This window comes from Homo sapiens, chromosome 5, assembly GCF_000001405.40.
Source record: "Homo sapiens chromosome 5, GRCh38.p14 Primary Assembly".
Taxonomy (NCBI): Eukaryota; Metazoa; Chordata; class Mammalia; order Primates; family Hominidae; genus Homo; species Homo sapiens.
This window is the reverse complement of record NC_000005.10, coordinates 86,766,891-86,838,979: the sequence shown is the minus strand read 5'-3', so window position 1 is coordinate 86,838,979 and position 72,089 is coordinate 86,766,891. Positions and strand designations below refer to the sequence as shown.

General features: G+C 35.3%; 1 annotated feature.

The window, feature by feature from the left end:
- Nucleotides 51,661–51,861: a silencer, noted in NCBI's record as "peak5330 fragment used in MPRA reporter construct". NCBI's record gives its function as "represses an SCP1 promoter by STARR-seq MPRAs in K562 erythroleukemia cells {active_cell/tissue: K562}" and the evidence as "EXISTENCE:reporter gene assay evidence [ECO:0000049][PMID:32103011]".

The following is a 72,089-nucleotide window of genomic DNA, read 5'->3' as shown; positions in this document are numbered from 1 at the left end:
TATCTAAAACACAAGTTGTAAAAAAGTATAACCATATAAAAAAACTATAACTTCATGTGAATTTTTGCTTCATATTAAAAAATGACTTCATAGTTATGTGTTGAATTTTGTCCGCCCAAAAGATACGCTGAAATTCTAACCCCCAGTTGCTCAGGGTGTGACTTTACTGAACACAAGGGGTTATCAAATTAAAGTGAGGTCATTTGGGTGGGCCCTAATCCAGTATAACTGATAGCCTTACAAAAAGGGGCAATGTCAGGCCCAGTGGCTCATGCCTGTAATTCCAACACTTTGGGAAACCAAAGCAGGAGAACTGTTTGAGCCCAGGGGTTTCAGACTAGCCTGGGCAACACAGTGAGACCCCCATCTCTAAAAAAATAAAAAAAATTAGCCAGGTGTGGTGGCACATGCCTATGGTCCCAGCTATTTGGGAGGCTGAGGTGGGAGGATCACTTGAGCCCAAGAGGTTGAGGGTACAGTGAGCCATGATTCCACCACTGCACTCCAGCTTGGGTGACAGAATGAGACCTTGTCTAAAAAAGGGGTTGGGGGAGGGAAATGGTATATATGGACACATAGAAAGACATGCACAGAAGGGGATTATATAAAAACACACATGACTGTGAAGCCAGAGGTTTGGAGTGATGCGCCTATAAACCAAAGAATGCTTTAATGATTGCTGGCAAGCCACCAGAAGCTCAAGAGAGCTGAGGAAGGATTCTTTTACAGGTTTCAGAGAGAGCATGGCTCTGGTGACACCTTGATTTCAGACTTCAGAACTGATACCATAAATTTCTGTTGTTCTAAGTCACTCAGATTTTGGTACTTTGTTACGGTAGCCCTGGCAAACTAGTAACATTACTTTAAATTATTTTAAATTTCTCTACCTTTTTGAATGTCTTATACACCTTTTTGAACACAATGCGGTTTCTATTATAAGTATACACACACACACATTTTCTTTATTTGTATATAAATCTCGAAGTCTCATTTTTTTTTAACTTCCTAAAAGGTTGATTTTAATAATCATTATAAAAAGGAAATATTTAATGCGTATGGGAACAGAATTATCCTGATGAGTAACCATTACAAAAGTCAACATATACCCATGATATTTTATTACTCATTGGTTAGAGTAATACACTAAAACAAATTTGTCATGAAACTCTGCACATTTAAAATGAGGTCTATGGTCACTGTCTGAATGGAATGATGTCATTGAAAAGACTTGCTTAGAAAAACAGACTGCAGAATCAATTTCTAGTATTCCACACAGTTCTATAAGAGTAGCATTGTGATAAAATTGGTGTTCTGCCTTATATAGTGTCATATTCTCTTCACTATTCTAAAGGTCAGAAGGGGTTGCAAAGAATGGCTTTTTACCTGGGGCGCTCCTTAAACAAAAGCACTAAAACCTTAAAAAAAAAAAAAAAAAAAAAAAAAGGCCTAAAAAGGATTTTTCAATGCAAGCTTTTAATAAAACAACAATATGCCCTTACTTATATGATTTGGATCTATCTCTAAAAAATAAACTTTATAGGCTGCTAAAATATGGACATAATTACTGAGTTAAAACACACAGAATAAATTTCTGATGCCTGATTATCTTATCTACAGGTAGAAAAAGCCTGTACTTCTTGTAGTAGGAGGTGAGTGTCCTTGAATTTAGTGAGACAAAAGTCTGCTATATAAAATTTCATTTCTTTAATATGGTACTTTTTTACAGTTAGAAAAAATGTTTTTTTTTCTTTCTTTTGCTTGGGACATAATGCTTTCCATTTGAGCTTATTTTGATAATGTTTGAACATAAGAAATACTTAGTACATGAAATATCACATAATAGCATTTATATTCACATTTTTTACTCAATTTTCAGTGAAAATAAAAATAAAATTCTTTCCAACTCTAGTATTCCACAGACTATGTGCTCCGTCCTTGTTGAGAACTCATAAAGAAATCAAGAAAAAGTCACAAAATGGGAAAAAACATGATAATTTCAATCTTCAGTAGCTTAAGAAATATTTTAAAAATCTTACAAGAGTGATAACTTCAAACTCTTTACTACCTTAAAAATTATGAAGGACTCCTGTCCTCATAAAGGATTAACTTGTAGGAGAATTGCCCTTGTGCTCTAAGCAAATATAAACACAGAAAAAATATATAAAATAATGGTTTTGAAACATTCTTAGACAACATAGGTGGGTGATTCCTAAAAGAAGGGAAAGTCGAGCCCTATGACTTCCCAAGTCACTGAGTGATGGCAGCTTTTGGGGCATAAGGCAGGAAGAGGGAACCCCAACAGAGCCTGGAGGACTTGCTGAGTTGAACAGTCAGAATTTTAAAGAAGAAGGAGGTATAGGGGTCTAGAATGTATGTAGCTGAATATGGAGAGGAGAGAGCTGTGAAGAGAGGAAGCTCTGGAGCTCTGTAGAGAAGGTTCTTTCCAGTCTTGGGTGGAGATTGACACTACACATAGGCAGGGTGGAACTCCTCGCGGCAGAGGAAAGAACCACCAGAAAGCAAGAGATCAAACATCCCCCAAAATCACACAAGGCAGAGGATAGTCTGTGTTTCCAACTGCTGGAGGGGAAAGAATCTCAAAATACAAGGGACATTTAGTAGAGTTTTCAGAAGACTATTACTTGTCTTAGTGGTGCAAAAATATCCCTAGAGTAAAGGCTGCTCTGAATCTTGATTCTCAAAGCTAAAAAGAAAGCTTTCAAAGGATCAAAATGACTCCAAATAACTCAATGTGTGCTGGATCAAAATCCAACACTCCCTAAAGGAATACAATAGAATTCCACACTCAAAAATGTAAAATTCACATCTAGCATCCAGTTAAAAATTCCCAGGGTTACAAAGAAGTGGAAAAATAGTACTCAACCAGGAGGGAAAAAAAATCAGTATCGACCAACAAATAAATGACAGAGATTATAAAATTATAAGACAAATTGCTTTAAACAGTGATTATACATATCATAATACTAATATCATTCATAATGAGGACTACCCAAGTCACTCTATTTCAAATACTCCTTTCTCTACCCCATTCCCCTGCCCAATACTCCTGTTCTGCTTTCGGGTCCATTTTGCTCACAGCTTATCACTTTCCATCAGTATATGTAAAGGTATTTTTAAATTTTTGTAAGTTATTTAAAATTAATGAAATCTATTTATTTAATTTACTATCTATTATCTCCCCCCTCCTGCCCACTAGAATATAAGCTCTGTGGGAGCTGAAATCCTCATCTGTCTTGTTCACTGGTCTAATCCCACAGCCAAGAAAAAAGCTTGGCATAAAGTAGGAGCACAATAAATTGGTTAAATGAAAGAAAAAGCTATTGATCATTTTTTATATTTATAAAATTGTGCTAGATTTCTAGAAGCTACAAAAGAGTTAGAAAGTATCATGATTGACCTCAGATTCCTTGATATCAACATAAAAATGCTTAGTTACAAAAGCACACAGTTACATAATTCAAACTTTTCTTTCTTTGGAAATGAAAGTTGAAAATCAGTTTATGCAGATATTTCCTTCTTTTTCCCTGTCAGCTTAACATCACTTGAATTGCCTCCGTAGTTAAGATTTGGAGAAACAATGTTGATTTCACTACAAAAATATTATAGAAATACTAATGCAATGTAAGTTGATCTCAATGAGAACTGATTTTTAAAATATTTCCTCTGTTTATACTCTATTTCTTAAAAGAATTTAGGCAAACTTGCAATAAAAACATATATACAATACTATAAAGACTAGTAAAGGAGCTACATGATATCAGTTAGAAGAAAGGAAGTGGTAACTATGGCAAAGCAGTGGATGAGGATATTTTGAGTATAAAATTTGGTTCTGAGCTTTTAAGCTATGGCACAAAGGAAGCATAAATATATTATGTAGTTATTCTTATTAAAAACATGAAACAATCTGGGAGTCTTATTAAAAACATGAAACAATCTGGCATACGCCTTTAGTTCCAGCTACTTGAGAGGGCGAGGCAGGAGGATTTCTTGAGCCCAGGAATTTGAGGCTGTAATGTGCTATGGTTGTACCTGTCAATAGCCATTGTAGTCTACCCTGAGCAACATAGCAAGACACTTCTCTTGAGAAAAAAAGAAAAACAAAACAACAATAGTAACAACAAAACATGTATAATACTGCCCGTAGAGGCAAACATTAAATTCCTTAAATTAGCTTTGAAGTTCAAGTAAAATTTGCCACTCAAATCTTTGTGGAGTGCTGTCATTTAAGGGATATTATCTACAAGCCTAATTTTATAGAAGGTGTATTTGTCTTTTACTTTTTGAAACAGGATCTGGCTTTATCACTCAGGCTGGAGTGCAGTGTTGTAATCACGGCTCACCACACCCCAACATCTTTGACTCAAGAGGTTGAGGTAGGATCCTCCTGCCTCAGCCTCCCAAGTACATGGGACTATAGGTGTATACCATCATGCCTGGCTAATTTTATTATTATTATTTTTTTTATAGACCCAGGTTCTTACTATGTTGTCCAGGCTTGTTGAACTCCTAGGTTCAAGCAATCCTCTTGCCTTGGCTTCCCAAAGTGTTTGGATTACAGGTGTAAGCCATTTCACCTGGCCAAATAGTATTTATATATCTATTTTTTCAAACAAAGTATAGTGGAAATTGAGGCTTAACATTAAATAGTAACTCAATGAAAGCATTCCTATATGTAGCTATAGTAAGTTGTTGATGAAATAAATTGATGCAAGGATATGGTTACCTAAAGTATCAAAGTATTTTTCTCAAAAAGTATTAGTATTGATGATATTTTGACAGTATCCAGGTAACAGTGAATTCAAAATTGAGCTCTGTAAAGAATGAAGAGTTTCTTCAGCAATAATCACAATGACACTGATAAGTTTCATGCATGAAAGTAAATTAGCAAAGTCATCAATTTGTTCTAAAAGTTTAAAAGACTGATTTGCATTTTAACTTTGAAGATAGGCCAATCATCTTCTACATGTGAAATACAGGTGGGCAAGAAAGTAAGGCCAACTTTTTCTAAATAGAACTTTTAATTTGTTTAAATGGTTAGGCACAATAGACGCTTAGGGAGTATGCTCCATAAGACTTCAATAGATAGTTTTGCTTAGGCAAATTTTATGGCCGGTATTATCATTCAATTTTCTGTATCATAAGATAATCTTGGTAAGATTTCTACAGAAAGTTAGATTTTGAGTAACACTGCATCCTGATGAAACAGCCAGAAAGAAAACCTTGCTAATGCTTACACTCAAGTCACTCAATTCAATGACTTTCAATAGAACTATATTTTTGATGTAAGCTGAACAACTGTACGTCACAAGAATCCTTTTGAAGCCCAGAATTTGAATATTTATTCAATGAATGAAGATGTATCTTGACAAAAAGTAAATCACTTTGAGTTAAGCCAGTATAAGATACCTTAAATCTTCTTAGAAAAGTGATCATATTAAAGAAAATATTTTAATAAAATAATTATTAGTAATCTATACAATTAAAAAGTAATCTGACAGAAATAATCAGAGCTATATACTTAATCAGTGAAAAACTAAAAGGCTTGTAATAAAGGGCATATTCTAAATAATATCTCATCTACTTATGCTGCATCCCCTAATATGGCCCTCTCAGATGGCTTAGTAGATAGGAAGAGGTGATGCATATTGAAAATCATATATATTTTTGTTAATGAGTCTTCTTAATTTAACGGACTAGGGAAAGATAGAAACACTTTCAGCAAATTTCTTGAGTCCCCATGAAGCTTGTTATTTTTCTCAATGGGAAAGAACTTTCAGTCTGCCTATCCACTGTTTTGAGAAGCAATGATTTAAGGTCATTAAACTTCCATAGCTGAACAAAAATTCCATCATATAATTTTCAGTTAATCATGGGAAATTTAAAATGTACATTTACTGAACCCCCTTTCTAAAACCTCATAAAAAGTGACAGTAAATTTTTTTAATAATAAAAGAAAAACAGTAGCAGATGAAAGAAGTCAACAAATTTAAAAATGAAGAGCAAGTGAAGGAAGAGTAACTGACTTTGCCAAGCAAATGAAGTGCCTGCAATGGTTGGAGGCACAAGTTACCATGGGAGAAAGAGATGAGTTGGTCTGATATAAACACAAGCATTTGTTTGAAAGCATATAGAGGCACAGTTTGTTTTATTGCATTTCACAGATATCGTGTTTGTTTTTTTTTTTAAATAAATTGAAGTTTGCAACCCTGCATCAAGCAAGATGATTGGCATCATTTTTGCAACAGCATGTGCTAAGTTTGGGTCTCTGTGTCACATTTTCATAATCCTCTTAATATTTTTAACTTTTTCATTATTTTCATATTTGTTATGGTGATCTGTGAGCAGTGATCTTTCATGTTACTATTGTAATTGTTTTGGGGTACCACAAACTGTGCCCATATAAAATGGCAATCTTAATGGATAAATGTATGTGTTTTGACTGCTTCATCAACCAGCTCTTCTCTTCTCTCTCACTTACTTTTCAGGCCTATTTTCTGAGACAAAACAATATTAAAATTAGGCCATTAAAATTAACCATACAATGGCCTCTAGATGTTCAAGTAAAAGAATAGTTGTATAACTCTTACTTTAAATCAAAAGGTAGAAATGAGAAAGCTTAGTGAGGAAGGCATATCAAAAGTCAAGATAGCTAAAACCTAGGCCTACTGTACCAAACAGCCAAGTTGTGAAAGCAAAGGAAAAGTTCTTGAAGGAAATTAAAAGTGCTGTTCAGTGAACACATGAATGATAGGAAAGCAAAACAGCCTTATTGCTGATATTGAGCAGACTGGATAGAAGATAAAATCAGTCTCAATGTTTCTTTAAGCCAAAGCCTAATCCAGAGCAAGGCCCTAACTCTCCAATTCTATGAAGGCTAGCAGAGGTTGGTTCATGAGACTTAAGGAAATAAGTTGTCTTCATAACATAGAAGTATAAGGTGAAGCAGAAAATGCTGATATAGAAACTATGCCAAGTTTTCCAGAAGATCTTGCTGAGATCATTGATGATGGTGGCTGCATCAAACAGCAGATTTTCAATGTAGATAAAACAGGCTTATATTGAAATAAGATACTATCTAGGACTTTCATAGCTAGAGAGAAGTCAATGCCTGGCTCCAAAGCTTCAAAGGACAGGCTGATTCTCTTGTCAGGGGGTTAGTGCAGCTGGTGACTAGGCCAGTGCTCATTTACCATTCTGAAAATCCTAAGGCCCTCAAGAATTACGCTAAATCTACTCTTCCTGCACTCTGCAAATGGAACAACAAAGCCTGGATGACAGACTTTCTGTGTACAGCATAGTTTACTGAATATTTTAACCCTTCTGTTGAGACCTACTGCTCAGAAAAAAAGATTCCTTTTAAAATGTTACTGCTCATTGACAATGCATCTGGTCACTCAAGGGCTCTGATGCAGATTATAAAGAGATTAGCATTTTCATGCCTGCTAACAAACACAGCATCCATTTTACAATCCATGGATCAAGGAGAAATTTCAACTTTCAAGTCTTATTATTTACAAAATACATTTTATAAGGCTGTAGCTGTCAGAGTCAGTGATTCCTCTGATGGATCTGGACAACATCAATTGAAAGTCTTCTGGGAAGAATTCAGATTTCTAGATGCCATTAACAACATTCATGATTCATAGGAGAAGATCAACATATTAACATTAACAGGACTTTGGAGGAAGTTGATTCCAACCCTCAAGGGTGTGACTTTGAGGGGTTCAAGAGTTCAGTGGAGGCAGTCACTGAGATATGGCAGAAAGAGCAGGAGAACTAGAATTAGTTCTTTCTAAAGAACTTTATAAAGATGTGACTTTATAAAGATGTGACTGAATTGCTGCTATCTTAGGATAAAACTTGAATGGATGAGGAGTTGTTTCTTATGGATGAGCAAAGAAAGTGGTTTCTTGAGAGGGGATCTACCTGTGGTAAAGATGCTGTGAACATTGTTGAAATGACAACAAATGACATGTAATAGAACATCAACTTAGTTGATAAAGCAGTGGCAGGGTTGGAGAGGTTTTAGTCAAACTGTTTTTTAACTCAAATTTTGAAAAAAGTTCTATTGTGGGTCAAATGCTATCAAACAGCATCACATGTTATGGAAAAATCTTTTGTGAAAGGAAGAGTCAATGAACGTGGCAAACTTTATTGTGATTTTAAGAAATTGCCACAGCTCCCCCAACCTTCGACAACCACCAGCCTGAGAAGCCAACAGCCATCAACATGGAGGAAATATTCTCATCAGCAAGAATATTATGACTTGCTGAAGGTTCAGATGATTGTTTGTATTTTATAGCAAGACAGTATTTTAAAATTAAAGTATATACATTATTTTTTAGACATACTGCTATTGCACACTTAACATACTACAGTATGCTGTGAAGATAACTTTTTTTTTTTGAGATAGGGTCTTGCTGTATTGCTCAGACTAGCATGCAATGGTGTAATCAGGGCTCACTACAGCCTCGACCTCCCAGCCTCAAGCAATCCTCCCACCTCAGCCTCCAGAGTAGCTGGGACCAGAGGCATGTACCACCATGCCTGGCTAATTATTTATTTTTATTTTTATTTCGTAGAAAGGGTCTCACTATGTTGGCCAAGCTAAAAAATAACTTTTAGATGCACTAGAAAACCAAACAATTCTTATGACTCACTTTGTTGTAGTAGTCGCTTCACTGCAGTTGCCTGGAACTGAACCTGCATTATCTCCATAGTATGCCTGTATGTAGAAAACTCTTAGACAGCCCCTTCTCCCCGATTAGGTCTGTTTACATACATTGAACAACTAAGCAATTTCTTTTCTCCATTCACAGAAGATGGAGGAAATAAAAGAGAGAGAGATCCTGAATTCAGGGACAACAACAGAAGATATGATGAAGCACAAGACTTTAAATTGGGAAATTATTTGAAAACAGCATCCTAAACTTCCTTTTCACATTTACTTGCTGAATAATGATAGCCAGGCTATCCACTAACTACCACCAAACCCCAACCACTACTGCCAAAACAGGAAATAAGATTCTTGATATTTGTCAATCCTCTTAAAGAAATGCTTTCTCTGCCTCACTTTTAATAACTCATCAGACATTTGAGGAAAGTCATCATCATGAAAGACAGACTGATATAGCAAATTAAAATGAAATCAAAAGGAAAAAATACCAACAAAATCTTAAAAGAGATAAAGGAAATATTTATTCAACAAAAATAACATATTTCAAATAGAAATACTCTAAGACTAAGCAAAAACTCTTAGACACTAAAAAGAAACAAAATACAAAATATACAAAATAAAATAAAAATCAAGTTGATAAACTTTCCAGGCTGATTAGGAAAAAATAGAAATGACACAAATTATTGATATTAGGAATGAGATAATTGACATCATCAAATATTCTAGACATAACAAAAGAGTACCAAGAGACATGGTGAAATATGACAGGTTCTCACTCATATTTGGGAGCTAAAAGTTGATCTTATGGAGGTAGAGAGTACAATAATAGATACCAGAGGCTGGGAATAGGGAATAGTGTGTTGGGGGGTGAGGAGAGGTTGGTTCATGGGTACAAACATACAGTTAGATAGAATGAATACGTTTTCTAATGTTTGATAGCAGAATAGGGTGACCAAAGTTAACAATAATGCATTGTATATTTCAAAATAGCTGGTAAACAGGACTTAAAATGTTTTCAACACATAAAGTGATAAATATTTGAGGTGATGGATATCTTAAACATCCTGATTTGATCATTACACATTTTATGCATGTAACAGAATATCGCAGGTACTCTCCATAAATAGGTACAAATATTATGTGTCAATAAATTTTTTTAAAAAGGGACCATGATAAACAACTTTATGCCAATAACTTTTAAAATTTAATGAATGTAGATATTCTTTAAAGAAACAAACTTTTAAAGCTCAGCTTAAGGAAGAACAGAACTAGAAGAGCTCTGTAATATCAACTAATTAAATTTGTAGTTAAAAATATTCTCATAAAGAAACTTTAGGTCTAGATGGCTTCACAGGTAAATTCTAGCTAACATTTAAAGGAGGAAGTAATGCCAATTATACACAAACGCTTTCCAAAAACTGAAGGCAAAGGCATTCTTTCCAATTTCTTCTAAAAGGCTGGGATTTCTGTGATAGCAAACCAGACCAAAACATATTAAAAGAAAATTACAGGTCCATCTCTCTCAGATACATAGATATAAACAAAATGTTAGCAATTCAGTCCATCAATACATACAAATAATAATATATCATGACCAAGTAAATAGACTAGGAATGTAAAGTTTTCAATTTGAAAATCAGTCAACGTAATTTGCCATATTAACAGACCACAAAGGGAAAGGAAAACCATGTGATTATCTCAATATATGATGATACTATACTTAACAAAATCCAATATCTCAACTGATAAAAACTCTCAGTAAACTATCAAAAGAAGGGGATCCATTGAACCTGAAAAAAAAGCCTTTAACAAAAAACTACAATTACCAGCATACTTAATCGTGAAAAGACTCAATATTCTCCCCTTAATATCAAGTACAGGGCAAGGATGGCTTCTGTCACTACTTCTATTCAGGATTGTATCAATGGTTCTAGCCAGTGCAATAAGACAAGGTTAAAAAAAAGTTACTCATTTTGGAATAAAAGAGGTATAGCTGTCTTTATTCAGATAACGTGATCATACATGGTAAATTCCTATGGAATCTACAACTATGAAACTAGAACTAATAAGTTAGAAAAGTTGAAGAAGACAAGATCAGTATACAAAATAAATTCTATTTTTAGCAATGAGCAATCAGAAATTTAAATGCAAAATGCAGCAGTGTCAAAATTATTACTTAGTGATAAGTCTGCATAAGTTCTATAGTTTCCTTAAAAACTATAAAACTCTGCCAAAAGAATTAAAGAAGACATAGAGAGAAATACCATGTTTATGGGTTAGAAGAATCCAATATTGTAATTCTCCCCAATCTGATTCATAGATTTCATGTAATTTCTGTCAGAATCCCAGAAAATGTTCTGCAGAAATTTACAAGCTGATTCTGAAATTCATATGAAAATGCAAAGGACATAGAATAACCAAAATAATGTTGCATAAGAACAACAAAGTTGGAGGACTTAAAGTACCTGATTTCAGGAGTTATTATAGAACTACAATTAAGACATTGCAGTACTGGCAGAACATATACAATACAGTACATCAGTGGAATAGAATAAAGAGTTCAGAAATAAATCCACATGTACATAGTCAAATGATTTTCAACAAAAGCGCAAAGCCAATCAGTTTTAAAAAGTCTTTTCAAAGTTGTTGACATGTTGAAAATTTGGATATTCATATGTAAAAAAATAAACTTGGATTCATACTTTGTACCATAAACAAAAGTTAGCCCTAATGAATCATAGACCTAAATGTAAAAGCTGAAAACTATAAGACTTCTAAAAGAAAACAAAAGAGGAGAAAATATTTGTGATGTTGGATCAGACAAATCACCACAAGCATAGTCCATAAAATTAAAAAAAATTGGAATTCAACAAAATTGAAAACTTCTGCTCTTTGAAAGACACTATTGAAATAGCAAAAGTACAAGCCACAGATTGAGAGAAAATATTTGCAAGTCATATATATGTTAAAGGATTTGAATCCATAATCTATAAGGAAATCTCAAAACTAATTAATAAGAAAACAAACAACTTTTAAAAAGTGGCAAAAAATTTGCAGACTTTTCTAAAGAAGATATATGGATGGCAAATAAGCACTTAAAAAGGTGCTCAATATTAGCCATTAGAGAAATACAAATTAAAACTTCAATGAGATACCACTACAAACCTGTTAGAAATGCTAAAATTAAGAAGACTGACCATACCAAGTGTTGGTGAGGATATGGAGCAACTGGAACTCATTTATACTGCTGATGGAGATGTAAAATGATGCAATACCTTTAGAAAACAGTTTCAGTTGCTTGAAAAGTCAAATATACACCTACAATATGACCTAGGCATTCCTCTCCTATTTCAGATAGCACGGGCTTCACATGTTTGCCTCACGTACATCGTTTCTCAGGAAAGTACCAGGGTATGCTCTTCAGTATATTTAGAACATAAACCAAGAAATACAAAGAAAATGGTTCAGGACACAGGGGTCACACCTCCGAAAGCGGTTTTATAGTAAAAGGAGTCTCAAGGAAAGCATTAGATCTGCAAAGAGCAACCAGTCAAGAATGGAATAGACATGTAGTTTCCAGAAGAAAAATTGCAACTGATCAGTTATATGATAGGTTTAGTTGTGTAAAAATGTTTATTAACAGACAGTTGAAGGGTACTGTAAGAAGGGAGGAAATGAAATGAATGAAAAAATGAGGCACTTATTACAGAAGAAAATAAAAATTGATCAGTAACAGGAAAAATCAAAATAAACTACTTGCCTTAGGATGAACAATATTTTTGTAATCATAATAAGAACACTAAATAATAATTTAAGCAAAGATTATTATATAATTTAACCAAAAATAATTATATAATTTATAGGGAATATTGGGTAAGATAGAAAATGTATAAGCAAGCTGAATAATTTGCTATAATAAATATTTGCTGCAAACTGACTTAGCCAACTTAGTTCTACATAAACCCTTAGATTCTTTTTAGTTAATATGAAAGCCTCCAAAGGAGGTTGAATTCAGTGGTGTTTAGCTACTATTCAATATCCTCAAACAAATCTTTAATGAAGAAGGCAAGTCAGAAAAAATTGTCACATAAAATTTCTCCTATTACATAAACATTCATCAGCGAGCAGGCACACAAACAATCCTACGATTCAAGAGTTCTCATTCTCATTCTTTTAGATGTTCTAACTAAAATCCACATGAAAATGTAATCAGAGACAAACAAGAAATATTTTTTGAGGCAGGATTTAGTTAATTTTAAAAACAGGCAATTGCCTATCAGAATCCCTCCAAATTAGTCTGTTCACGGGACCCTCTAGGGTTTAAGCCTATGATTAACTCTAAGTCTTTAAACTACAGGCTTCTTTAGATTATACTCATGTTTAATGAAAAAATAGAGAAATCTCTAAAATATTTCAGCCAGTCCACGTATCTTGAATACATCTAATTTACCAATGATCAGCTCATGCAAATTTCAATTAAAAGCCATTAATTCACCTATGGAAAGCCATTTCTTGTATTCATTATGCTAATTATCAAATCCTGTGATGTAAGAAATAAACAAGACAGAAGGATTTGTAGTGATAGCCTCTGGAGAGTGGGTTTCCTGATTAGCTGACTGTGTCTAAGGTGTGATTAGAATAACTGATCACACACAGGTTATAATTAACCCAACACACACATATCTCATTCTATGCTGAAATGAAGTGCTATAGATAGCACAGTAACAGCTAATAGATAAATGTCTAAAATCAATAAAAGAACTAGAATACAAGCATATACTTTGGAAAGTTAGGTGAAAATACCAAAAGACAGCCAAAAGAGTTGAAAGTGGTTACCTCTTGAGATTGTGGGATGGGGTGATGTGTGATGGAGTGAGGGCAAGGAACTCCACTCATTTTCAGTTTTTTCATACACTTTAAAATAATTTAAAAGTCATACACATGCATCCCTTTGCTAAGCATGAAATTAATTGAATGAGATAAAAGGTTACAAATAAAAGCCAGAATAGGAATATTATCTCGGGAAATTGCAAGGAGCTTCTGCTCCCATAACTGGGAGGAAGGGATAAAAGCTTTTGGTCTCCCTTGTTTCAGAAAAACATTTCAGTTGTTCCTGGGATCCACTGATGTATGCAGGCTCTTTGCTTTTCTCTTTTGAATAAAAGATAAAAGACAAATAAGATAATAATGAAATTAAAATTGCACATTAGACGGAATATAGATGAAGTACGGAAATAAATATGCTTCACTTCAAATCAACAAAATTCCACAAAGGGTTCAGCACTTTGATTTGAAGTGAAACGAATAAAAGTAGTTAGAAAATTCCCTGTATTATAAATGACAGGGTTGAGTGGGGATCTTTATGAGCAGGGCTGAATGGTCAGGATTCAGTTCAGTTCAGGGCACCACCACTACAGAACACCCATTCTGTCAGGCATTGTGCCAGCTGCTGAGAGAGTGCACAGTGAGGAATAAGAAGCTGACTGTTCTCAAGGAGTTCATGCCTGGTGGGGAAAGACAAACAACACAGGTCAGTCTGCTGATGGATATTCTCCAAAGGTGGCATACCATTGTAGGTCTTGAAATATGGCTGTTTGCACCCCGGCCTTCTTACAAGAAGTTTCCTCTGCCAGGAACAAGTGAACTTAATTTTGGAAGAGATAACTTCCACTTACCAAAGCTCTTCAAGATTTTACTCAAATTTTACCCATGCTGTGAAGCTTTCCTTCACCAACGTAGATCCCCTTCTCTCCCTCAGGCCCTATAATGCACCTTTAATCACTACACTTACCCAGTTAAGCTGTCATTATCACCTTACTAGACTATCACCCCTAAACAGAATGTTTTTTAAGCAATCAGGATGTTTTTTAAAAGTAAGTATTGGTATTACTTATTCTTAAATAACATAATGCTAGGTACATAGGTGTTCAGTTAACATTTGCTGACTAATTAGTGGGAAATTTGGAGGGATGCTGCTGATGATATATTTGATGGGTAAACACCTAAGTTGAAATTTGCAGTATAAATATGAAGTCATTTACAGGCAGGTAGGTTAAGTATAAAGTGCATTGTAGAGAAAACAAAGAGTTCAAAGATTGGATGACTGAAACACCATGGGGTATTCAGAAGATTGCCTATGATTCAAAATCACTGGGCAATAATTAGAAATAAACTTTTTTCATGTGTCTTTTGGCTGCATAAATGTCTTCTTTTGAGAAGTGTCTGTTCATATTCTTCGCCCACTTTTTGATGGGGTTGTTTGTTTTTTTCTTGTAAATTTGTTTGAGTTCATTGGAGATTCTGGATATTAGCCCTTTGTCAGATGAGTAGATTGCAAAAATTTTCTCCCATTCTGTAGGTTGCCTGTTCACTCTGATGGTAGTTTCTTTTGCTGTGCAGAAGCTCTTTAGTTTAATTAGATCCCATTTGTCAATTTTGGCTTTTGTTGCCATTGCTTTTGGTGTTTTAGACATGAAGTCCTTGCCCATTCCTATGTCCTGAATGGTATTGCCTAGGTTTTCTTCTAGGGTTTTTATGGTTTTAGGTCTAACATTTAAGTTGTTAATCCATCTTGAATTAATTTTTGTTCATCATCACTGGCCATCAGAGAAATGCAAATCAAAACCACAATGACATATCATCTCACACCAGTTAGAATGGCGATCATTAAAAAGTCAGGAAACAACAGGTGCTGGAGAGGATGTGGAGAAATAGGAACACTTTTACACTGTTGGTGGGACTGTAAACTAGTTCAACCATTGTGGAAGTCAGTGTGGCAATTCCTCAGGGATCTAGAACTAGAAATACCATTTGACCCAGCCATCCCATTACTGGGTATATACCCAAAGGATTACAAATCATGCTGCTATAAAGACACATGCACACGTATGTTTATTGCAGCACTATTCACATTAGCAAAGACTTGGAACCAACCCAAATGTCCAACAATGATAGTCTAGATCAAGAAAATTTGGCACATATACACCATGGATTACTATGCAGCCATAAAAATTGATGAGTTCATGTCCTTTGTAGGGACATGGATGAAGCTGGAAACCATCATTCTCAGCAAACTATCGCAAAGACAAAAAACCAAACACCGCATGTTCTCACTCATAGGTGGGAATTGAACAATGAGAACACATGGACACAGGAAGGGGAACATCACACACCAGGGCCTGTTGTGGGGTGGGGGGAGGGGGGAGGGATAGCATTAGGAGATATACGTAACGTTAAATGACGAGTTAATGGGTGCAGCACACCAACATGGCACATGTATACATATGTAACAAACCTGCACATTGTGCACATGTACCGTAAAACTTAAATAATAAAAAAAAACAAACCCCCATCACACAAGTTTACCTATGTAACAAACCTGCACATGTGCTCCTGAAGTTTAGATAAAAGTTAAAAAAAATGAAGTAAACAACAATAAAATCGTATCTTTTAAAACTAAAAAAAAAAAAAAGAAAAAAAAGAAATAAACTTTAAACAAGTCAGGATCAGATCACAAAAAAACTTCTGCTTCATTCTATGGGTTGGATTTTATAGGTCATGGGGAATTATTTGGGTTTAAGCAGTACTTATTAAGAAGTAATAAGATGTGTACTTTTATTCAAAGGCAGAATTTATTTTTTTCCAAATGATATAAATAGTACGCATTCATTGTGTAAAATTTAAAACATAGAAAAATTATAAAAACAAAAGGTATAGAAAGTAAAAAGTTTTAAAGTGTCCTAAAATCCCAACAGCTTGAGATACCACCATTAATTTGATGACTATCTTTTAGTGCATCACATTATATACACTCATAGATGTGAAATGTGCACATACTACATTGTACATAAACTGAATCATATATTCTATTTCTATTATGTAAACACTTATTTTCTCTTCCTACTTACTCATCCATTTCTTTTTCTAAGTCCCATATAAATAATATTAACATGTGGTTACACATCAATAATCATGTATATGTGATATTTTTGCCATTATTTGAGAAAAATCAGTCATATACTTCTTTCTTCATTTAGCTTTTCCCACTGAGCAACATATTGTAAAAATTCCTCCAGTTCAACTAGTATAAAGACAACTCAGCCTTTTTAATGGCTGTATATCTTATAGTATAAATGTACTACAAATTATTCAACCATTTCTCTATTGATGGGAATTTAATGTGTTTTTAGTTTTTGAAACTAGTAACTATGGCGTAGCAAACTTCCTTGTAAATATATCTTTATTCATCAGTGGTAATTCATAGACAAGATTCTTAAGAGAGGGAATTATGTGTTAAATTGTAAGTTCACTTTTAATTTGAATAGATATCGCTAAATTTCTTTTTAGAAATGGTTGCAGCAATTCGTATTGTAGTAGAAATGTATGACAGTACCTTTTCCTCTTATGATTGTAGCCTATAGGTATCATTCTTTTCACTTTTTGTGAATCTTATAAGGGATAAATGGATCCTAACATTCCTTTAATTTGCTTTTTTTCCCCTCACTGCTACTAGAATTGGGCATCATTTTGTATATATATGCATTGGTTATTTGGATTACTCATCTGTCAGTTTCCTATTAATATTATTTGCCTATTATCCTATAGAGTTTTTAATTAATCTGTAAAAGCTCTTTCTAAAGCATAGATATTAATATCTTTTGCATTTCAGAATAATTTTCATGACAATTAGAAGATAGACAGAGACTGAACATCACTGGAGGCAAATAAATTGCTTAGAAGACTTTGAAAAAAAAGTCCAAATGAGAGATGAAGAGCACCCAAACCAAGAAACTGGCAGTGCTCATGGAGAGCAAGAGGATGTGATACAGAGATCCACATTAGGTGTCTCCTCATCAGAGATTACTAATCTTATAGTCCTTAATCATCTCTCAAACTTCAGCTTAAATCTCAGTTTCCAAAGAAGGTGCATGATACCACTGTGAACACAAAACCATGACTTCAATTGAGAACAGGAGAAAAATCCCCCTTCCATTCCAAGACTTCATGTGTGAATAAGACAAAGACTTTGTACTCTTTGCTGATTTTTTGACAATAGTTATACACAACTGTGACTCTTGCCACTAAAAGATGCCAGTGTCCTCTGAATATCAAATTAAAAATTTATGCACTTTCAGTAGAATTTTTCTGTGAAGTATGTTTTTATTTTAACTTTAAAAATTAGTCACTCATATTTTCTTTTGTTTTAATTCTCTAATAACCAGGGAATTTGATTTCTTAACCATAATGTTCCATTTTGGTATCATGTCAAAGATGACCTTCCTGGGGGGGGGGAACTAATGTCTAGTCACAGGTTTCTAGTAAAATCCTGGGCACTCCTTTGGCTAACACATTCTTTGAGCATTGTATTAGGCTGGTGTTAAAGTAATTGCGGTTTTTGCAAACACTTTTTTTTTTTTTTTTTTTGAGACGGAGTTTTGCTCTTGTTGCCCAGGCTGGAGTGCAATGGCACGATCTTGGCTCACCGCAACCTCTGCCTCCCAGGTTCAAGTGATTCTCCTGCCTCAGCCTCCTGAGTAGCTGGGATTACAGGCATGCGCCACCACGCCCGGTTATGTTTGTATTTTCAGTAGAGATGGGGTTTCTCCATGTTGGTCAGGCTGGTCTCAAACTGCGACCTCAGGTGATCCGCCCGCCTCGGCCTCCCAAAGTGCTGGGATTACAGACGTGAGCCACCGTGCCCGGCCGCAAATACTTTTAAATGCAAAAACCGCAATTACATTTGCCCCAACCTAATAATTGCATTTCCAGCCTTACTTGATGGTGAAAAGCAGTAACTAGAAGTTGTTACCTCATGTTTCTATGTACTGTGTGATGTATGACTTTACATAGAAAGAGAAGCGTAGGCCAGGCGCGGTGGCTCACGCCTGTAATCCCAGCACTTTGGGAGGCCGAGGAGGGCAGATCACGAGGTCAGGAGAACAAGACCATCCTGGCTAACACGGTGAAACCCTGTCTCCACTAAAAATACAAAAAATTAGCCGGGCGTAGTGGCGGGCGCCTGTAGTCCCAGCTACTTGGGAGGCTGAGGCAGGAGAATGGCGTGAACCCGGGAGGCTGAGCTTGCAGTGAGCGGAGATCGCGCCACTGCACTCCAGCCTGGGCGACAGAGCTAGACTCAGTCTCAAAAAAAAAAAAAAAAAAAAAAGAAAGAGAAGTGTAAAATGGCATTAATGTAGATGACATTTAGAAGAAACCCTGTTAAGATTTGGGGACGGGTGGGTAGTTATATTTGGTGAGCAATGTGTTGGGAATAAATGAGCTTGTTTAAAAAAATTTTAAGAACTTTAAGAGAAAGGTGTGTAGAAATTCAAAGAATGATTTACTCACATGCTTTGAAACAAAGGAAATCAGCATGATAAATAACTGGAAATTTCCCAGAAAATAGCCACTTACTGATATACTAACCATACGTACAAATAATTTTATGTAGAGTCTTAAGGGTAAACTTTACTATTATAATTTCAGGTGTGATAGATCCCTTTATTTTTGTCTTATTTTATTCTGAAAGAAGATTCTGTAATATTTCTTAAGAAATTATATTTTCATGCAACTCTACTAATAAAAATACTTCACTTGCTTTCTTTCCTAAAGTGCTTACTATTGCCATTTAATCATTTAATTCTTATAACTACTCCATAAGAAAAGTAGTATTTATTAAAAATTGAAGAATGAGCACAGGGTGGTATGTTGTCTAACATCACCAAGCTAATAAGGAGCAGGGCGAGGGTTGCACCTAGGCATGCTTGCATTAGGCTGTCTGCACTTGTCCGCTATATAACAACATCTGACAGTGGTTACACCATTCCTGCTGTGGAGTCTTCTTCCTTCCATTAGCATTTTCCATTGACCATGCAGGCAGGGAGTCCACCAGCAAAGGCATTACATGTCCACCATATATATGGTGGTAATGTAACTTGAATTTTTCAATGTCATCTGATTTTAAAATAAGATTGTAATTCCCTTCAGAAATTTAGGGAATTTTTAATATGTACATTGTATAGCACTGGTTGCACAGAGGGCCAAACCACAATACTTTGCTCAGAGTAGTTGCTCAATAAGTATTTGTTAATGATATAACAACAACAACAAAAAGAAATTTAGGGAAGTAGGCAAATTATATGCAATGGTTACCTCAGTGATATTCAAAGATGATTTTGACACATAGTAGGAATTCAAATGCATATTAGCTCTTATTTCCTTATGACTCTTTCCCCAAGTATATTTATAGAGAATTTGGTTATTAACATTTACAATCATGATTTGCTGATTTACCAGTTTCCTTTATATGAATGGACGTGTTCTACCTAAACACGTTTTGAGACAGACAACACAAATATCATTCTCCTTACTTTCCTCAGGTGTGGCACAGAGGGACAAGTGTTGTTTTCAATGTTCCATAACCTGAAAGTGGTGAACATACATTTAAAACTCACACCTTTTGACTTTAAGGGCATTGATAACCAGTGAAGAGAACAGCCATTAAAAAAAATTTTCCTGTCAAAGTAGACAGAAAAAATTCCACTTTGCAACAGTGCCAACTTAGTGCCAAATGCCACTTGTGCTCTGAAGTTGATCTTTGTTTTATGCAGGATGGCAAAAAAAAGAAAAACACAACCAGTCAAGCTTCATTGAGCACATTTATTGTTCAGTGACAAAGCTGAAATCACTTTGTTCTAACAGTTGACTTTCCACTGAACTCTGAAAAAAGTAAGCAATTACTTGGTTCATGCTCTTTAGCAAAGTGAATGAATGCTTAGTTTATTTTAAGCTTCCAGATTTGATCTCTTGCACTAGGAATGATAATACCCCTAAGCAATTATGGCATTTGTCATTTGTTGCTCTATTGTATATTTCTCTAAGCTCCAGATGAAAAATAAATCTCTTTTGAGTGTTCTATGTATAAACCATTTGGTAATAGCTACAGCAGAAAGATCTGCTCAGGGTTGATGGGGTCTGGCTAACAAAAGTAATTTTAGACTTCCCTTTCCAGTTGTTAGCCTAAAATCATTCACAAAATACAATTTAAGTGGACCAAGGTGGACAATGTACCCTAGATAAATGATTAACTATGGACAGATATCATCTGATCAATTTCTTGATTCCATTCTTTCCAAGAAACCAAACATTTACCTGTCATTTGGATTTGAGGAACTTATTGTTTTGTCTTATCAATTTTATGTGATAATAAGTTGTTCTTTGGGGAATAAACCTTAAGTTCCCATCCAAAATTATGGTTAAGCATTTTTCTTGTTACCAATTATTTAAATTAGAACTCTCTTTACTCAGTAAATATGTATCATGAATAGTTACCTTTTGAAAAACATCATGGAGGAGACAAAGATGAATTGATAAAGTTAATTCATCTTTTCTTTAATAGAATTTGTAATTTAGTCTTATAAATGAATGTCATAGAATATGGAAAACCAGGACAAAAGAAATAACTCACTTCCCAATAAAAACAAACAGTGAAAGCCTTACTATTGGAGGGAAAGGGGAGGGGGGTGATAGAGTTTCAATTCCTTCCAAAATAGTGAAATTAATAACATCAAGGACTGGAATGGTTGTTACCAAGAACTACAGAGGGAGAGAGAAATGAGTTATTAATCAACAGGCACAAAATTTCAGTTAAATAAGATGAATAAGCTTTGGAGATCTGTCATACAATATTTACTTGGAATCAACGATAATATATTGTACACCTAAAATTTGTTAAGAGGACAAATCTCATATTAAATATCCTTACCACAATTAAAAAATACACTGATTTCTAAATGTACCTATAGGTGACATTAAGGTGATTTGTTGTATCGAATTATTCAGCTATAAAGCAGTTAAAAGCTGAGATGTGCCTACCCAAAATGATGGCATTAATTGTGGAACAATTGACCTATAGCTCTTCTCACTGTTTGTATTAAAATAACAATATAAATTCCCTAATGAAAAAATGTCATATGTTTTGTAGATAATGGTGTTTTTCTATTATCTATTAGAGAGAAAAAGGACCTACTCCTTCCAAAGTTATATTAAAGTTAAGATGGAAATAAAAAGGCAAGAAAAAACTTTAGCTTTATCTCCACCAAAATCTGTTATCTGATTCATCAATAGTCCATTCTTAACAACTCTGAGACTCAACAGTTCTAAGGTACACCTACTGTATCAGCAGTAGTAACTGGTATTTTACTTTGAGGTAATGAAGTTTGGTCTATAACAGAATCCTATGCACAGAGTTAGAGGCAGAAGAAAGTTTAATAAGTACTGTAAACGATTTTAGCACATTCCTAAAGGTTTTCTGTAAAAGGTAACAACACTTTTAAGATGAATAAAAGTGAAAGAGTTATACCAATTTTCTGTTAGTATTTGTTTAGATTTTCATTTGCTTGGAAAGTCTAGGTTTGTAGTCTGTTGAGCAGGAAATTAGACTACAATCAGGTAAAATAACTTGTAGCTAGCAGGCCTAACTTTGAGAGTTACTTATATAGAAAAAAAAACAAAATTCATCTTCCATATAATAGCTCCTTAAATATCTGAGGGGAGCAATTATATTTCTCCAGGCATGATAGGTTTCCTCAACCACTGCTCAAATGACATGAAGTGAAGTTCACTTTACCATTCTCCTATCTTTCAAAAATCATCCTGGTAAGATCTAACCAATTCAAAGTAAAGAAATACTATCCCTAATGCCATTCTAGCTATCAGAATATCTAGACATAAAATATCAGGAACAATAGAAGTTAATATACCTTTAGATCACATTAGTTCCTTGGCAAACAAATCTCATTGTTGAGTCACACTGAATTTGAATTCAACTAATCCTGTAATTCTTTCTCATACAGGCTGCCTCTAAACCAATTTTCTCCATTTGTCTTTGATCCAAAGTTGTGCCTTCGGATTGTAGTGCAAGACCTGTAATAATCTGTCAAATTTCATTGTGAGCTTTCCTTGTTTCATGTCTTCTACTATCCTTTTGGATTCAGATTTTAACATCACTGTATTTGCTGTCCTTTCTGGCTTTTTACTGTTGTCGTCACATTTGCAAAGCATGCCCCAAGCATTTGCTTCATCTAAGTTATTGATATAAATGTTAAATAGGACAAGTGTAGATATGGTGTCTTGTCATATAATATCTGATCATTGTTTCACAATTATTATCAATTTTAAATAACCAGAATCTTTAGTCATAATAGTTTCAACAGTTAATAATATAAATTACAGATTTTTAAAGAATGTTTTTAAATTTTTGAGCAGTTTTAGATTGACAACAAGATTGACAGGGAGGTACAGAGATTTCTCATCTATCCCCTGCCCCTACTCATGCGTAGCTATTTCCAATATCACCATCCCCCACTAGAATAGTACAACTGATAAACCTGTACTGACACATTATTATCACGAAAAGTTCATAGTTTAACATTAGGATTCACTTTTGATGTTGCACATTTTATAGGTTTGGATAAATAATGATATATATACATGTGTAAATGACTAATATTTTAAAAAATATTCTGACAATATATTATGTGCTATCTTATCTTATGCTTTGATGAATTTCAGTTACATGTTGTCTGCGACTTTTTCCTGATTTATAATTCAGATTATTAATTGATTGAAAGTTGTAGCCCTTTCATTAGAAATGTTTGGTTATGAAGACAGACATAAAAACAAGAAAAATAATAAAAACACACTAATTTAAGTTAGCACTTCCAAAAATTTGTTTTCCTTTCTTTTCCAGTAGAAATCACAAGTCTTTGTTAACTGCAACAAATAAATTGCTTTTAGAGTTTAAATTTGTCTTATACGTGGACAAAATAAAAGATCTATAAGTTCCATTTTCAAGGTTGGGTAACAGTTGTGATGAGCAACTATTACATATTAATATGAGGATTAATGAGCTTATGGTTATTAAAGATTGTGTATCTTTTTAGTATAATTGTAGTAATTATAATTATAGCAATAAATTTTATTTTGCTAGTCATAACAGTTTATTTTTATATGATGAGAAATATATATATTTTTTTCTTAGTTATATAATTTGGATGATCTAGAATATTGGAAATGTTTCTTATTAAATGACTCAGTTCCTGTGTCCAGTGATCCTTCTAACATTCTCTCCTAAAGCTTTAGCTCAAATTACATTAAATCTTCCTGTAAAATTTAGTTCACCCTATGACTACTTTCACATAAACACCTTTCAGTATCATATGTTTGTAGTACAGTACATCCTTAGTATCACCCTCACATAAAAAGCTAGCATACTTAAAATTACCATGCAATCATCATTTCCAGTAAGGGTCATCTCACTGATTCTAAACCAGGTCTTGCCTTGTGATTAACCCTAGGTCAATCTTCCAGAATAAGCAGCCCAATAAGTAATTTAGAAAGAGGAACATTTCAACCCTATATTTTATAATGGGCCCCAAAAGAGGAGACAAGAAAAACAGAAAGAATGGAAGGGAAACAGTCAAGTTCCAAAGCAGTGGTTCTCAACTGGGGGCAGTTTTGCTCCTTGGGAGATAATTTTAGTGTCCAAGTTTGGTGGGGTGCAACTGTCATCTAGTACGAAAAGGCCACAGATATTACTAAATCTTACAGTGCACAGGACAGCATTTATTTAGAATTAGCTTTAGATTTTAAAACTAAACTTAAAAAAAATTCTAAGAGAAAAGTGCCTTGTATAAAGTAGATCTATTTTATGTGGAAAATCAAGAGACTGCCCATGGAATTATAGTACCAAAAGCCTGACATTGCATTTCTTCTGATACTTGTAAACAGCCTGGTCAGCAGAGATTGCTCTTCATGGTACAATAGCATACTTTTGATGAATGACAAAGAAAGTCATAAACAAATAACAAATACATCCTTCCATAATATCTTAATAATGCAATTAATGTCAGGAAAAACAGTGTAACATGTTTTATAAAACATAATGGATAACCATGATTAAATATTGGGTTGACCACATAATGCACTAAAATGTGTTTATACAACTTGTTTATACATCTTGTTCTTAAGATTTGAACTGTTTTTCTAATATTTACAGATGTTTCTTGAAAAAAATCCAACTTCTAAAGTGTCTACAAAATAAAGTCCTCGAATATATTTGAGAAAGACTTGGAATGCTGTCATAAGAAAAACAAAAGGTTTTACATCACCCCTTCAAATATTTTTTTTTTGAGAAAAAGGAGTTTTGAAGGCCACTGTTTCAATGAATCAATTCTCTCCTCTTCTATCATATTTAAGTTTATGTTATCTGATTTTGAAAAAAAATATTTAGTGACAACATATTGAATTGCCATAAACAAAACTAAACATGTAACTATGTAAAGTGAATGAATTTTGTAAACATAAATCTTATTTTTTTAAACATACTTTAATAGGACTATCTCTAAAATAATTTATTTACTGCATACGATTGAACACTTTATGCCTGGAAGATACTACAGCACCCAAGAGAGATTGAGGGTAAATTGAGGTGACTGAGGCCCAAAATAAGATAAGATCATCTCTTATTTCTTTTATACAAAAGCTGAATGGCTCACCTGTATCTTTCATGTGATACGGAGAATCCGAAGAGTAGCCTGATGCATCATTGGGATTTTGGGAAGGAAGATTCAACCTTAGAGGAAATCAAAGGAATTCTATTTTATTTCCTCATTCCCTCTGTAGTTTGAGAGAAACATGCAAAATCTATATTAACTGTCTTAAGAAACATCAGAGCTTCTGAAATTGTGAAGTCATATTTCTGTGGTGCTATAGTTTTTACAGTATAAATATTTATATCCTAGTCCAGTGATAAAGGGGATGAAAAATGCATTGTTTAAAGAGAATTCAGAAGTCAGAGTTATGCTGAGAATATACTTTTACACATTCATTCAACTAATATTTGTTAAGAGCATAATATATGCTGTGCAAGTGATACAGAGAGCACCAGGTAAGATGTCAACAACACCTTAATGTTTCCAAGGATTAGAGTGATGATATTAAGGAGACTCTTTGTTCTTTCTCAGAGAAATGAATTAGAGCACATGGATTTAAATTTACCCTTAAGGTAAATGTAACTTAAGGATTTACCGTTAAGTTGGGGTGAAGGATCTTTTATGTTAAAAGACACTATACCAGTTATGAAGATAATGGTCTCTCAGTCTCAAATCCACTCCTCTTAGCTTTGGGATTGTGGGGCTGGGATTTTTGAAACTGCTTTTCATTTGCTAGACAATCTGTGTAAGGGGCACTAGAGAGAGCCTGGGAGGCTAAAGGAGAAATGAGGGACTTTTCCCTGCCAGCTTCATGCTGTCTTGCTCTTTTATTTTTTCCAGCTCCTGTGAGCATCACATCAGCCACACTTCTTCACCCTGGTAGCAGCAAGTCCAGGTTTTCGTTCTCTAACACATCAAAGAGTCAGCCTGATGGTGCCCCTTAGAGATGCTAGCACCAGCTGGTAGCACTCAGAGGTCTGAGCTCTGCGAGGTTTCTCCACCAAACAACAAAGTTTTAGTAATTCCTACATTTTTCGTTTGTTCCCTAAGGATGGTAGCTGCTTCCTGCAGTTTCTATTTTCATGATACTTTATTGTTTTACTGTCTGGCTTTCAGTTTTTAAAAGATAGTTCAAAATTATTTACATTAAATTTTTTTGTTGTTAAAATAATTGTTGTGGTTTTTGATTGGATCTTGACTGATCCAGAGATTAAGTACTCGACAAAGGGCATGATTTACATTAAGACTTCCATAATGTTAATCATAATCATGACACTGATAACCCAACCTGCACTCTGTAATATTCAGAGGCAGAGCACTAAAGTTCTTTTGATAAAATTTTGAAGCCTAGGCAACATAGTGAAATCCTGCCTCTACGGAAATTACCAAAACTTACTGGGCATGGCGGCACACGCCTGTAGCCCCAGCCACTCAGGAGACTGAGGTTGGGGGATTAAGTGAGCCTGGGAGTTCAAGGGTGCAGTGAGTTGTGATTGTGCCACTGCTCCCCAGCTTGGGCAACAGAGTGAGGCTCTATCTCAAAAACAATTTTTTTTGTAGTAATTATATGTGGTACATTATTTAAGTGAATATAATTGTCTTAAGTGCGTTAGTATTTGTAAAACATTTAGAACAGTGCATGGCAATTGGAGAAAACTATATAGGTGTGAGTGTGTGTCACACACACAGACATTATGTCTGTGTGTGTACATATGTATATAGGTAGGTAGGTATATTTACATGTATGTGTGTATATGTTTGTTGTGTATGTATTTAGGTATGTGTATGTATATATTTGTTATATAAGATCAAAAAGACAAAATAAAAATAAATGATAGAAAATGTATCACTGTTCTTCTGCATGTATGGTGGTACTCTATAAATATTTATAGCAATTCTATATCTGCTACAAGTCTCCCCAAAGTGCATCCAACAACAAATACTCATTTTTACAGGTATCTCTTCTTATAGCTATTATAGGAGGAATATTTCTGTAACCAATTGGCAAATTCCATGTTTTTTGTCTTATATCTTCTCTGCTGTCCATGGTTTACAGTTAGGACCTTTTCCATGCAAAAATGTACTTTCTTCATAAATAATGGCGCTTTTTAAATGCTAGCTTGATATACATTTAGTTAACTCATATTCATATTGAACTATTTTTTTTCTAGAGGGTTCTGAATCCTAAAACATACATCTCTTTCTTCACATCTTGATCTGAAATCAGAATTGGTTGAACTTTTAATATATTTATAGGTTTGTACCAGATACCATGGAATTCTGAAATCAATGGCTTCTAAGCCATCACATGTTGTATGTATCACGTTCTCCACAACTGTGAATTTTTTCTAGAGTGCCATAAAGTTTAATAACATAAACATTACTGGCAAGTTTATGAACCCCATTGTTTGCTCTCAGTTAGCTATTGATAGGTTTCACAATTGTTTAGTTACATGAAGAGTTTCTTCCTAATTATCAGACAGATGTATATTAATACACCAAATCCTTAGACAATAATCCTGTAGACAAATTTCCATTAATATTAAACAAGTTATAGGTATATATCCTGGTGACCTATTATTTACGTTGGTTTAGAATTTACTAATAAGGTATGGTCTAATTATCCCTATAAGCTCAGAAGTTCTACATGTTACTTTAAAATGACAAGTATTGTATGACAAAGACCTTCACAGATGTTTCCTGGATTATTTTAAATCCAAAAAATATTTAAGTTTTCTAGTTGACATTAAAAATAGAATGCAGCATTTCCTTTTCTGAATGAAACTCAAAAGAAATAGTCTTTTCTTGTGGGCTTGGTAAAAATTATCAAAAGTGAGAAAAGATGCCTGGTCCATTTGTAGAAAAATACTAATTTTAGTTATTCACTGAGGCTAGGGCTGTGATACTTAGCTAAAGACCACTTTTTTATATAATTATGTATCGTGATCTTGAAAGAACTCTCATTTCTTTTGATTTTTTCATAACTTACTATTTTTTAATATCCTGTAAATTCAAACCAACTTTTTATGTAGAAGTTTACAGAGGAGGAAGTAGAAACTGTGAAATTATAACAATGAAATAATCACAATGTTTATAAACAAGGACTGATAACCATGAAACAACTCTGGTTGTATATTTTTTTCACTGATACATAATAGTTATACATGTTTTGGAGGTACATGTGATATTTTGATACATGCATACAATGGGTAATGATCAAATCAGAGTAACTAGGATATCAATCACCTCAAACGTTTGTTTCTTATGTTGGGAACATTCCAATTCTTCTCTTCTAGCTATTTTGAACTACACATTAACTACAATCACTACTACTGAACACTAAATTTTATTTCTTCTATCTAACTGTATTTTTGTATCTGTTAACTAGTGTGCCTTCATTCACTTCACCCTACCTACTCTTTCCAGCCTCTGGTAACCACCAGTCTACTCTCTATCTTCATGAGATCCATTTTTAGTTCTCTCATATAAGTGAGAACATGCGGTACTTGTGTTTCTGTGCCTGGATTATTTTATTTCACTTAACACGATGTCCTCCCATTCCATCAATGTCACTGCAAATGATAGGATTTTATTCTTTTTTACAGCTGAATAATATTCCATTGTGTATATGTACCATATTTTCTTTATTCATGTATCTGTTGACGAACACAGGTTGATTCCACATCTTGACTTTTGTGAATTGTTCTGCACTGAAAATGGGGGTGCAGATATTTCTTCAATATGTAGATTTCCTTTTGGGGGATATATACCTGGCAGTGGAGGCAGTGGAATTGTGGGATCACACAGTAGTTCTATTTGTAATTTTTTGAGGAATCTCCATCCGGTTGTGTTTTTTTTTTTTTTTTTTTTTTTTTTTTTTTGACAGAATCTCACTCTATCGCCCAGGCTGGAGTGCAGTGGTGTGATCTCAGCTCACTGCAACCTCTGCCTCCTGGGTTCAAGCAATTCTCCTGCCTCTGTCTCCTATGTAGCTGGGATTACAGGTGTCCGCCACTATGCCTGGCTGATTTTTATATTTTTAGTAGAGACAGAATTTTACCATGTTGGCCAGGCTGGTCTCAAACTCCTGACCTCAAGTGATCCCCCAGCCTTGGCCTGCCAAAGTGCTGGGATTACAGGCGTGAGCCACCTGCCTGACCTATAGTGTTCTTCATTGTAGTTGTCCTAATTTACATTCTCACCAACAGTTTATGAGGGTTCCCCTTTCTCCACATCCTCATCAGCATCCATTATTTATTATTTTTAATAAAAAAGTTTAACTGAGGTAAGATAATGACTGATTATTGCTTTGATTTGCATTTCCCTGATTAGTGATGTTAAGCATTTTTTCATAAGCCTGTTGACCATTTGTATGCCTTCTTTTGAGAAATATCTATTCAGACTTTTTGCCCATCTTTTAGTTGGATAATTTGTGGGTTTTTTGCTATTTTCTTTACACATGCTGTTTATTAGTCCCTTGTCAGACAGGTAGGTTGTAAATATCTTTTCCCATTCTGTAGTTTGTCTTTTCACTCTGTTGTTTCTTGTGTAGTGCAGAAACTTTTTAGCTTGATGTAATCCCATTGGTGTATTTTCCCTTCTGTTTCCTGTGCTTGTGAAGTCTTAAACAAAAAGTCTTTGCCTGACCAATATTCTGAAGCATTTCCCCAATGCTTTCTTCTAGTAATTTGAAGGTTTCTGGTCTTAGATATAAGGCTTCAATACATTTTGATTTGATTTTTGCATTTGCTGAGAGATAGGGTTCTAGCTTTATTCTTCTGCACACTGTTATTCAGTTTTCCTAGCACAATTTACTGAAGAGACTGTCATTTCCCCCAGTGTAAGTTCTTGACACTTTTGTCAATTAGTTGGCTGTAAATGTGTGAATTTATTTCTGGGTTCTCTATTCTTTTTCATTGGTCTGTGCATCTGCTTTTATGCCAGTAATATGCTGTTTTGATTAGTATGATTTCACAGTATATTTTGAAGTCAGATAGCATGATCCCTCCAGCTTCATTCTTTTGCTCAGGATTGCTTTGTCTCCTGGGGTCTTTTGTGGTTCCATATGAATTTTAGGATTGTTGTTTTCTGTTTCTGTGAAGAGTGTCATTGGTATTTTGATAGGGATTTCATGAAATCTGTAGATCACTTTGGGTATTATTGATATTTTAATAATATTATTGAAATTCATGGGTACAGGATATCTTTCCATTTTTTTTTTTTTTGGTGTTCTCTTCAATAATGTTTCATCAGTGTTTTATAGTTCTCCTTGTAGAAATGTTTCACTTCTTTGGTTAAATTAATTCCTAAGTATTTTATATTTTTTGTAACTATTGTAAATATATTGCTTTCTTGATTTTTCAATTTGTTCACTGTTGGTATACATAAATGCTACTGATTTTTGTGTGTTGATTTTGTATCCTGCAACTTTACTGAACTAATTTATGAGTTTCAATAGTTTTTTGGTGGATTTTAAAGGTTTTTCTAAATATAAAATCATGTTGTTTGTAAGCAAGGATAATTTAACTTTTTCCTTTCCAATTTGGATGCCCTTTATTTCTTTCTCTTGCCTTATTGCACTAGCCAAGACTTCCTGTGGTTGTGTTTTAGTGAAGTCTTATGTTCTGCCAATTTACCATTGGGTGGGTTGTGCTATGCTCCCCAAAGTCCCCAGTTAAAGTCTGCGTTGTTTCTGCTAGTATTTCTCTAGTAAGTTTCCCATTTTGCTTAGTTCTTTAACTAGTTAAGCACCTTTTCCATAAGAAAATGAAATGTAGTGTAGGTCCTCTTCCATGTGCTTGAGAGTGGGGGAAAGGAAAAAGGGAGACTGCAGTGAAAAAAAATTCCAGCTGTGTGGCTGAAGAAACTTTTAGGGCACCACACTTGAGTTGCAGCTAAACTGAAAGACACCAACATCAACCTTCACTGACCTCATAACTTTGCCTGGGGCCAGTCCACTGTAACACATAGATATTGAGTTACATCTTTTTAACATATGTTTTATACTTCCTGTGATTCTTGTGCACCAACAATAACCAGAAAAACTATCATGAATCTACTATGTAAAAGGGACTTAAAGTGCTTTCATTCCCTTTGGAGGAAGGAGCAAGGGAAAGAGGACTGAAAGCAAAGAATGACAAAAGAGAACTTAGCAGTTGTTAGTTACACATTAATTGAGTGTTTTAAGGCAAATAGAAAATTTTGGCACTATGACTGAAGTTGATTTATACAACTACTCTGATAAAACTTAGGAAAATCCAGTAAATTTACCAGATAATCTGCTGTAATTGAAACCACTCTTCATTATTTACTCTTTGTCCTACTCTGCATGTGTCGGAAAGAGGAAACCATGTGCTTCAATAAAAATGATTTACGGGTTAGTTATAATGATATCCTAACTCATATAAATAATTTAAAGATATAAAACATCTGCCGCATGATATAAAGACAAAATAGTCCTTTTGGATAAGTGGGAGAATATGATATCAAAATAAGCCATTTGCTTTTTAAATCAGATTTTATATGTAAGAAACCACTAGGTGACAGTGTGACTTTACAACAAAATGAACACACCTTTTCAGAGTTCACAGTAACCTTCAGGTCTGAGAATTTGGCACTAGATCTAAAATGTTAATTTGAAAATTAAACATTTATTTTAGGGGACAACAAAAACTACCACTTTTAGACTTGCTTCCAGAATTTAAAAAAGATTAAAGGGTTAAAATATTTGCTATTATACCAGAAACTTATACCAAATTTCTCTCTCCACAGTATGACAGATTTTCAATATGAGATACTTTTCATCATACAACAGAAAAACCTGTTAACTAGTCTTCATTGTCTAAGATGGCTATTGCTGGTTTCTAGATTTTTCTTCTTCATCAAATTACCACCATTCATGTTAGTTCTTCATTATCTAAATTTTAAAGAAGGAAAGTAGCATTTCCCATCCATATACTTATTTTGAAGAAAACTATAAAGGACATTATTTTTGTTCAATTATATATAGAGAGTGATTTTGGGGTAATTTTAGCAATTTTCCTCCATTATTAAGAGTTGTCAAATACGTGGCTTAATAGTTAATAAAAGCTTCATGCAGGAGTCCCAGAGACCAGTTCTACTATTCTGCTGGAGTTCTTTCCCCTTCCAGAGCATTTCAGCTGTAGTTTAAATCATAGAAATAGTGACAGTGTTAAACTAGTCATAGACATGTGTAATAAAGAATTTAGCTGGCCTTTGTTCCTGGTTCCTGGGGTGTGACCTGTAAGCCTTTGCAATTTTCCAAGTGATTGAGGTGTCTTTGTTACCATGGTGGGCCCTAGGATCACACTGGACAGTTTATGCCAATGAGGTGACTCCTTGTAAGTTCCTCCACAGTTAATACTAACTGTGGTTAGTTATGGGTGACTCAGGATGGGGGACTAAAGTTCAAATACGCAACAGAGGGTTGGGACTTTGAACCATGTGATATCATCCCAACCTCTGGAAAGGGAAAGAAGACTGAAGATTGAGTTTAACCACATGGCCAATGATTTAATCAGTTTTGCCTACATAATGAAACTCCAGTAAAAACCCTGGACACTGAAGCTTAAATGAGCTTCAAACATTGATACATCAGGAGAGCTATGCTTCCTAAGGACACAGAAGCTTTGCATTTGGAAGCCTTCCAGACCTTGCTCTATGTAGCTGGTCCCTTTGGCTGGTGCTGATTTATATCCTTTTGCTATAACAAAATTGTAGTTACATGTTTAGCATTTTCCCGAATTCTGTGATTTATCCTAGCCAATTACTGAACCTGAGGGGGTAGTGAGAACTCCCAAATTTGTAGTTAGCTTGTCAAAAATAAGCATGGTTTGGGGACTCCCAAACTTGTGGCTGGTATCTGAAGTGGGGGTAGTCTCACAGAGGACTATGCCCTTAACCTCAAGTTTGATAAGCTCATTGCAATATGTGAGACAAAAAGCCAATATTTCAAATTAGTTTAAGACTTCGATAGATATTCAGGTAGTGTCTCAAAATCACCATATAATTCTTCCCCATATTTTTCTCAAGTATTAGTAACACTTACCTATAAAGAGCTATTTTTATTAAACATTGAGTCAATTCTATTTCTCCAAAATAGTAATGTATCCTATGACTTATATATACAAATGTTGATTTGAAGATTATCACCTTCTTTGGTAAAAATAGATTCTTATGGGAGGAAAGCAGATTGTAGCATCTTTCTTTTCTAGTCTGAGCTACTCATTTTCCTATTGTGTCCTCAGGGAAAGTGTAACCCAGAGTGGCAGCACACTGAGAGAAATAAGGTATCTTAAGTCAGTGCTGTATATTAGTTTTTTTCCCAGTGTGCAGAGGAAACCCACCATAACCTGAGAGCAATGGCAAGGTTAAATTGCCATTTTTAGGCTCTACAAACTCCGAGTACAGTGGATATTTTACATTTTTTTTTTGATCCAACATCAAATTGATCCCCCCCCTCCTATTAGCATCTTGATTTCTCTATTACAGGGGGGTTTCCCCAGTGGAGGTAGTCTTGATGGGTGGGGGTTGGGGGGCAGCATTTATCTTCATTTTGCCATGATGCAATGTGGACACATATATGAGTTAAGGTCTGCCAATTGAGAGCACTGATTATTCAACAGGTGACATATGGTAATGGGGATAATTAAAAGTCAGTTAGTATTATAAAGACCAAACTGTTTCTCTCTCTCAGATCCTCTGATTTACTCAAATCTTTTCAATAAACTTAATTATTTCTCTTAGGTAGGCAGTCAGATTTTGTTGCCTACAATCAAGAATTCTAACTCACTAGGTCTTCAAAAAGTGACCTATAATTGGGTTTAAAGGTAATAAAATTCTCTAAAAGAGAATATATTCTGCTAGTAATAACGCTAAACAGAATTATGCTTATAAAGACCAAGTTGGAGGTAGGGAGAATTAAAGGATATTAGGAAAGGAAGGAGTATTTCAGACATTTAGAAAATATCTAAATGGCCTCAACAATAATCCAACTCATGGCATGGCATGGCATGGAAAAGAGGCAGAAATGACACAAGATTCAAAGAATGAGTATAGAATAATGGGAGGAATGTTACAATGATTAGATTCTATGATATTTCAGCCTGAAGAAGAAAAAGGGTTAAATCTAAATATGTACATTATTTTATAGTTTAAAAAATAGTTACTAAAGATCTAAGACACGTCTACCACTATAAAATTGCCTTTCTTCTCTCTTAAAAATAGATGAGGTTAGAAATAAGAAATCACTTTCTTTTAACAAAAGGTATTTTATTTGGAAAGAAAGGGAGAGTAGTTGAGATTTCCTCTAGAAAGTATACAATATTTTTTTCATTATGATTTACATATATTAACCTAAGATAGGAAACTCTAGGTATTCTGAATTCTGTATAACAAGCCAACATTGTTATAACAAAAATTCTCTCAAAGGAACCTCTATTGCATGGAACATTGCCACTTAACATGTGCTCCAAGGAACAGTGGAATTAATCTTGGATCTTGTTAGAAATGCAGAATCTCAGGGCTTATTCCAGGTCTACTGGCTCAGAATCTGTATTTTAACAATATTTGCAAGTGATTTATATGAGAAATATTAGCACAGAGCACAAAGCAAATACTTTACTGAGTCCAAATCTCCTGGTTCCTAAGCTACTCCTTGCAAGTCAATAAGTCACCTTTGCAACATGAATTAATTACTTAGTTCACTAGCATTTATTTAATGTAGTGAAGATCAGGGCTGAAAGAATTAAACTGACAAATGGTATTCCAGGTTGAAATTATGTGGTCATTTGAATTAAACTTCAGCCTCAAATCTAGACAATTAAAATACTTTTAGCAAAGTTAACCATGTGATCATGATATACAAAAACAATACAAACAGAATGACTTAATTTTAAACATAATGGCTATATTTAGCCAAAGGAAGTGAAGTGAAACAGGACAGAAACTTTTTTAAAATGATATTTTAAATAATTTTAATTTGAAAACTTTAATTTTTTGGAACTTTCGGTTCCAGGACTACCCACAGATACTCAAATTCTCAAATGCTCAAGTCCCATAAGGGACTTGGCATAATATTGGCATATAAAATGGTGTAGTATTTGCATATAATCTACACACATCCTCCTTTATAGTTTAAATTATCTCTCCATTACTTATAATACCTAATACAGTGTAGGTGCTATGTAAGTAGCTGTTATACTATATTGTTTAGGAAATAATGAGAAGAAAAAAGTCTGTACCTCTTCAGTACAAACACAAACATCTATTATTTTTCTAGTATTTTTGGTCCAGGGTTGGTTGAATCCATGGATGTGGGATCCATGGAAACAAAGAGCTGACTATATATATGCCATATATATGGCGTATATATATATACACACACACACACACACACACACCATATATATACACACACCATATATATGGTATATATATATACACACACACACCATATATACACACCCCATATATATGGTGTGTGTATATATATATATATATATATATATATATATATATATGAGTGAGAGAGAGAGAGAGATAGAGAGAGTTGACTGTTGAACAATGTAGGGGTTAGGGGTGCCAACTCCTGTGCAATTGAAAATCCTCATATATCTTTTGACTCCCCAAAAACTGAACTACCAATAGCATACTGTTGACTGAAGCCTTATCAATAACATAAACAGTAAATTAATATATATTTTGAATGTTATGTACTGTATTCTTATATTAACATAAGCTAGAGAAAATAAAATGTTATTAAGAAAATCATAAGGAAGAGAAAACATGTTTACTATTCATTAAGTGGAAGTAGGTCATCATATAGGTCTTCATCTTCACTGTCTTCATGTTGAGTAGTAAACTGAGGAAGAGGAGGAAGGGGAGGGGCTGCTCTTGCTTTCTCAGGGATGGCAGAGGCAGAAGAGGCAAGAGGAGGTGGAAGGAGAGGCACGCTTAGGAGTAACTTTTGGTGAAAAAATCTGCACATAAGTAGACCTTCAAAGTTCAAACCCGTGTTGTTTAAGGGTCAACTATATATTTATCGGACTCCAAAATACATGCCTTTGTATAATCCCCTTCTACATTCTATGTACAATGCAATATAGTAGAAGTGATGAACTTCCAAGACTGGGTAATTAAAAACATTGATACCTCTGCCATGTTCTCACATATCACTTGCTCTGGAGTAGGCACTATGAAGTGAAAACACTCAAGCATCCCTATAGAGAGGTCTATGTAGTGAGGAACTGAAGCCTCCTGTTAACTGCCAGTGTCAACTTGCCAGCCACTTGGGTGAGCCATCTTAGGAGTAGATGGCCTCAGCTGATAGTCTGACTACAACCTCATGAGATACCCTAAGACAGAACCACTTAGCTAAGCCATTCCTTCTTGACCCACAGACACTGAATAAATGTTTATTATTTTTTGAAGTAATTTGTTTTGCAGCAATGTTAAACATATAGATTTGATCTGAAATTGGTATTGCATTATAACACATAAGCACATTCTATAATGCAAGTTTTTAAATAACTGTCCATAATAAGTAGACAAGGTTTTAGACATCTAATATAGCAATTTATTTCCAGCAAGGCATCACTTAAGCCATTCAAGACAAATTAAAACAATTTCTCTGAAGGTTTCGGAAGATATGTTCTAGAAGCTGCTGTGAAGATCTTCATACAAATATTTGGTCTACCATGTGTGAGCATAAAACAGAGAATTATTTTTTATGTAAAATGTTGAAAAATAGCCTTAGGGCAAAAAATTGAGTGTGGGCTCAAATTCTCATTTCTCTAAGTTTATCTTTTTGGATGATTTCTTTTAACAAATTGCACACATGTTCACTTGATTGTTTCTCTCAAACTAGTTTAGTATAAATAATAGTTATCATATAATGAGGAAAGACATCTTCCTAATAAACAAAATAAAATGTTTGAGGTTGACCAAAAACCAAAGTAAGTATATGTATGCAGCCTACATATTTATGGGTTTAGGCTAACTAAATCATAGGCTTCTGTAGCCTCGGGTTCTGTCTGATGGTGTTATGAGGAAGGTGTGGGAAGTGGCCTGTTTCTTTATGGGTTGGGAGAAAGTAATTCATTCTTCCTGACAGAAGCTAGAGCCTGATAAAACTCATTTGTGTCCCTCAAAGTCAACAAGGCAGACCCAAAGTCTGTTGGAGTTAATCTGACAGAGACTAATTCTACGGGCCAATACAGGTTGTTGACAATCTCACATAACATGTATGCATTATCATAATATACTGGAGGGAAGAAAATTATCATAGAAACTCAATAACAGAAATAGATGGAACCAAAGAAGTACAGTCCCAGTATGGACCTTGAGTCCTTTTAGACTGATAATGAATAATACCTGCAATTAATAACAGTGGCCTTCACATTAGGAAAAGTCATTTCCAACCAGTATGGGATTAAAAGAGAATGGAATTCCCAGAAGATGACTAGTAACTAGATAAGGAAAGGAGAGAAATCTAGGACAGGACTGAGGCAATTCTCTTAGTCACATTCAACAAAAGTTTCCTCAATTCTTAGTGAAGAACAATAGGAAGTTAAAACCAGAACTGTAATATTTTTCATCTATAGTTTACAGGTATAATTTGTTCAAGTTCACTGTCTACTAAAGTATATAGATATCAATTGGTCGGTCTACGGATTCTCTAATTTCTTCATTTTCTTATGTTTTAAGAGCCCTTTAGCTTAGAAGGCAATATATTGCAGCAAGAATTGGGCACTCATAGAGTGCAGAGGAGTATGGTCTACATTTTGGTGTCTATCTGCATGTTTGGGAATTAAATATCATAATGGCACAATGAAAATATAAGAGTTCAATAAAATTGTAATCATCCAGATTATGTAAATATATTTTTTTTCTGTTAGAGCTGAACACATAATTGAAGGAAAGGACAACATTTTAGATGATTAATTGTCCAGGTTATTTTCTAAATTCATGATATAATGTTTTCCTGTCAGAAGGGATAGTGTATAATTTTTTTTCTGTATTCTAGCCCGTGAAAATGATGTACAAATTTTAGTGTAATAATGAGTGCATTCACCTCTATGTGTACATCATCTTAGGAAGACAACCACTGCAATGGGATTATTGTTGCCCTTCAGAGTTACACACACAGTAATTTGTTCTTGTTTTGTAAACTGAGGAGAAAATCTGATTCTGGGAGTTTGTTGTTTGATGAAAGGTAGCAGCTACCTTTAGAGAATTTCCAAAGGAGAGGCTCATTTTTCATACCTGCTATGTTTATGACCATGATCCTTTTCTTCCAAGGATATAACTTCCCAGTCAATGCAATGAGACTTCTTCATCCCTTAAGGCAACCCAGTTATGATCTTCGTCGTCTCTTCTTACTGAATCTATAAGCTGTGGTCCAACAGTCTAGAAGCTGTTTTGTTTTGTCCTTCTGGTTCTACAGCAGATTTGCCATGAATCTTTGGAGCAAATTTTTCCTTTCTGCTTCTGTTTTCACAAATGCAAAGTGGAGATGATGTTTTCATCCTTTTCCCCTCTCAGCAGGATGTAGCTGGAAAAGATCTGTGAGCTTCTTGGGAAAACATGTCACATAAATTTCGGATATTATTTTATTTTTCACTACGTTAATTCTAGTTTAAGGGAAAAAGGCAGGGGCATGAGGCAAATAAGAGGGCTTCAAGAGTATTTGGTAAAAGTCCTGATCTTTAAGGCTTTAGTAGGAATAAATACAAATACTCAGCAAGGGCACTAGTAACTCACCAGAAGAACTGTGTGCAGGGCATATACTGGAGTCACATGTTTAAGCCCAGGAATCTAGAGGGGCAAATGTGTGAACATAAGATATGAAAAAGATGTCAATCTAATAAAATAGCTAATGAAAGAAAAATAGATTTCTAAGAGCTAAGGGCAACTTAAAATATTATATCTTTATTTTAGGGAAGCCTGATTATTAATAGTCACCAAGCTCTTATCCAAGGTTTTTGTCTAAGAGCTTAGACAGAAGTAGTTGCATGTTACTCTTCTACCAAATCGGTTGGAATGAGATATTTTCAAGATCTGCTTTTCATTGAGTTTTGAGGAAGGTTACATTCTTTCTTCCATCCTATATATTTCATCCATCTTCTCCTTTTCATTTTAACTCCTATAGTTAAAGCTTGTACCTCTTCAAAATTTGTATTACTAATTCAACATTCTGCCACTCTAATCCATTTGACACTTTGTCACCAGAATAATATTCTGATAATAATCATAATCCCAATATCATGATTCTTCTGTTCAATTCTGTTAGTGATTTCTTTTTTTTTAACCAAATAAAGCATAATTTCCTTGTTTGAGTGTGTAAATCCCACTGGTTTGTTCCTAACTTACCTCTTCATCTCCCACATATTTCCAATATCATATCTAAGATCCAGCCATTCTAGTTTGCACCCCATGTTCTGATTAGGCTTGCATGTTACTCTGGACTTTGCATATGCCCTCCTTTTAGACTAGCATGTTTCTCTGATCCTTTTTAAAAAACAAAAATTTTAAGAAAACCCATTGGTGAAGTTTCAAACATGTCTCATCCCATCTCCACAATAACTTCCCTGGCCCACCCATATGAAAATAAGCCCTCCCATACAACATTTATGTACAACATTTATATATTCCTTTCCATACAATTACTTAAATTATAATTTATTCATTTATTAAATTTTCTCATAATTTAGTCATTCATAAAACATTTACTGAGCTTATGTTACATGCCAAACTCTAATTGGGAGTTGGGATATAGAGATATAAGATGCAATAATTGCTCTTCCTGGGAAACTCACAGACCATTGATAACATAAATATGTAAGCAGTTAAAGTGTACTGTGAAAATTACGGCCAAAAAAAGTGATATATCAAGTGCAATGTAAGCAGAGTGGAAGGAATGCTGAAGACTATTTAAGGAAATAGCAATTGAATCTAATGAAAACAATAATATTAAAATAATATTATTAATAAAGTCAAATTCCATAGTATGCTTGTAGGAGACCAGAATATGCCACCCCAAAATCTGAAGGATTGTTGAGCCAAAGGCAATTAAGAATAAGCTGATACAGAAAAGCTCTCTGCCCTCCTTTCATTTGCCTAAAAACAGGACATAGAATTATAAAGACAAAATATATCCTGTCTTTCACCCCTCTTCTACCAGGGAAAAATTCCAAGTAACAGTCCATGGAAGTTGAATAAAAGATTATTATTTGTCCCCTATAGAATTTAGTGCATTAAAATTATCTCAACTGCAATTATTATCCCCACTTACAGATGTGGGTTCTGGGGCTGAGAGAAAAGTTGTTATTTGGCCATGGTCACATAGCTGGTAATTAGCATAGCTGGGATAACACCCAGCTCTGCTGGACAGAAAAGTGTCAGAGCATCAGAATAGAAAGGGGTAAGGGAGTGTTAAGTGGAGAGAGAGCTTCTTTCCTTTATTAAAGAGCAAATTATTTTATTTTGGAGACCAAGTCTTATATAAAGTTGGTTCTCACATATTGCTTATAGAGTAGTGCCTTAAACAATAATTCTAAAAAGATTCTATTTATTATTGTCTTAAAGTAAATATTGTAGGATGAAAGAAAGTCTAGACTATCCCAGGTTAAAATAATTGGAATTTTAGGCAACTTAGTAAGTTTCTTTTTCCCATGCAGGTTGGAACAAAGTGGAGCTAGAGATAAATGGCAAGAGATGTCAAATTATTACCTTTATTAATCATAAAGGCTGGAAGTCAGTTGACCAAATGGCCTAAAAGAAACTTGACTATCTTGGCATAGGCAGCTCTAGAGAAGAGCAGGCCTCACCTGCAGGGGCACAGCATTTACCTCTAGCCTGCTTTGCCTGAGCACATACTGGCTCCTGATATAAGGGAGGGAAATACCAGCAATTCCTGCTCCCAAACTCACCAATCAGTTAGATCCTTCTCCTCCCAAGGGAATGAGGAAGTGAAGCAGAAAAAGACAAAGAGTGTTGTTCAAATGGGATGCCTCTGCATGGAAACACATGCAAAAGGCAAGAGATTTTACCCCAGTGAACAAAGCTTGCTTTAGTTATGATTTTTCTCATGCAGTGCTACACACATGCAATAAAAGTATGGTAAAAGTAGACTAAACTAGGAGTTTAAAAACTTGGCTTCTACAGAAAGTCAAATACCACATGTTCTCACTTATAAGTAGGAGCTAAATGATGAGAACACATGGACACATAGAGGGGAACAACCCTCACTGGGGCCTATGGGAGGATGGAGTGTGGGAGGAGGGAAAGGATCAGGAAAAATAACTAATGGGTACTAGGCTTAATACCTGGGTGATGAAATAATCTATACAACAAACTCCCATGTTATAAGTTTGCCTATGTAGCAAACTTGCACATGTATCCTGAACATAAAAGTGAAAAACAAAACAAAACCTTCTAACTAAAACACTACCATTAATAAGTTTTGTGGCCTTGAAAAAAAACCACCTGGGCATGTTTCCTCATCTCTATAATTAGATTATTGGGCTAAATTATTTCTTTTCAGCCCTAAAATTTGGTAGCCTATGAGACAGCTCTCTTCAACTCTACTGTTAGCTGTGTCATTAAAAGTTTTGACAGTTTCAATCATTAAATGTTGAACTTTCACTTGAAGCTGTTACTGGAATTTTGTGAGGCTTGTGGTTTGGATTCAAGGAGGAAGTGGAGCTTAGGAAACTGCAACAAAGCCACTAAACTCTAAAGCTACTCAGGATCTTTGTCTTCTAAGAAATCACCAAGAGATTAATTTTGAGCAGCATAGAATTCCTCATATGTGTACATTTTGCTCTATTCGGTTTTGTTCCACTGTTCAAAAAACTTTTTTAACATGGCTCTTATACTCAAGTTATACTTTATCACAAGAGGTAAAGTATAAAATCTTGGACATAGTTGGATTACAGATTTAAACCCAAAAGGTAGAACCAAAAATATCCTATACTTTCTGATGCATAAGGAATGGAATGGCATAACTATTCATCATGGGATTTTATGAGTCTGTATCTTATTAGTGAACATATATTGGAATTATTCTGGAAGAGAAAACTCCTTGTAGAGTAATATTACAAGTAAACAATGTTTTACATATTATTAAAATAGCTAAGTGATTAATTAGTTGATTATAATACACACATAAAATGCTATTAGTTAATTTGCTACAGTCCGAGATTTTTCAGTGTGTTTTTAGCCCTGTTTTCCAATTCCCTATCTTTCCCAATATAATGTAAGCCTCTGAAATAACGGAAATTGAAGGATTAAGAGAATGATCCATTACTTTGTGAGTAAAGATATATTTAAGGACTAAGAAAATGGAAAAAAACAAAGGCAGTGAGCATATTATAAAACTTGTGGAGTTTTCTAAGCATAATCAGATAAAAAGTACTTAACATTCACAAATATCTCTCTTCTCTTTCACACTGTTTTAAAAATTCCAACTTTCAATACCTCTAAGGAAACTGAATTTAATATTTAAATTTTAGGAGTGGAAGTGACCTCTCCCCCAAACGTTTTCTTTCAAAGATCATGAGACAGATTGTTAGAGAGGTTGATTAAATTGTCAAGACCATAGAGACCACGCACTGTGGAGCCAAGAGGAGCATCAGGTTTCTAATTTATTGTTCTTTTTGATATTTTGTGCTTTTATTCCTTTAATAAATTAGTAGAGGTAGGGTTTCCACCTCTCCTTCAACACGGTCCGTGTAGTGAGTTTAATTCTGGCCTCCCAATTAATCATCTCAGAAAAGCTTCCCCTCCTCCTCACCTCATTTGAAAGTCAAAACAAGAATAATCCAGGGAAAAGGACCTTCTACCTTGTTTCTCTGTACATTCTCCCCTCTCATTGTTTCCTCCAGCTTCCCTATATTGCCTGGGCTGATTGCACAATATTTTTATACCTAGGATAAGATCATTTTCCCCATTTTGCAGAACGCTAATACAAAAAACAGGTTATGCTTTATCTTCTTCCTTTCATGATTCTTTTCTTTCCTTCCTTTCCTTCCTCCTTTGTTTTCTCCTTCTTAATTAGGTCCCAGACAAGATGGATGTCTTTGTTTCTCAGTCCATTGTTCTGAAAATAAAATATACGCTAAGGCCAGAGTGCTCTTTTTAAACCACAGACCTAGTTGTAGACACTGAGCATATTGAGAAATAACCCCCTAAAGTTTTCTATTTCTCATTAAGTTTTAAAAGCCTTACTGACTACGTGTGCTCATTACATTGAGTTGTAAATAATGTTTGAAGAGAATGATTCCAGCCCACTCAGTGCACAAAGAGAATACAAAGAAGCATTTTGCAATTGCTTTTCCAAGGTGATACATTCTATAATATTGAGCAGAGTTACTGCTATGAAAGGCTGAAATCCCAGAAGTCTCAAATCACTGAAAAACAAACATGAAATGAAAATATATAATTTGTTCCATGTTGACTCTCTTGCCTCCCACCAACTTATTAAATATAGGTAAAAGCTTTCTTCTCTAAGATAAAGTACTGCATGAGGAACTCTGACTTCTTATCCCCTCTTCTAAATTACTTTTCTTTGTTTCTGGCTTGTTTTAACTCTTTGCTATTACTGAAAGCCTTGTCTGTAGTTAATACTGGCAATTAAGTAAAGAGGACAGATGTCAACAATGGGGGACCTTTTACTTTGCTTCTCTATACCTTCTTTCCTTTCAACCTTCTCTTCAGCTTTCCTGGTATTGCCTGGGCTGACTGTTCAGTATTTTTATACCTGGGATAAGATCATTTTCCCCATTTAGATAAATGCACAAATAAAAACCATATTATGCTTCTCCCAGGCAAACTGAGCTCACTTTATGCTGCCATTTGTAATGAATACTATTACAGATTTTGTTTTCGAGAATATTGCAGTGGTGTTTGCGTGACTGAAAGGTTGACTGCCTTGACAGTCGTAATTGTAGTTGTCTATTTTTATAGTCTTCTAAACAGGGAATCTATCATATCAAAGGGCTTAATCTATCACCAAGGACTCTGTTGAAAGTGTTCCTCAAAGTTGGAAACTATCTTCTGAAAACCTACTACCAAAAAGAGAAATGCATTTTTGTTGAGGCAAAGAAACCCAACAACAACAAAAAACAGATACAAGCATCATTAAGCAGTCTGTGTGCTTAACTTGATGCAGTGAGATGAGCAGCATAAATACCATCCTGAACAGCTTAACCCCCCCAGCATTAGGGAAGTGTTAGTCTATTTAGTTTCACTATAAAGGAATACCTTAGGCTGGGTAATTTATAAAGAAAAAAGATTTATTTAACTCACAATTCTGCTGGCTGGAAGACTGGGCATCTGATGAAAGCCTCGGGCTGCTTCCACTCATGGTGGAAGATGAAGGGGAGCCAGTGTGTGCAGAGCTCACGTGGTGAGAGAAGAAGCAAAAAAGAGATGGGGGAGTTGCCAGACTCTTTTTAACAACCAGCTCTCATGGGAATTAATAGAGCGAGAACTCACTTACTACCATGAGGACAGCACCAAGCCACTCATGAGGGATCCACCCCCATGGCCCAAACACCTCCCAACCCAAAAAATTATGCTGTATTCTCCTGTGCCCAGAGAGTTGTGATCTTTATTCTGCTTCCTCCTTTTTTTCAGAGCTGCAGCTAGACGTGGAGGCAAGAAGAAGGAGCCATATACTACTACCCCTTACATTACCTCTTCTCTTCTGGAGTTAAGTTGCCGGACATGGTCAGAGTTCTCATGTTAAAACTTGCAAATTTGACCCCTTGCCTTTGGATGTTCCTTTGCACTACTACAATAATATTAGATTGTTGCCCATGGTTTCTAGATAAACTCCTAAACAAAGTAATAGTGGAAAGTAGGCAGTATAGCACATCGAAATCAGATTGCCTGCCTTAGAACTCCTGCTTTGGCAGCTACTACTAGTTGTGTGTATTTGGAGAAAAATGTATCTCACATGGTTGTTGTGAAAATTAAATGAGATAATACATGAAAAGGACTGATAAAGATATTTGAAACAGTATCCAGTTAGAGGACATCATGGAAGAGGAAAACTCATTTATGACAAAGAAGATTAAACACCTAGAAATAAATTCAAGAAATGTACAAAGCATACATGAATAAAACTTTATACTTCTCTGGACACAAGGAGGGGAACATCACGAACCGGAGCCTGTTAGGGCGTGAGGGGCTAGGCGAGGGAGAGCATTAGGAGAAATACCTAATGTAGGTGATGGGTTGATGGGTGCAGCAAACCACCATGGCATGTGTATACCTCTGTAACAAAACTGCACGTTCTGCACATGTACCCCAGAACTTAAAGTATTAAAAAAAAAAAGCTTTATTCTTCTCTTGAAAGACACAAAGATTTGAACAAATGGAAAGATACTCTGATTTTTGGATGTGATGACTCAATGTCCTAAAGTGAATTATTCTAAGTTAATTTATAAATTGTGCAAAATCCAATACAAATACCAAAAAACTTTATTTTGGAATTAGATAAGTTTATGCAAAAATCCCATAAAGAAAAGCAAACATTCAAAAATAGCCAGGAAAAATGTAAAAATAAATAAAAACTGCAAGGGAGGAATTAGCATTGTCAGACGTTAAAATATACCATAAGTCTATAATTCAAATAGTATTGTATTATCCCATGAACAGACAGATACACCAGTAGGAAAGTAATAGGAAAGCCCAGAAATATACTCAAGTACATATACAAATTTAGTATATGATAAAGTAGCATCTCAAATCACAGAGACAAAAGTGAACTTTTAAATAAACAATGCTGTAACTAGTGGGTAGCCATTTGGAAAAAAATAAATATGGTTAGACCCATACTTCAAACCATTGAAAGACTAAATTCCAAATTAGGGATTTAAATGTTAAAAAATTAAGCCATACAAATATTGGAAGAAAACATGGGTGAATTCATATTTAACCTTGGAGTAGGAAAAGACTTTTAAACTCTGACTCAAAACTCAGATGCAATAAAAGAAAGGTTGATAAATTTGACTTCATAAAATTAAAAATTTGTGGCATGACAGAAAAAATATCATAAATAAAGCTGAAAGAGACAAATTGGGAGAAAATATTTACAACATGTACCACAGACAAAGAGGTAATACCCCTGATACATTAAGAAAAAAACTACTTTTTAAATTGAGCAAAGGACTAAAATGTAATAGAAAAAGGAGGAAAAACAGATAATTCACAAATATATATTTTATGTAAATAGTCATTAAACAGATTAAAGATATTCACACTTATAAAGTAGTACATATTAAAACAACACTGAAGTACCTCTTATCACCTGTAAGAATACCAAAAATTGAAAAGCATAACATGTTTATTAGCAAGGCATTGAGAAAATAGGCATTTTTTCATGTATCACTTGTGAGAACACAAACTTGTACCAGTCTTCTGGAGAGAAATCTGGTAATAACAAAGCTATATATGCACTTATCTTTTGACCTAACAATCTCATTTTAAGAATCCACTTCAAGGAATATAAAAAATGTATATGCGCAAGGTTATTCATTGCAGGATTGTTTGTAGTTGCAAAGTGCTATAGACAACTTAAATGCCCAAACCTTGGAGAGTGGCTAAATAAGGTATCATACATTCAGAAAATTGAGTAGGATACAGCTACAGAAAAGAATTAGGACTATTTCTATGAACTGACATGTAGTTATTCCTAGGATTTTATTCAGTAAAAAAAAAAAAAAAAATGTAAGGTGCAAAAGTATTTGTAGTATGCATCCTTTTCTGTAAGAAAAATAAAACCAGGGGTCCATATGAAAATATACATGTATTTCCTTATTTGTGCAAAAAGAAAATACAGGATGAATAAACCAGAAGCTAACAGATTGGTTAAATAGAGGACATAGGTGGGAATATGGTAAAAAGAAAGAGTAAGGAGTATACGGTTCAGGGGATGAGAAGGATTGATACATCTCTACGTACAACTTTCCAAAAAACTGACTTTTTGAACCATGTTAATGTTTCTACATGCTCAAAAATAAAACAAAATTCACCATGATGAGGGTGGAATCCAAAATAAAATAGAAACATAACAAATGAATCCAACTCTATTACAAATGAATAAAATAACCACAGTAAAGGCAGTTGGGAACAAAAAAAAACTAATCCAAGTAACTTTGGAAAACAGTATTTTGACTCTACGTGGTAAAACAGAAGCTCTTTATACAAATACTGTACTCTACTTAGTAAATTTGTTTTTCACACAAGTATGGATTAGCAAATTTGAAATTATTTGTATTCTAGAATTGAGAAAATGAATATATTCTAGATAATGAGAAACAAGTTTTTTTTCTCCCTTGAAGAAAGGAATTTCCACCAGGGAAATGGAAAAGGCTAGACTGAACCCTGTAGTGTCAGATTAGAATCACGACTCATGGGTTTTAATATTTACACAGACAGATGAAGAAGTATGTGTTGAATACATATATATATTTTTAGTGCTTTCCTCTGAAATGGCCTAGAAGCAATAACACAGCATTGGCAATGAACACACCTAGCTTCCAGATCTTGGTATCAAACATCATTCTCTAACAAAACAAACCAAGACCCCCTTGGAGAAATGGTTGGTTTTAAGACTGGGGCAGGGAAAATAAAGACAAATTTGGAACATTTTGTAGTGCTGAAAAATAAGGTAGCATTCAAAAAATAACATGAGCTGGTTGAAAACACACAGAAGATAAATTGAAGGAGATCCCAAGACAAAATCTGGAACTATTTGAGCAAAAACTCATTATAGTGATGTATTATAACTCATATGATGAAAAATGTCTATTAGTCTATACTGAAATGGATGAATGAAGAAGGGAAAGCTCTTTCTTATGGTAGAATTTGAATTAATAAATGAGGAAGGATTGATGGAAATAAAATGTCACTATTTGGAAAAGTCCAGAGGAGAAACCTAGTAGACATGATCCAAATGATCTGAGAAATGCATTTGGCAATTTTGTCTTTGTGGGAACATCAGAGTGTACTTATACAACCTGCATGGTATAGACTATTGTTCCTAGGCTAAAAAGCTTCACATTAAGTTACTGTACTGAATACTGTAGGCAATTATAATATAATGGTAAGCATTTATGTATCTAAAGATAGAAAAGGTACAGTAAAACTATGGTGTTATAAACTTATGAAACCACTGTGCTATATGTGGTCTATTGTTGTCCAAAAACATTGTTACGCATTACATGACTATATATCAAAATTGTGTGTCTTCAAATTTACTAAGAAGAGGACGGCATTACTACTGCAATATTCTTCCTAAAAATGTGTAACATTAATTCATCATGAATAAATATCAAACAAACCCAGATTGAGAAAAATTTTACAAATAACTGGCCAGTATTCTTTAAAAGTATCAAGGCATGAAAGACAAAGGAAGACTCAGGGACGGAGGGACAGTCACAAACTGGAAGACTAAAGAGAAATGACTAATAAATGCCATGTGCGATTCTTGATTGGCTCCTAGACCAGAAGCATGACATGAATGAGACAATTACGGAAATTTTCATAAGGTAGGTACTAATTAATAGTAATATATTATTAATTTCCTGATTTTTATACTTGTAGTATGGCTATGTAACTTAACATTTGGAGAAACTGAAAGAAGAGTATAAGGGAGCTTCTTATAGTATTTTTGCAACTTTTTTGTAAATCTGTATTTAAAATTAAAAATTTAAAAATAAGTTTAAAAATTCTAAAAGTTACCTGAAAGAGAATGAGGGCTCAAAGATTATTAGCAGTTATTACTTATTATTTTGAGTTCTGCAGGCTTATTCATCAAAGCCAAAGTTTCAAGTCTAAGGGCTCACAATTACATTTTTTAAATTAAGTTCCCCTGGAAGGAAATTCTGTGAATCATCTCTGAACTTTCTGCATCAAAATCACCTTGCATGTATTTCCCAAGTGCAGATTTCACGGTCGTTTCAAACTACCTGAATTAGGATGGTGAGTCTCTGCATACTAAGAATTCTGTGATGTTGTATGCACGAAAGAAAAAACTTTATTTGCCCTTACCTTAAGTAACAGCTAGTTGGTTATAAAAATCTAAATAATATTTTTCCCTCAATACTATTCAGTGTTGCTATACAGGAGTCTAACATCAATTCAATTTTCGCTTTTTAGATGATCTTTTTTTCTCTCTAGAAGCTTACAAGACTTTCTCTCTTGATGTTCTTAAATTTCACTGGAGTTTTCTGTGGTATAGGGTTTTCAGGATCTATTCTGTCCACTCTGTCTTTTTATCTGAGAGTTTTTATCATTCTTTAAATCTGGGTAAAATTTTTTCCTTCTTTTGAGGGCTTTATTATATTTTTATTTTACTTTATTTTATTTTATTATTTATTTATTTAGAGACGGAGTTTCACTCTTTTTGCCCAGGCTGGGGTGTAATGGCATGATCTCGGCTCACCACAACCTCCGCCTCCCGGGTTCAAGTGATTCTCCTGCCTCAGCCTCCTGAGTAGCTGGGATTACAGGCTGCCTGGCTAATTTTGTATTTTTAGTAGAGATGGGGTTTCTCCATGTTGGTCAGGCTGGTCTCGAACTCCCGACCTGATCCGCCCACCTTGGCCTCCCAAAGTGCTGGGATTACAGGCGTGAGCCACTGCGCCCGGCTGAGGCCTTTATTATATAGGTGTTAAAATGTTCACTTTCTTCCCCTTTATCTTTTTATTGTTCTTCCTTTTATTTTTTCTTTTCCTGGGGCCTTTAAAGAGCTCTTTCACCATTATATTCTAGTTCACTAATTTGTTTTTCAGCTTTCTATATCCTACTATTCAATTCATCCACTGTATAATTTCAACAATTATATATTTTATACCTAATATCTTCTATTGGGTTCCAAAATTCTTATGTCTCTGAGGAAATCTATTATGCTTATACAAAGTATTAAATTCTTTTTATACCATTAGCTCTTCTAACTCTGGTATAAATGTCTCTATTTGTTATCTTTCTTTCATTGTACTTTAAGTTCTCAGAGGTCATGTTAATTCTTCTCTGTGAATTCATCTTTTGTTTCCTTGAAATTATCAACTGCTCTGCTTAATTAATATTGAAACTCTCAACACCCCTTGTATCCCCTCCCCTTTCTTTCCTTCTCTTTTCTTGAGACTCTGATAAATAATTTAGACACATTATAGCAATCAGTACAGAAAACCTTACTCCAATGAAAGGTTAGTGCCGCATGCATGCAACCAGAACTAGGTGGACACCTTTTTACTTTCCATTGCCACATTGAACTTTGTCTGAGACCTGTGCTTTTAGAAAAAATTTCCACACTTTAATGGGTTTCAGGAATGGTTAACCACCAAGGACCACCTGAAATCTCATATTGCAAGATAAAATCCATCTCCATCTTTCCTCAGTGACTTAGATAACACATGTCTCCATCATTATGATGACTCCTAAAAGATTATCTGATGACTCCTTTGTCTAATTTTGGGGCCCAAGTCCTCTTCCTTTTAAGATGTTTCTCATTAATGAATATTTACATTCTCCTGATTATAAAGGCCTAAATAAAATTATCTCCTTAACTGCTTGATGCATTTTTTTTTGTCTTTTATATCACTTATAACACTGCTTTAGCGTGTATATTTTTCAGCATGTAATCTGTGTCTACATGGAGTTCTCTGGGTGGGATAGATTGGTTTCAGAGAGCAGCTATATATGCAAATACCTCACATTTTTAATTCTTTGACATCTTTTACTCTCCAACAGTTTGTCTTTAGCTTGTTAATAATGAGAAGTATTTTAAATGTTGAATTTCTAGTATTTCTTTGCTGGTTAGAAATGAATTTAATTTAATTTCTGATAATAGAAATTCTCTAATATGTAGGTTGTATGCTGCACAAAATTTAAACTTTCAGTGTGTGATTTCCTCTAAACCAAAATGAAAATGTTTTCTTGTAGCCATCTATTTTTTAAGAAAAAAAATCGCCGGGCACAGTGGCTCAATCCTGTAATCCCAACACTTTGGGAGGCCGAGACGGGTGGCTTACGAGGTCAGGAGTTTGAGACCAGCCTGGTCAATATGGTGAAAACCCGTTTCTACTAAAAATACAAAAATTAGCAGGGCATGGTGGCACGTGCCTGTAGTCCCAGCTATTAGGGAGGCTGAGGCAGGAGAATCGCTTGAATCTGGGAGGTGGAGGTTGCAGTGAGCCAAGATAGTGCCACTGCACTCCAGCCTGGGCAACAGAGCAAGACTGTCTCAAAAAAAAATTTATATTGATTTTCATCATCTCCTTGACTTTTCAAATTTTTTACTTCGGTAAAAGGAGGAAGTGGTGTCACAATTTTATGTTAAAAGACCCTACCATTTTCCTAATATCAATGGAAATACAAGTCGCTCTTTTTTGAAGAAACACAGCTTGGTAAAAGTGGCCATATAAAATCATGTGAACAGCTTAATCAGTGCGAGCTTGTGTCTGACTAGAATGTGCTTGTAGTGTCAGGCTCTCTTTTTAGTCTGAGTGTTGTTCCCTGTCATCGCCCTCTACATAGTCTCTGCCCTTCTAGTCTTATCTCTCATAAAAGGCTTAGGAAATGTTGGGGGAGTTGCTGATCAGCCAGCAGAACTGTCAAAGCATCAGTCATTCTGGCCTTCCTTCCAAGAAACAAAACAAATTACTCTCCCAGCCAGGCTCCTCAGTGCCCTCTGGGCTCAGGTCTAAAACTGTTTGAACTCTCCCATATGGCTCTCAACATGTGATTGTGTCATTCCATCAGGAAGCCACTCAAAGGACATTTTCTCAGCTTGATTTATATTTTCCTTTTATCTCGAATATGCTTCCAGGAACACAACATCTTTGTCCTGCTTTGTCTTCTCTACTTGCCCAGTTTTATTTTTTTCCTTTATTTTTGGTAGTCCACTTATTTACTAGATTGAAGGCCAGAAAACATGCCAAACATTTTTGTCTGTTCTAGATTTAATATTGCCATATCAAGCATTCTCTTTTTTGTTTGCATTTGTGTGATCTCTGTGTGTGTGTGTGTGTGTGTGTGTGTGTGTGTGTGTGTGTGTGTGTAGCAAACAAATTTCAGAAGATTTAGACTGTCCACTAAATCACCAAGCCTTTGGACAACGAAAGAGAGGGAAATTTTTTTTTTTTGCAAATAGCTTTCAGAAAGAGGCCATTTATGAATATATTATATTCCAGTAGGTCAGGTACAGCCTTCTAAAATGAAGCCAAGTCAATATTTGAGAACATAAGGGAGCAATGGCTTGTGAAACTAGTGGTATGATTTGTTGTTATCTATTTCATTAGTGTGAGTGGTACAATTTAACTTAAACAAAATACAGAATACTGTAAAACCATTGCTGCTGTCAAAGAATTTCAATCTAGCTATGCTGACAAATAAATACAACTTGAAGACAGATCTTATACATAAAGTGTAGACCTTAGAATTTCACCCTTAAAAAAGCTTAGGGATAAATTTCAGAACTCTAGGGGAATGAGGCAACTTCTCTAATCCACAATAAAGATAAAAAAGAAAAGTTTTTGGGAGAAGCAAAATGAAAAAGATTTTCTCAGAGAAGAAAATGGATTTGGGCTCATTTTGTGTTTCTGATTTTCTATTTCTTGCTAATTGTTTTTCCCTACCGTGTTAACATTTATCTGACTCAGCTTAAGAGTGACAGTAACTCTTTCACTTGGTATTTGGATTTCCTAAGAAAGACCCTTGATGAATTGTGAAAGATAATTTATTTTCTGAAGAGGGAAGGTTCTCTTGCTCCTTGCCAGTTATTGAGTAATTCCGACTCAGAATGTCTCCAACTTCTCTCAAGCAATCAGACAAAATATAGTTTATGATAATTTACTGTTTAGTTGCCCACAGGCTCATAGATCCCGTGGGTCTGCTTCACCTTTATAAGTGATGCTGAAATCCAGAATGCATCATAGTCAGTTGGTCTAGGGGAGAATATGAGGAAAGATTCATTGAAAAATATAACATAGTGGGTGTTTGAGATGTAATGCTATTTCATACGTACATGGACACACACATACATATATATACTTATATACATAGACACCCACATATATGATATATACATTTGATATATATACATACAACATATATATACACACATACATACATAATTATAATCAACTACTATAGCCCCTGATTCACTTGGACATTTTCAATTAAAACATAGGTAAACATCATTTTATGTTTTCTCATACATCCTAAAGGTCTTAAAAGGCACAGAAGTGATGAACATGAGTTAGTCAATTAAGATCTTGACTAATTATGTAAATTGTCATTAATTTCTCTTCAAATTCTTAAGTAAAGTCACTTATTTTACTTGCTATATGTTTCTTAGTCCTAACCAGACTCACTTAGCTGCTAGTAAAATTTAAAACACATCTTAAAGACTAAGAGTGCCTACATCAACTTTAGATTGATTTACTCATTCACTTACGGATGTCAGAATATTGATTACACTTCTACCATGTACTAGATCCTCAAGAAATAGAAGTGGAAAAGGTAGATGAGGTTTCTACTTTCACAAATATTATACTGCAATCTGAAATAATCAGATAAATACTGGGTAAACTAGCAGTAGTATCTTTTGGGTTTTCCACTGGAAAGTAGTGTTTAAAAAGTATTTATTTTTAAAAGTTAATATAAACCTACTATGTGCTAGGCACAAGAGATAAAAGTACCTATAAGCCAGGGAGTATTCTGTCTCTTACATTGCTTGGTGTGTTTAATTACTATGGAGTTGCCTCTCAGTTGTAGCTTTGATCAGAAGATTGGCACATATGACAAAAAATCAAAGAAAGTAACATTACCTTAAAAATTCATCCGTAAGGGACCACATTAGCAATCACCATACCATTGTTCTATAAATCTATCAGAGACAGTCCCACAGCCCCTCAGCCCTGGCATTGCAACAGATCACAGTTTGGACTTAAAACCAGATGAAGTAATTTGTTGGCTCTGTTGTAAACCTTCCCTCCCCCAAAGTATACCTTTAAAAGTTAGTATCCTACTTAGCTTAGGTGAGGGCTTTCTATGTGATGAGAGGTCTGTAGGAACTGAGACTCTATGTGGTAAAAATTGAATCACATTTGCCATCTCATCCATTCCAGGGCATTATGAAGAATGGTGATTAGCAACACCTAACCTATTTAACTTCTCAATCTCTTTCTCTCCACTCTATGCTCCTCAAAAATATATAGATGATTTTGGCAGAAGTTAAATGAGACTGAAGCAATTCTACTATCTCAGCTATATAGAGTACAATTATTAGTTAACAAATAATTTTGAATACTACTAAATAATTTTTGCAAGTAAATATTGCCACAGTGTTCACCATGCTTCTCCCTAACCACCACAGAATTTAGTGAACATAGTTAAATCTTTTCTTAGTGTCTCAATATAAATTATAGGTCAGTAATTGTTCTTGGCTATAATATAGTGATTCTCTAAGTACAAAAAACAAAAACAGATTCAGCAAAATGATTTTATACAAGTCTCTTTACCCTGCCTAATTATTAATATTTATTTTTCAATTATCTCAATTTACCTACCAGCTGGCCTGTAGCATTTTTCTCCCTCCTTTTTGATCTTCTGGGAAACCAGAGAGTCAAATTTGATAATATTTGTGTAAAACAAGATTAAATAGACTTTAAGTGAGGGCCTGAAGTATTTTTTGAGAATGAAATATATGTGCATTAACATATAAACCTGTTAAGTTCCGATTTAGCTGCTCTAAATATGTCTACCACCACACTTTTGGGTTAGACTGCTGCATTACCAACATGAAACTATAACTGGTTGATTCATTTCAAACATTTAAATTGGTTGTGAGTAGAGATGGCCCATAGTAAATAAAATTATCTACAGCATAAATAACCCACTTTCTCAGGAGATGTTCACAGGCTTATCTGCATCTGTGAACATTTATTTAGAGAATAGTGTAGTTGGAAATCTACCCTAGGAATGACCTAACCCTCTCTTGGCTTTTACTCAATCTGGTTTCCATACCACTTGTAGATCTATAGCTGCATTAACTGAAACCAATTAAAGCCATTGGCTTCAAAAGAGGGGAATATTTATTATTTATTTAAGAATATGTTTATTAAGTCACAAGTATTGTGTACTGTTACAGTTTGAATGTTTGTCCCCTGCAAAACTCATATTGAAATTGGGTTGCTGTTGTGGCAGTGTTAGGAGCTGAGACCATTAAGAGATGATAGGACCATAAGGGCTTCATCTTCACTGGTGGGATTAAGGCCATTAAAAAGGATGAGTTTGGCCCCCTTTTATATCTTGGCTTTTCTGCCCTGTGAGGATCCAGCCTTCCTCCCCTTCAGAGGACACACCATGGATGTGGAAGAATCAAACATAGGGTTGAAGGTGGGGAATGGCATCACCAGACACCAAACCTGCTGATGCTCTGACGATAGACTTCAGCCTCCAAAATTATGAGTCAATAAATTTGTTTACTATATATTATCCAGTCTCAGATTTCTGTTTTAGAAGCACAAAGACATATACTGTTTTAGATTTTAAATATATAAAGATGCTAAGATAAGTCCATACCTTCAGGGGATCAACACGTGGCAGAAAAGCCAAGGCAGATGTCTTTTTAAAATGACATTATAAGTCTGCACTTGGAGGTACCCCTTCTGTTCTAAACACAACAATATCAGAGAAAACACCAAAAAATGAGAATAATGTCTCTGTGATCCAGAAATTGGACAGAAATACACAGCCATGATCAGGGCTGGAGTTATTGTTTTGATGGACTTCAGGTGCTGAAGCAGGTAGAGATCACTGGGAGTTTGGCCCTTATAGAGTCAGAGATTAAACATGTTCCACACGATGAGGTACTAGACCTTTCTCACTAATGGGATGAGTTACCCTGCTCACAAAAGGAGTATGAACAAATATGCTGCAGACAATCTCCCAAGTCTACAGCTTGGTTAACATTCCAACTTAGAAAGGTGACAGAATACAGACACAGTCTGTTGATCAGGAAGCAAACTAAATTGCCTGCAGATAGGGGGACAGGATTTCTGACATCTAATGTATAACTCAGGAAGAAGTCCCATCTCTCAATATAAGACTGAGTAAAGATTAGTGTCCTCAAGGGCCTGAGTGGAGTCGATCACAGGTTTGAAGAGTAAGGGGAAAATAAAAATAAAAATAAAAAAACCCCAGAACTTCCAATTCAAATGAGTCTGCAATCCAAAATTCCAAAGAAAAATACTCTTGTGCTAATTGAGCGATATCCTGTATTTAACAGTGTTGAAGAGTAAGGAAAAAAAAAAGAACTTCCCATTTAACATTTAATGAGTCTTCAATCCAAAATTCCAAAGAAAAACACTCTTGTGCAAATCCTTGATTTGATTTTGATGGCATTAAAATAACACAGGACATTGCTCAATTAGCACAATCTAAGAGGAAACTAGTGAATTGGGTGAGGATTTCACCAGAATTCTTATCCAATTCACCAATTTGCTAGTGAGATAAAGAGATAAGAGGGGAAGACATATGGAAGATAGACTGAGACACCTCTGAAATTTCAGAGGAAAACAGAGAAAATAGTGGAGATGCTGCATTTGCACACACAAGAGCAGAATATTCTCCAGAACTGAAGAAAGCTACGAGTCCTTAAATTGAAAATATACTTCAAAGTACCAAGCAGAATACCATTAAATCCACACCAAGACCCATAATAGTGAAGCTATAGACTATCAAGAATAAAGAAAATACTGCTTGAAAGAGAGAAAAAAACATAACTCAAATAAATTCTAGCTAACTCTTTATTAGCAAAAATAGATGCCAGGACGTAATGGAACAATAGCTTCAAAATGCTGAGGAAAAATAACTGTCAGCATAGAATTTTATATCAACCCAATGACTATTCACGAGTTTGAAAAAATGAGGATTTTTTTTTCCAAGACAAAGAGAGTTTACACCCACAGAACTTCATAGCAAAGCATTTATTCAGTGAGAACAACAAAAACAAAAAGAGTTAGATGCAAGAAACAAGAGGAAGAGAAAGTAGGCTAGAACTACACCGCAGCAATTTTTAAAAAACTGAACACTGTACAATATCTTTATTTTTGTATAATTAACATAGTATCAAATGTGTCTTTAGACAGCCCTGTCCTTAATGTTTTTTTTTCTTTTTTTGTGTCTTTTCACTTTCTTTTATTGATACATAATGATTGTACAAACGTCTGAGGTATATATGATATTTTGATACGTGCATATAACATGTAAAGTCAAATTAGGGTAACTGGAATATCTATCACCTCAAACATTTATTACTTAGTGTGGGTAATATTCCAAATCTTCTCTTTTATATAGCTATTTTGAAATATACAACAAATTGTTAGCTATAGTCATCCTACTATGCTATCAAACACTAGAACTGATTTATTCTGTCTAACCGTATTTTTGTACCCATTAACCAAGTTCTCTTCATCTCCTACCCCACTCCTACAGTTCCCAACCTCTGGTAACTACCATTCTACTCTCTACCTACATGAGACTGTTTTCTAGCTCCCACATGAGTGAGAACGTGGTATTTGTGTGGTATTTATCTTTCTGTGCCTGGCTTATTTCACTTAATATAATGTCCTCCAATTCTATCCATATTGCTGCAAATGACAGGATTTTGTCATTTTGTATGACTGAATAATATTCCACTGTGTATATGTACCATATTTTCTTTATCCTTTTATCTGTTGACAGACACTTAGACTGACTCTGTGGCTTGGCTATTGTGACTAGTGGTGCAATAAGCATGGAAAAGCAGATATCTTTTCAATGTGCTGCTTTTCTTTCTTTTGGATCTAAAATCAGAAGTAGGATTGTTGAATCATATGGTAGTTCCATTTTTAGTTTTTTGAGGAGCCTCCATATTGATTTTCATAATGGCTATCCTAATTTATGTTCCCGTAACAATGTATTAACAGTCCCCCTTTCTCCATATCCTTGCCAATACTTACCTTTTGTCTTTTTGAGACAGTCATTCTAGCTGGGGTGAGATATCTCATTGTGATTTTGATTTGCATTTCTCCAATTATTTGTAATGTTGAGTATTTCTTTATATGCCTGTTGGCCATTTATATGTCTTCTTTTAGGAAATGTCTATTCAGGGCCAGGCTAGGTGGCTCATGCCTGTAATCCCAGCACTTTGGGAGGTCAAGGCAGGTGGATCACTTGAGGTCAGGAGTTCAAGACCAGCCTGGCCAACATGGTGAAATCCCATCTGTACTAAAAATACAAAATTAGCCAGGCATGGTGGTGGGTGCTTGTAATTCCAGCTACTCAGGAGGCTGAGGCAGGAGGATCACTTGAACCTGGGAGGTGGAGGTTGCAGTGGACAGAGATGGCACCACTACACTCCAGTGTGGGCAACAGAGGGAGAGTCTATCTCAAAAAAATAAAATAAAATAAAAATAAATAAATAGAAATGTCTGTTTGGGTAACTTGTCCATTTTTAAATCAGATTTATAGATGACATCATCTTATAGTTAGAAAAACCTAAAGATTGGACCAAAAAACTGTTAGCACCAATAAATGAATTCAGTGAAGTTGTAGGATACAAAGTCAACATAAAAAATCAGTAACATTTATATATGCCAACAGCAAACAATTAGACAAAAAAAATCAAGCAATTCCACTTTCAATAGCTACTAAAATAAAATACCTAGAAATAAATTTAACCACAGAAGTGAAAGATCTCTATAAGGAAAAGCATAAAATGCTTATGAAAGAAATTGAGGAGGAGACCAAAAAAAAAAAAAGAAAAGAAAACCAACAGCAACACATGCTCATAGATTGGAAGAATTTATATTGTTAAAATGTCTATACTCTCCAAAGCAATCTACAGATTCAATGAAATCCCTACCAAAATACCAATGCTATTCTTCACAGGAATAGAAAAAACAAGTCTAAAATATGTATGGAACCACAGAAGAGCCCAAAGATCTAAAGCAATCCTGAGCAAAAGGAACAAAGCTGGAGGGATCTCACTACCTGACTTCATATTATGCTACAAAGCTACAGAAACCAAAACAGCATGCCATTGGCTTAAAAGCAGACACATAAACCAATGGAACAGAATAGAGAACCCAGAAATAAATCCAGGCATTTAGGCAACACATTTTTGACAAAGGCACCAAGAATATATACTGGGGAAAGGGTAGTTTCTTTAATAATTGGTGTTGGGAAAACTGGATAATCATATATGGGAAAATCAAGCTAGACCCCTATCACTCACCATATACAAACATCAAATCAAACTGGATTAATAACTGAAATGTAAAACCTGACCACTGAAACCACTAGAAAAAAATATTGGAGAAATGTTTCAGGACATTGGTTTGGGCAAGAATTTTTTAGATAAGTCCCCAAAAACACAGGCAACAAAAGCAAAAATACACAAGTAGGATTACGTCAAGCCAAAAAGCTTCTGCACATCAAAATAAACAATCAACAAAGTCAAAAGACAACATATAGAATGGGAGAAAGTATTTGCATACTATTTGACTATTTGACAAGGGATTTATAATCAGAATATATAAGGAACTTAAACAAACTGAACAGCAAATAATCAAATATATATATATATATATATATTTAAAGGAAATTCTTTAACTGTTCAATACAGTAGCCACTAACTATATGTGGCTATTTAAGTTTAAACTGATTAAAATAAAATAAAATAAAAATGTATTTTTTTCTTTCATAGTAATCACCTTTTAAGTTCTAGTACCACCTGTGGCTAACACTTATTTTACTGGAGCATGTGCATATAGAAAACATTTCCCTCACTGCAGAAAGTTCTAGTAAAAGGCACTACTGAGAGTTTAGGCAACGCCAGAAAGCTATGTATTTTACATGCTGACAGTACCTAGGAAAGAGTATAAATAGTATAACAGATGATACATCCACTGAATTTAAGAATATCAGCTCAAGTCATTTTATAAAATCCTGTTTAAGATATAGTTTAATCAGTATGTAGTTTTATCAACTATATTTTGTGTGGCAATCAGTAGATGGAATAAACTAGTTTCAAGTGGCATATACAAATCATCTAATGTTGTGTAAATTCTTATTATTCTTAGCAAATCAGCTTCAATTATAAAAATCTTTGCAAGATGGCCAAATAGGAACAACTCCAGGCTGCAGCTCCCAGTGAGATTGATGCAGAAGACCGGTGATTTCTGCATTTCCAACTGAGGTACCTGGTTCATCTCATTGGGACTGGTTGAACAGGGGGTGCAGCCCACTGAGGGCAAGCCAAAGCAGGGTGGGGAGCGCCTCACTCGGGAAGTGTAAGGGGTTGGGGGATTTCCCTTTCCTAGCCAAGGGAAGCCATGAGAGACTGTACTAGGAGGAACAGTACACTTCTGCCCAGATATTATGCTTTTCCCATGGTCTTCACAACTGGCAGACCAGGAGATTCCCTCCGGTGCCTGGCTCAGTGGGTCCCAGGCCCACAGAGTCCAGCAAGCTACGATCCAATGGCTTGAAATTCTCGCTGCTAGCGCAGCAGTCTGAGAGCGACCTGGGACGCTGGAGCTTGGTGGTAGGAGGGGTGTCTGCCATTGCTGAGGCTTGAGTAGGTGGTTTTATGCTCACAGTGTAAACAAAGCTGCCAGGAAGTTCGAACTGGGAGGAGCGCACCACAGCTCAGCAAGGCCAACTGCCTTTCTAGATTCCTCTGTGGGCAGGGCATCTCTGAACAAAAGGCAGAAGCCCCAGTCAGGGACTTATTGATAAATCCCCCATCTCCTTGGGACAGAGCACCTGGGGGAAGCGGCAGCCATGGGCACAGCTTCAGAAGACTTAAATGTCCCTGCCTGACAGCTCTGAAGAGAAAAGTGGTTCTCCCAGCACAGCTTTTGAGCTCTGATTATGGACAGACTGCCTCCTCAAGTGGGTCCCTGACCCCTGTGTAGCCTGACTGGGAGACATCTCCCAGTAGGGGCCTATAGACACCTCATACAGGAGAGCTCTGGCTGGCATCTAGCAGGTGCCCCTCTGGGATGAAGCTTCCAGAGGAAAGATCAGGCAGCAATATTTGCTGTTCTGCAGCCTCCACTGGTGGTACCCAGGCAAACATGGTCTGGAGTGGACCTCCAGCAAACTCCAACAGACCTGCAGCTGAGGGACCAGACTGTTAGAAGAAAAACTAACAAACGGAAAAGAATAGCATCAACATCGACAAAAAGGAGGTCCACTCCAAAACCCCATCTGCAGGTCACCAACATAAAAGACCAAAGGTAGATAAAACCACAGAGATGGGGAGAAACAAGCGCAGAAAGGCTGAAAATTTAAAAAATCATAACACCTCTTCTCCTTCTCCAAAGGATCACAACTCCTTGCAAGCAATGGAACAAAACTGGATGGAGAATGAGTTTGATGAATTCACAGAAGTAGGCTTCAGAAGTTGGGTAATAACAAAGTCCTCTGAGCTAAAGGAGCATGTTCTAACACAATGCAAGACAGCTAAGAATCTTGAAAAAAGGTTAGACAAATTGCTAACTAGAATAACCAGTGTAGACAAGAACATAAATGACCTGATGGATCTGAAAAGTGCAGCATGAGAACTTCATGAAGCATACACAAGCTTCAATAGCGGAACCAGTCAAGTTGAAGAAAGGATATCAGTGATTGAAGATTAACTTAATGAAATAAAGTGAGAAGACAAGATTAGAGAAAAAAGAGTGAAAAGAAATGAACGAAGCCTCCAAGAAATATGGGACTTTGTGAAAAGACCAAATCTATGTTTGATTGGTGTACCTGAAAGTGATGGGGAGAAAGGAATCAAATTGGCAAACACTCTGCAGGATATTATCCAGGAGAACTTCTCCAACCTAGTAAGGCAGGACAACATTCAAACTCAGGAAATACAGAGACCACCCACCACAAAGATATTCCTCAAGAAGAGGAACCCCAAGACACATAACTGTCAGATTCAGCAAGGTTGAAATGAAGGAAAAAATGTTAAGGGCAACCAGAGAGAAAGGTTGGGTTACCCATAAAGGGAACCCCATGAGTCTAACAGCTGATCTCTCAGCAGAAACCCTACAAGCAAGAAGAGAGTGGGGGCCAATATTCAACATTCTTAAAGAAAATAATTTTCAACCCAGAATTTCATATCCAGCCAAACCAAGCTTCATAAATGAAGGAGAAATAAAATCCTTAACAGACAACCAAATGCTGAGAAATTTTGTCACCACCAGGCCAGCATTACAAGAACTCCTGAAGGAAGCACTAAACATGGAAAGAAACAACCAGTACCAGCCACTGCAAAAACATGCCAAATTGTAAAGACCATTGACACTATGAAAAACTGCATCAATTAACAGGCAAAATAACCAGATAACATCATAATGACAGGATCAAATTCACATATAACGATATTAACCTTAAATGTTAATGGGCTAAATGCCCCAATTAAAAGACACAGATTGGCAAATTGGATAAAGGGTCAAGACCCATCAGTGTGCTGTATTCAGGAGACCCACCTCACATGCAAAGACACACATAGGCTCAAAATAAAGGGATGGAGGAGGATCTACCAAGCAAATGGAAAGCAGAAAAAAGCAAGGGTTGCAATCTTGCCTGGTCTCTGACAAAACAGACTTTAAACCAACAAAGACTAAAAGAGACAAAGAAGACCATTACATAATGGTAAAGGGATCGATGCAACAAGAAGAGCTAACTATCCTAAATATATATCCAGCCAATACAGGAGCAGCCAGATTTATAAAGCAAGTTCTTAGAGACCTACAAAGAGACTTAGACTCCCACACAATAATAGTGGGAGACTTTAATACCCCACTGTCAGTATTAGACAGATCAACAAGACAGAGAATTAACAAGGATATCCAGGACTTGAACTCAGCTCTGGACCAAGCAGTCCTAATAGACATTTACAGAACTCTACACCCCAAATCAACAGAATATACATTGTTCTCAGCACCACATCACACTTATTCTAAAATTGACCACATAATTGGAAGTAAAACTCTCCTTAGCAAATGTAAAAGAACAGAAATCACAACAAACTGTCCATCAGATCATAGTGCATTCAAATTAGAACTCAGGATTAGGAAATGCACTCAAAACTGCACAACTACATGCGAACTGAACAACCTGCTCCTGAATGACTATTGGGTAAATAAAGAAATGAAGGCAAAAATAAGGACGTTCTTTGAAACCAATGAGAACAAAGACACAACATATCAGAATCTCATATAAAGCAGTGCGTAGAGGGAAATTTATAGCACTAAATGCCCAAAAGAGGAAGCAGGAAAGACCTCAAATTGACACCCTAACATCAAAATTGAAAGAACTAGAGAAGCAAGAGCAAACAAATTCAAAAGCTAGCAGAAGACAAGAAATAACTAAGATCAGAGCAGAACTTAAGGAGATAGAGACACAAAAAACCCTTCAAAAAATCAGTGAACCCAGGAGCATTTTTTTGAAAAGATAAACAAAATAGATAGACTGCTAGCCAGACTAATAAAGAAGAAAAAACAGAAGAATCAAATAGAAGCAATAAAAAATGATAAAGGGTGTATCACCACTGATTCCACAGAAATACAAACTACCATCAGAGAATGCTATAAATTCCTCTATGCAAATCAACTAGAAAATTGAGAAGAAAGGGATACATTCCTGAACACAAACACCCTCCCAAGACTAAACCAGGAAGAAGTCAAATCTCTGAATAGACCAATAACAGGTTCTGAAATTGAGGCAATAATTAATAGCCTACAAACCAAAAAGTCCAGGACAAGACAAATTCACAGCAGAATTCTACCAGAGATACAAAGAGGAGCTGGTACCATTCCTTCTGAAAATATTCCAATCAATAGGAAAAGACAGAATCCTCCCTAACGCATTCTATGAGGCCAGCATCATCCTGATATCAAAACCTAGCAGACAAACACACACACAGACACACACTCACATACAAAATTTTAGGCCAATACCCTTGATGAACATCAGTGCAAAAATCCTCAATATACTACTGGCAAACTGAATCCAGCAGCACATCAGAAAGCTTATCCACTACGATCAAATCAGCTTCATCCCTGGGATGCAAGGCTGATTCAACATACACAAATCAATAAACGTAACCCATCACATAAACAGAACCAACAACAAAAACCACATTATCTCAATAGATGCTGAAAAGGCCTTCAACAAAATTCAACAGCCCTTCATGCTAAAAATTCTCAATAAACTAGGTATTGATGCAATATATCTCAAAATAATAAGAACTATTTATGACAAACCCACAGCCAATATCACACTGAATGGGCCAAAACTGGAAACATTCCCTTTGAAAACTGGCAAAAAACAAGGATGCCCTCTCTTACCACTCCTATTCAACATAGTATTGGAATTTCTGGTTAGGGTAATCAGGCAAGAGAAAGAAATAAAGCGTATTCAATTAGGAAAAGAGGAAGCCAAATTGTCTCTGTTTGCAGATGACATGACTGTATATTAGAAAACCCCATCATCTTAGCCAAAAATCTCCTTATGCTGATAAGCAACTTCAGCAAAGTCTCGGGATACAAAATCAATATGCAAAAATCACAAGCATTCCTATAGACCAAGAGCAGACACACAGAGAGCCAAATCATGAGTGAACTCCCATTCACAATTGCTACAAAGAGTATACAGTACCTAGGAATCCAACTCACAAGGGATGTGAAGACCTCTTCAAGAACTACAAACCACTGCTTAAGGAAATAAAAGAGGACACAAACAAATGGAAGAACATTCCATGCTCATGGATAGGAAGAATCAATATCATGAAAATGGCCATACTGCCCAAAGTAATTCTTGGATTCAATGCTATCCCCATCAAACTACCAATGACTTTCTTCACAGAATTAGAAAAAACTACTTTAAATTTCACATGGAACCAAAAAAGAGCCAGCATAGCCAAGACAATCCTAAGCAAAAAGAACAAAGCTGGAAGCATCATGCTACCTGACTTCAAACTATACTTCAAGGCTACAGTAACCTAAACAGCATGGTACTGGTACAAAAAGAGATATATAGACCAATGGAACAGAAAAGAGGCCTCAGAAATAACACCACACATCTACAACAATCTGATCTTTGACAAACCTGACAAAAACAAGCAATGGGGAAAGGACTCCCTATTTAATAACTGGTGATGGGAAAACTGGCTAGCTATATGCAGAAAGCTGAAGCTGGACCCTTTCCTTACACCTTACACAAAAATTAACTCAAGATGGATTAAAGACTTAAATGTTAGACCTAAAACCATAAAAACCCTAAAAGAAAACCTAGGCAATACCATTCAGGACATAGGCATGGGCAAGGACTTCATGTCTAAAACACGAAAAGCAATGACAACAAAAGCCAAAATTGACAAATAGGATCTAATTAAACTAAAGAGCTTCTGCACAGCAAAAGAAACTATCAGCAGAGTGAATAGGCAACCTACAGAATGGGAGAAAATTTTTGCAATCTATCCATCTGACAAAGGGCTATTATCCAGAATCTACAAAGAACTTAAACAAATTTACAAGAAAAATATAAGCTACCCCATCAAAATTGGGTGAAGGATATGAACAGACATTTCTCAAAAGAAGACATTTATGCAAGCAACAAAATTATGAAGAAATGCTCATCATCAGAGAAATGCAAGTCAAAACCACAATGAGATACTATCTCATGCCAGTTAGAATAGCAATCATTAAAAAGTCAGGAAACGACAGATGCTGGAGAGGATGTGGAGAAATAGAAAGGCTTTTACACTGTTGGTGGGAGTGTAAATTTGTTCAATCATTGTGGAAGACAGTGTGGTGACTTCTCAAGGATCTAGAACTAGAAATATCATTTGACCCAGCAATCCCATTACTTGGTATATACCCAAAGGATTATAAATCATTCTACTATAAAGACACATGCACAAGTATGTTTATTGCAGCACTGTTCACAATAGCAGATTCTTGGAACCAACCCAACTGTCCATCAATGATAGACTGGATAAAGAAAATGTGGCATATATACACCATGGAATACTATGCAGCCATAAAAAAGGATGAGTTCATGTCCTGTGCCAGGACATGGATGAAACTGGAAACCATCGTTCTCAGCAAAGCAACACAAGAAGAGAAAACCAAACACTACATGTTCTCACTCATAAGTCGGAGTTGAACAATGAGAACACATGGACACAGGGAAGGGAACATCACACACTGGGGCCTGTTGGGGGGTGGGGGGCTGGTGGAGGGATAACATTAGGAGAAACACCTAATATAAATGACAAGTCGATGGGTGCAGCAAACCAGCATGGCACATGTATACCTATGTAACAAACCTGCACATTTTGCATATGTATTCCAGAACTTAAAGTATAATAAAAAAAATCTTAAAAAGAATTTTACTTTATAACGAGTAAATTTAAGAAGTCATCTATTTATGTTAAAATAAGTCATATGTGTTTGTATTACAAATAACCAAATAAAAAGAAACCAAACAGAAAAACAACAGTAAATCCTCCCATTGATTTCATATGCATCTAGGCCTTATTTTTATTTCTTAATAGTATATAAAAATTGCATATGAAAATGTTTTGTTTTGAAACCTCTATATAGTTTCTATCTTAAATGAAGTTATAGCTTTGGATAAGTAGAGGACAAACTAATGGGATAGTTTTCAGTAGATTAATTAGACTTCACTTTTTTCATAATGTGTAAAATTATCTGTTGCTCATTCATTTGCCCATCTATTTCATTTGTTCATTTACATAAAAATATGTTGAATGTCTATTGTATTCCAGGCACTGTGCTAAATCCTGAGAATTTATTAGTAATCAAGAAACAATCTTTGCCTTTGAGGGTTTATTACCTACAGTAAGAAACAAACAATATTGAATCATATGGAAAAGTTGCACTTACAACTAAAAACCAGTTTTATATTGGTATGTTTAATTTAATGCATAGGCAATTTTAATGTAGAGTAAGAAATGTTATAAATATAGGGGTATACCGCTGTGAGATTATATATACTTCCCTATGTTATCCAGGAGGACTTCTTGAAATGAGGTCCAAGCTTAAATCTGTAGGGAAAGTGATGAATCTGAACTTCAAACCCTGGTGTAAGCCAAAGACTACACTTTGCTCTTTTCTCTCACTCTTGTTTTGTTAACTTTTCCCTCTCCATTCTTTCCTTCCTTCTTTTCTTTTTCTGGTTATAAGCTTAAATCTGTGGGGAAAGTAAGTTAGGTGAAGATGAAATAGTGCTCTAGGTAGAGAAGTCAACCTGTCAGTGGAGAGACTTACAAATTAATCTGTTCTGACCTACATGTGGAATTTGGAGATCCTCCTGCTAATAATTATTAAGCACTTTAGAATTTTGTTAAATTTAACCTGGAAGTCACTAGCCTGAGGCTGTCTCTGAGTTCCTGTGTAACAAACTACAACTGAACCTGGTAATAAACAAAGCAAAACCTAACTAGCAGTATAGTCTTTGTAACAAATAGCCAGGTTTCACCCAATCACACTTGGCTGAGTTTTAGCCAATCACAGGCATCCAACTGATAAGATCATACCTAAATAAGGCAAATGCCTTGTCACACCATGCCCACATAAGGTAGATACCTAGTCCATTGGGTGATTTCTCTATTTTGCTTCCATGTGTGAACTATAAATACTTACCGCTCACACTTATGGGCAGAGCCTTCTGAACTTCTTCAGGTTCTGAGTGCTGCCCAATTCATTAATTATTCTTTGTTCAAATAAACTGTCAAATATATTGCATGTAAAGCTTTACTTTTAATAATGTACAGAATAATGCAAGTGTTTAAGTTTCCATGTATTTGCTATATACATTAAGAATTAATAATCAGTAAAATTAAAGAAGGAAGAAAGAAAAGAGGGAAGAAAAGAAGGGAGAGAAAAAAAAAGCAGCCGGTCGTGGTGACTCACACCCGTACTCCCAGCACTTTGGGAGGCCGAGGCAGGTGGATCACAAGGTCAGGAGTCTGAGCCCATCCTGGCCAGCATGGTGAAACCCCATGTCTACTAAAAATACAAAAAATTAGCTGGATATGGTGGCACATGCCTGTACTCCCAACTACTCTGGAGGCTGGGTCAGGAGAATCGCTTGAACCCAGGAGGCAGAGGTTGCAGTGAGCAGAGATTGTGCCACTGCACTCCAGCCTGGTAACAGAGTGAGACTCTATCTCAAAAAAAAAAAAAAAAAAAAAAAAAAAAAAAAAAAAAAAAAAAAAACCCAACAACAACGAAAACAGCAACAAAGCAAGTGAGAGAAAAGAGCAAAATGCAGTTTTTGATATTAAACCAGAGTATGAATTCCAGTTTCATCATTTGTTGGCTTGTCACTTTGAGCAATTTACTTAATATATCTGAATTTCAGTTTGTCATGTTTAAAAAGGCATTGATTATCGCAACCCTTTTACCCTGTGTTGGGAATGGAAAACAGTATGAAGATTCACCAAAAAATTAAAAGTGGAATAACCTACCATATGATCCAACAAAGCTGTTTCTAGGTTGTTATTTAAAAAATTAAAACCAAGATCTTGAGGAGATATTTACACTCCCATTTTCGTTGCAGTACTTTTCACCATAGTCAAGATATGGAAATAACCTATATGGCCACTGATGTTGACATGGCTTGAATCTGTGTCCCCACCCAAATTTCATGTTGAAATGTAATCCTCAATTTTGGAAGTGGGTCCTGGTGGGATGTGATTGAATCATATGGGTAGAGTTCTCATGAATGGTTTAGCATCATCCCCTTGGTGCTGTTCTCATGATAGTGAGTTATTCTAAGATTTGGTTGTTTAAAAGTGCATAGCACTTCTCCCCTCTCTTTTCCTCCTGCTCCAGCCATGTAAGATATGCCTGCTTCCCTTTTGCCTTCTGCCATGATTGTAAGTTTTTGGAGGCCTCCCCAGAAACAGAAGCTACTATGCTTCCTAGACAGCCTGCAGAACTGTGAGCCAATTAAACTTCTTCTCTTTATAAATTACCTAGTCTCAGCTCTATCTTTTTAGCAGTGCTAGAATGAACTAATACAGAAAATTGGTACTGAGGAGTAGGGCACTGCTATAAAGGTATCTGAAAATGTGAAAGCTACTTTGGAAGTGGGTAATGGTCAGAGGTTGGAACTTTCTAGGGACTTCCTGAATGGTTACAACTAAAATGCTGATAGTGATATGGACAGTGAAGTCCAGGCTGAGGAGGTCTCTGATGGAGGTAAGGAACTTATTGGTAGCTGGAACAAAGGTGACTTTTGTTATGCCTTAGCAAAGAGGCTGGGTGCATTGTACCCCTGCCTTAGGAGTCTGTGGAAATTTGAACTGGAGAATGATTATTTAGGGTATCTGGTAGAAGAAATTTCTAAGCAGCAAAGCATTCAGATGTAAACTGGCTTGTTCTACCAACCTATGTTCATATGCATGAGCAAAGAAATCTCCTAAAATTGGAACTTATATTTAAAGGGAAAGGAGAGTATAGAAGTTTGGAAAAATGCAGCCTGGCTATGTGGTAAAAAACAAAACCTATTTTAAGGTGAGGAATTTAAGCAGGCTGCAGAAATTTACATAAGGAAAGAGAAGCCAATTGGTAATAGTCAAGACAATGGGGAAAAGGCCTCAAAGGAATTTTGGCGATCTTTACAGCAGCCTCTTCCATCATAGGCCCAGAGGACTAGGAGGACAGAATGGTTTTGTGGGCCAGGCCCAGTGTCCCAATGCCCTGTGCAGCCTCAGGACACTGCTCCCTGCATCCCAGCTGCTCCAGCTCCAGCTTCAGCTCAAAGGCCCCAGATACAGCTCAGGCTACTGCTCTAGAGGGTGCAAGCTATAAACCTTGGTGGCTTCCATGTGGTTTTAAGCCTGTGGGCTCACAGAATGCAAGAGTTGAGTCTCGGGAGCCTCCATTTAGATTTGAGAGGATGTATGGAAAATCCTGGATGTCCAGGAAGAAGCTTAATTTGATATATATGAAACAACTAAAACTTTGACTAATGGAGTTCAATAGATCCCCAATATGAAATTGCCACTTAGTAATATTTTAAAGGTACTTACTATGCAGACAAAGAGATAAATCATTAAACATCTAACCATAATATTTGGTTCTTACCACTTTCACAAGAAAAAGCAACATAAATAAATGTGTAAATAAAATGTATCCAGGATAAATTCTAAATTATGTCTAAAGTTGTAGGCATATTTCTTAATTCCCACCTACCAAGTCTTATCTCTCCCACTTTCTCCCACTGTTTAACACTTTCTTCAAATTTTGAGGGCTTTTTAAAAGCAATAAATGCAAAAATAGATATTTTTTGTTTTACATAAATGTGGCATGCTATACACAAAGTTCTTTTTGTTCAGTAAATATATACTGAATATCTTTATATATTATGTATACAGATTTTCTCGTTCTATTTACCTACCAGAAAATATTTACTATCCGAATAAAAATCTTAAGCCCTTACATAACTTAATTTTCTATTTGAAAAATCTGATGACATAATATAAAATGACTAACTGTAAAATTTATCTTCAATTAATGGAGACAATTGTTAATAGCTATCATGCTTAAATATGAAAAGAAATGCATTAAAATGACAAATTAATTTAGAACAAGAGTTAGTAATGTCAATGAAAAGTCTTATCACTGTTTTGTCTTTAGGCACAACCTTCTTAAGGATCTAGTAAGTCTAAAATAAGTGCTGATAGTTTTTCAGCAAATTTGTATCTTCTGATTTGCATTTGGTCAGTGATATTGCTATTGCTCCCACAGTAGATAATAAATGTCAAAAATGTTTTGTGCATATTACATTTTCTTCATTAACCTTCTGCAAAATGAAAATTAAGTACTTAGTTTTTTATTTAACATGTATTTTATTTTTTATACATGTTACTGAGTTTATTGGAAAAACATTTTTAATAAGATTATCAATAATACAATAAGTGATCAAACTACAAAGTAAAAGCTTTCAGATTACTCTCTCCACTCTGTATCTAATGACTATTCAGCTTTTATTTCATACACATATTTTACTTACACCTGCTCTTTAATTTCTCTTGTATCCCATCTTATGTGCAGCCAGGCAATCTTGCAGCTGTTGTATCTCACAGACCTCTGCACAGGTCTCAGCATAAATGGTTAAATGCCAAAATCTAGGCAAGGGGCAGCTGTTTCCTATACTTTACTAAGATTGAATCTGAAGGAGTTAGCTGCCCCTAGTTGCTCTTGTTCTAATAGTCTTTATTTTATTAGTGGGCAGTCAAGATGCTGTTTTTGAAAAGAAAGTGTTAGTTACTTTGGATCCAGAAAAGCTTGAGAAAAGAGAAAAAGATTACACATTAAAGCAAGAATTACATTCACTGCGTTGCCTATGATGTTGACTCTCTCTCAATCATGCCATATGAATAGGCTTTATAATGCTATCATGAAGGTTTTAGGCATTTCTTGCTGACTTATTGATTCTGTAGTACCGAGACACTTCAGTTCATTTGCTTCAGCTTGCAATGCAGTCTTCAAGAGGCAAGAAGCTAGTGCCAGGTTGATAATAGTTCAGAGCTCCACCACCCTGCTTCACCACCTGCAGTTTATGTATCTGTATAGCTCTTAGAGAAGGTGCCTCAAATGAGAGAATCCCTTTCTTCAGTCATTGAGTTTAACTTGACAACTAAAGAAGCAGGAGTGGTCAAAATAGATGTTGAGATATGTAATTCAATGAGTAATTCTGAGAGGGGTGAAGAAGACTCTGATGTTTTCCGTGCTGGGAAAGGTATGTGCAATATTAGCAAACTCAAAGGAGTATTA